Source organism: Juglans regia, chromosome 12, assembly GCF_001411555.2.
Source record: "Juglans regia cultivar Chandler chromosome 12, Walnut 2.0, whole genome shotgun sequence".
Lineage (NCBI taxonomy): Eukaryota > Viridiplantae > Streptophyta > Magnoliopsida > Fagales > Juglandaceae > Juglans > Juglans regia.
The window spans coordinates 6,545,432-6,598,568 of NC_049912.1; the positions used below are offsets into that span (position 1 = coordinate 6,545,432).

At 36.0% G+C, this 53,137-nt stretch overlaps 3 protein-coding genes across 9 annotated transcripts in view; 2 read left to right on the plus strand and 1 right to left on the minus strand.

The window, feature by feature from the left end:
- Positions 1 to 10,204: 10,204 nt before the first annotated feature.
- Positions 10,205 to 38,063, plus strand: LOC108985902. Of its 6 annotated transcripts, XM_035683820.1 has the most exons (10): positions 10,211 to 11,307; positions 12,193 to 12,381; positions 20,094 to 20,186; positions 20,293 to 20,475; positions 20,565 to 20,667; positions 20,773 to 20,958; positions 33,362 to 33,786; positions 33,877 to 35,778; positions 36,483 to 37,069; positions 37,504 to 38,063. In XM_035683820.1, the coding sequence occupies exons 1-10, from the start codon at positions 11,074 to 11,076 to the stop codon at positions 37,511 to 37,513; spliced, it is 3,912 nt and encodes a 1,303-aa protein (XP_035539713.1). In that variant the 5' UTR covers positions 10,211 to 11,073; the 3' UTR covers positions 37,514 to 38,063. The 6 variants fall into 6 exon arrangements, 5 of the variants coding, with proteins under 5 accessions (XP_018813907.2, XP_035539714.1, XP_018813906.2 ...); XM_018958361.2 differs by having other exon boundaries at positions 10,209 to 11,307; positions 33,362 to 35,778; positions 36,486 to 37,069; XR_004797815.1 differs by having other exon boundaries at positions 10,210 to 11,307; positions 33,362 to 35,778; positions 36,483 to 37,221.
- A 3,994-nt stretch (positions 38,064 to 42,057) lies between these two features.
- LOC108985905 lies at positions 42,058 to 51,152 on the plus strand. 2 transcript variants are annotated; one of them, XM_018958373.2, is made up of 10 exons: positions 42,058 to 42,666; positions 43,793 to 43,838; positions 43,922 to 43,990; positions 45,468 to 45,673; positions 45,790 to 45,895; positions 46,215 to 46,397; positions 48,885 to 49,050; positions 49,416 to 49,741; positions 50,273 to 50,362; positions 50,780 to 51,152. In XM_018958373.2, the coding sequence occupies exons 4-10, from the start codon at positions 45,506 to 45,508 to the stop codon at positions 50,845 to 50,847; spliced, it is 1,107 nt and encodes a 368-aa protein (XP_018813918.1). In that variant the 5' UTR covers positions 42,058 to 42,666; positions 43,793 to 43,838; positions 43,922 to 43,990; positions 45,468 to 45,505; the 3' UTR covers positions 50,848 to 51,152. The 2 variants fall into 2 exon arrangements, with proteins under 2 accessions (XP_018813918.1, XP_018813915.1); XM_018958370.2 differs by lacking the exon at positions 43,793 to 43,838 and having other exon boundaries at positions 43,839 to 43,990.
- A 1,427-nt stretch (positions 51,153 to 52,579) lies between these two features.
- The window catches only part of LOC108985901, a 2,157-nt gene continuing 1,599 nt past the window's right edge, over positions 52,580 to 53,137 (minus strand). Inside the window, exon 3 of the mRNA XM_018958359.2 lies at positions 52,580 to 53,128. Within this exon, the coding sequence (XP_018813904.2) occupies positions 52,580 to 53,128 (549 nt within the window). The remainder of the gene's footprint in view (positions 53,129 to 53,137) is intronic.

The following is a 53,137-nucleotide window of genomic DNA, read 5'->3' on the forward strand; positions in this document are numbered from 1 at the left end:
TTTCTTTTTATGGCCAAAATGCCCATTATTAGATATGGAGTTTTCCCAAGAAATGCACCTTGTTTGAGGGGTTGGTTGCTTTGGTTGTAGAATGCTAGATGGTTGTTTGCTGCACTTTGCTTATTCTAACTATAGAATGTTGTTCAGTTAGGTTTCTATTCACAAATACGATTTCTAGCAAGCTTTTTCAAATATGGTTGAGCTTGACAAAAAATTATATTAAATTCTATCCATGTTTGGAATTTCAATCAGCTCCTACAATGCCATGTTGTGGTTGCTCTTTTTTGTTAGGGATCAAATAGTGTCAGAATGTCACAGACGGCAACTTTCACACCATCATCTAAGGCCCATACTGTTATTAGGATGAAAAAGCATGCATAAAGACTTCTAGTAGGGAAGACAGTTAAGGACGCCGATTTTTTATGAGTAGAAATTATAAGGTAAAATAAAAATGTTGCCTAATATGAGTTGTTGTATTTTGCATAGCATGTTAAGATCCTAATAGTTTCTTATGATTTTCAATTTGAGAGATCATGTACATATTTTTGTTGGGTTGACCCAAAGCTTCTTGATTATGGAAAAATGTTGATTAAACATCAACGAGAGAGAAATTAACGTTTGAGTGTCAAAATTTATCAGACCCATTTAATTCTAGAGCTAGAAAAATTTAAAGTCAGAGCTGCAATGGAGACTGAAGCAACAGAGTATTGATTGGAAATTACAAGGCATATAGTAGCACTTTTGATGTCATGGTATTGCTTTGTATTTATTTTTATTTCACATTATGTAGCCAAAGTATGACTGTTTAGTTGATAATGTAACTTAGTTGTGGCTTGGGCAGTGCCCTTTGGGACTTGAGAAATCTAGTAGAGGGTTGTCCCACACACCTAACAATGTATTTTGAGAATTATGCATTTTCAGTACTGATCTATGTCTAAGAAGACTCTTGATCACCTACTCTTGATAGCTTCATACTGTGAATGTGATCCAAATTTTTTATAACTTTTTCAAAACTACAGACAGAATTTGTGTCGTGATGTCTGAAACACCGTAGCAATAGCAATTTGTATTGTCTTATATTGATCTGTTATTATTGCCAAATGAGCTTGACCTTCATTCAATTCAATCAAGATGGAAATAACCATGCAAAAGTGTTTGCATCTTCACTTGATATTAAACCACAACAAAAAATAATTGACCGAACATGATGATTCACCTATACAAAAGGAGCAAATGGCAACTTATACGCATTGATCAAGTACGTTGTGTCAACTATTATTGCATTCCCAAAATATTCATAGATAGCCCTACTTCGGGCACCTGCCCAAAAGATATTATTTAAACAGTCTCACCATTCAAATTCATGATATAATAAAAACAATCATTCTTTTGTTGAATTCGAACAAAATATTTTCGTAGAGTTTTGGCATCACCTTCACCAAGCCGCAACTGTCTCGCCTTATCAAGATAATCTCGACAATCTTTTTCTTCAAATGTTAGGTTCTCATAACCACCAGCTTGAACTATGAAAGACTTAAAAACATTTACACACCTTTATACCAACGCTATCTCTTACATCCAATTGTTTCTTTGCGGCTGGACCCATCTTCCTATTGCATCTAAGAAATCTTGCTTTTCTCTAACTTAATGCATATGTTTGTTCAAGTATAACTATAAAAGTATATACCTTTCATCGAGACAAATCGTTGGATTGATATTTGCCTTACATTTGAATCTCTTGATTGGTCTTGGCCTAAGAACAAAAATTGTTGATTTAGCTGTGCCTTGACGTACATATAGGAGAGTGAAGTACCTCAATTTTCCGTCATCTCCAGGTCTAAAACTTCTTTTGAGCACACCAAACCCCTATTTTTTAGCATATTTTGTGTAATATTCTCTAACCTCGTATTCTAAGGCAAAAGTCATTTCAACCTTTTGTTCTTCAACCACTTCTTGTGTCCCAACATTAACACCACGACTATCATCATCGGTGCAGGGATCATCTACATTAACTAAATATTATAATTACTTGCAACATATTCAAAACCTAATTCCAAGTTAAATACCATATATCTTAGGCAACATAATCAGCAAATATGCATAGATAAAAAATTAGACAGCACATTTCCACCTCTACTACTTGAAGCCTCCATGCTAATAATACACCCAGTTAATGAAGCTGAGTACCCCCACCCAATTCGACAAAGTAAAGGTGATGATTAATCTTTTGCAAAATATAGAAAATTGAATATCGAAAGAAATCTCATTATTATAATATAAGTTTTAGAACACATGACTTATAGTTCCTATAAGAATAGTTAATAACTACATCACACACACTAAAAATATAAAATCATTAAATGTCACATCTAAAACCTCAAGAATAAAAAAATTAAGGTTGTACGTTTTAAACTAAATTTTAAAATAATTGTGGTAATCAATATATATGGAATGACCCAAATTGGTTCTTATCAATTGAAAAAAAAAATAGAACTAAGGCAACAGATTTTCCATCCTACTAACGTTATTTACATCCTAAAAGCATATATATGGGTAGGTAATAAGTGTTATCCCTAAATTATTTGATTACCTAAATACTTAGGGTCGGTCCTTATTTAGAGCAACCTGGCCGACCCTACTACATGAAGGAAGATGAGCTCTTCTAAAAATTGGTAGGTAGATGTGCATATAATAGAAGCAGGACTCCCTCAGCCCAACCAACGCTAGCAACTAGTGGAAAGACTTTCTGCTTGACCAATACTCATAACCAGTGGAAAGATTTTCATAGATCACCAACTATATACCAATTAAAAAAACAGAGCTGGTCATAGTAACTCGAAGGGCCAAAAAAGGGAGAGGGCGGGTGGGTAAGGGAAGGTATACCAAATGGACAACAGAGCAATCTAACCTTGGAGCACTAACCCTTTTGCTTAAAGGCCTTAGCCCCAATGGTTAGCTTACGATTCATAGATCCATGTGGCAAAGAAAAAACCTTTTGAAAAAGTGAGTTAGTCTAGTGCCCTCCAACCTTCCAAATTTATTAAGGAATGAAAGCCCAAATATTGGAGTGGAAAAATGGAAGAAAACATACATTAGTCTAACAGTCACTTTATCTCACCCAATATATCCAACTTCAGTCTTGATTTATAAAGCTAAAAATCACTTTGTTTGCTCTAGATATAATGTCGGGAAGAGAAATAGGTAGACGGTTAGGGTTTGTCCAATTTTCTCTCTTTTCTTTTTTTTTTAAAGAAAATGATGTGACAATGATAGGTGTCACTGCCATGTTAGCACGTAAGGAGGAGCACGTTTTTCACACGTATGGGTAGTAGGACTCTTTGTACAAATGAGAAATGATACTTATCATCCACACACCACACATCAACATATAATTTGTTATTCTTCTCCTTCTATCGAAACACACATATTTACAAATAAATATGTATGTGTTTAAATATAAGGACAAAAGTGACAAATCACATGTTAGTGTGTAGTGTAAGGGATGATATGTAGAAATTTTCTTATACAAATAGCTGGGACCACACAAATGATTTCGAGGCTACAATTTATTCAAGTATTGTAACGACTCGGTCCAATATTATTAGGGTTGAAATATGGATAAATTATTGGGCCTAAAATAGGTTTAATGGACTGTATTGCAATAGCCCACGAACTATTTATTTATTGAGGTTATTGGGTTTTAATGGGCCGATATTTATTGGAAGCCTAAATTAGATTAATTAGATAATTCTAGAAAGACCATGGGGTTATAAATTATTATGGTGGATCATGAGATTTTTAACAAGCTCAATAATTGGACAAAAGCCCATTGGATATTTTAAGGATCAATTGGGCCCTATGTAATTAGTAATGGCCCAAAAAAATGTTACTAGACAAGCTGAGCTTATTTTGAACCCAATACTCAAAGCACATGAGTTAAGCCCAAAATTGCATCGCCTCATACCCTTATAGACTATATAGTTTCCGTTCCATGCACGTTTGTGTCTTCCTTCTCTTTCTTCCTCTCGGGTTTCCAGCTACCTATATATCCCTCTCATGCATGTAGAAATCTCCCTCAACCAGGGTTGCCGCACATCCTAAACTTCTTCAATTTCCTTCTTTCTATCTCTCTCCTTCGTACGTTGAAGACCTAAGCATACCAGCATCCTTCACATTTTGGAAACTACCATTATCAAGTTGCAGTCGTTGTCACACAGTGACCTACACCATCGTGGGATAGCCCCACACGCTGCAGCCCATGTAAACAACACCTCAGACTAGCGTCACAGCCACGACAAAGCACCCATTGCATGCCCATCCACATCTCCTCCCTTTGTCGCAACGCACATCTAAAAACCATCCAAAGATGTTAGGAATCCCACCATAAGCCACCACCATCGTATGACTCCTCATCCTCAAGCCACTACCACTCCGCACCGTGACCCACTCTACCCAACCACTATCACCAAGAAACAACTCCTCCCTCCACTGTAAACAACCAATAAAAGTCCTCAGTTTCAGCCACTGAAAATAGATCAAGTCGTAGTTGTCCAACCACCGTCCTAGCTTCCACCGAGGAGATCACATAAGCGACCACCACACCGAGGCCTAGCCACCACCTCCACACCCTAACCTTCAAACCCACGTCAGAACAAGAGTAAACCAACCAAATAGTAACCTCCAGCAACAACATGCACGTTGCACTATCGTGGAAGCTAGTGGATACACTTGTCGATCACTGCCTGTCACTGGTTTTACACTGCCGAACCCCAAGGTGCCTCTCGGAGTCCTCACTTGTTCCACCTGCAACTCCGACCAACAGAGTCGTAAGCCTCTAATCTCTCCATGCTCTCTCTCTCTCTCTCTCTCTCTCTCTCTATCTGTCTATCTCTTTCTCTAACACAGCATAGACCTTAGGTCATGTATAGGCTAGTATGGTATATTGTATGGGTTCTAAAATTTTAAATGGGCCAGGGCTTGGACTTATGTTGAATGGGTTTAATGGTTGGGCTCATGAATGGTCAGACTATTTTAGGGTTTTGATGATTTTAAGCTTCAAGGAAATATAAATTATTTTTTTGGGTTTTGTAATTAATTAGGAATTCACGGGAATTACTTGCATATTTTATAGGTAATCAGTCGCACTGCGAAAATATTAGATTAACTCTACAAGGTAAGTAGCATGATCATACCCTTACACATATGTACGATAAACGACATGTATTTTATGAAAGTATTATGTATATACACCCTCCATTAAAAGCCCATTCTTATATACTCAAGTCATGATAAATTTATAAATATCATGATTTTTGCACAAGTTTTATATCAGTTGCATAACACATGCATCAAGATATTTTATAAAAAAATCATGATTTCATGTGAAAGTTATGTATCAAAATATTTATGAAAGCTCATGATTTTATGTGAAGAAATATGTAAAATGATAGTTTATGAAAGATTATAATTTCATTTAAAATCTATAATATGATAAGGCACGATTTCACTTGAACTCTATAATAGGATAAAACAAGATATGGCAAGAATATGCATGCATGATTATGATCGATTATGAATGTTAAGATACGTAACGGCCTATATTATTATATGAAGATGGTAATATATATTATGGGCATATTGCATTGCCAAGTTGTACATACTGGTAGTGCACTCAGTATATCTTTTTTATATATTGATTCCAAGACCCGCGGCCATAGGCGGAATCAAAATTTAGTTAGATTCGTTAACCCTAACTCATGGGAGTCAACAGTGGGTGCCGATCTATGACAAGTGAAAAGACAAATTAAAGCATTTCATACACATTTCAAGTTCATGTTCAGGTTATTTACGTATGTAACTATGAGTATGCATGCTTTCAAGAACCCTATGTTTTATTATGAGTTGCATGACATGACTTGACCTAGGGAGATAAGGCTTTATTTATGGCATACTCAATTTATGATTTCCAGTTTAATAAGTTATTCTTGATAAATACATGAGACTTTATTGATTTTAAATAAATATTTCTTCAAACTCTCGTTTGGATTTTAAGTGTTTAATAATAATTGACTTTATTTATTACGAAATCTTTTGGATCTAACATTTCTTTAAGCATAAAATTTCTTAAGTCAAGTTTGGTAGTATACCCCTTCCTTGAAATTTCTAAAAATGATTGTGTTCTTAATCCTAGGGAAACGAGGTGTTACAGCCATTCAAACCATTGGTAGTCGTGGAGATCTTCAAATGATGGAATTTGAAAAAAAAATATATGTAATAGAATATGTAGCTCAGACGACACATGAGCACATGGTGCTCGCGACAATGCGTAGGCATGTGTGCAGTATGGGATGGTGGCCAAAAGAGTGATGAAAGCAAGTCAGGATTTAGGAAATGTGAATGAGTGGGTCATGGCTCCCATTGACAACTAGAAATGGGCATATCTAAAAAGGAAAGTATATGCAAAATAAAAATTCCTTTATCTCTTAGAATTTTTCGCTTATCATTGGAGGAATATAACTCTATAGATAAGAAAATGGTGGGAAGAGTCATTTTCTTTCATTTTGGTCTCCCTTCTCTCTTTTATGAACATCTCATTAGGACCTAAAAAAGGGCTTTCATGTTAGGCAACACATAAGTACCCCACACATCCATAACAGTGCGTGGGCACATTTTCCATACAATATGGTGTATGTTTAAACCCCCAAACTAACCAATAGCTCAATGAATAGGGTTTTATTATGTAATCTCTCAATTATAAAAACAAAAATGAAGAGAACTTTAAAAATTTAATTAAATGTGTAAAATATCTCGAGATCTAACACTACAAGAATTTCAAAATTACAAAGATTCTAACTCAGTCAAAAGAATCAATAGACATCTAAACGATAACAACTATCACCCAATCATCAATACATGGTTAAGAAAAAGTGATGTGATGCCTTAGACATCTAAACGCCAAGTAGATCCATCCAGGCGATTGATAACCTTTACATGCCGTCATAAAAAATGAACAAAATAGTGAAGAGAAGGTTAGTGCTAGGTACTAATCGTTGAATGGTATTGGGTTGATGTTAGTTGTTGATGACCATTAAGTGCTATGTTGGACCAAACGTCAAGGTGTTAAGCAAATGATAGATGTTAATCATCTAAATATTGGTAAATGTTGCTCATACCATCAAAAAACATTTCCCTAATATTGTCTATAAATAGAATCCAACCCCTTAGCCTCTTTGCATAATTCCTTTCTCTTTCTCTGTAAGAGTATCAAAACTCCACCAAGGTGGATTTGATTGTGTTTCAGAATCTTCAATTTCTGGAGCGAGTTTTAACAATTAAAGAAGAGTCTCCAAAAAAGTAGGCTACAAGGGTGAAGTTTTTTATACATATCATCTTGTACATTTACATTCTATGGGACAATTGTGAAGAATCATGGGTTGTCATAAGTCTTAGTGCTTTCCAAAAACCTATGTCATGTCTAGATTGCTCTAAGAGGAGGGGATGAACTTGGTTCCAATTATTTGCCCATAAATAAAGATGACCATTGAGAGTCTTAATACAAACACTTCCATGCAAATTTTATAAGTAGTGCATTCTTCATTTTTTCCAAGTCTCGGATGTCCCAATCTTCTTTCTCTACGAGCTTGCAAACTTGTTTCCAAGCTACTCATTTTTCCTGAGACAACTTAGTCATCAACATTATGGAAAATATTTTGTATGTAGCAAAGCATAAACTAATTGGTCGCAACCTTAGAAAGATAGTAGAGTTATCCTATTTTGGAATCACGATAATCAAGGAAGAGGAATAAAAATGGGGAGGGTGACCTTGTAAAAAAACTTATTTGCTGCTACTAATAAATCCGGTGTTGTAATTCCCAACTTTCTATGAAAAATCTCAAGCCAAGCCATTCGACTTTGGGCCACTATTGTTTGATTTCCTCTAAGGATGCAGCTTGGCATAGCTTCAAATTATCTGCTGCATAAATTATTGGGATAATTATACTACTTTACTTTGGGGCTTCAAGGATCCTCCCATCCTTCAAGACAAGACCATACTCTTTATTCTAACCTTGTTTCTCTTGTATTTTAGGGTAGCATGGAAGAATTTGGAATTAGCATCTCCCTATTTAAGCCATTTGACTTTGGTTTTTTGTTTAAGTATAATTTCTTCTTGTAGTAGACTCTTTTTTTGTTTAAGTCTATATAAGTTCTAGTATTTTTATAATTATATATGATCAAATATGTCAAAACGTATTTATTAAAAAGAATATATATATATATATATCAAAAGTAAGTTTCTATTAATGTTTAAGCTTAAAATTTATATATTATATCAAATGCTACATTAAAAATTATAAAATTAATCTTATGTTGTATCAAATGTTATATTAATTTTATGTTATAAAATTGATAACCATGAATAATAAGATTAAAATTTTATGTTATATTAATTAACATATAATATATATAATATAAAAAATTATATAAAAATATTTTATATATAATATAAAAGTATATATATATATATATATATATTTTCCAGCTCAATTTGGTCCAAATTGATTTTCAAAACATAAAAACTAGGATTGAACCCACCGGTTCGATTGATTCAACTAGTTTTCCATTTTGTTTTCACCCCAACTTGAGTGCAATAAGAAATATGTATTTAATGCAATAGTATTAAGTGATTGCTTAGAAAGTGAGATGATATGAGAATTCTATGAATAATAGTGAAATTATTTGAGTTAATATATTTTATTGAATTTTAGAAAATGAGAGAAAAAATTGAAAAAAAATATTATAAAGTTAAAATATTGTTAAGATATAATTTTTTAATATAATTTTTGTTTTGAAATTTGAAAGTTTTGTATTATTTTTTGAATTTTGTTTGGAAGTTCATCAAAGTTATAGTAATTATGTTATGATTATATAAAAAAAGTTGAATATTTAAAATTAAAAAGTATTTGTATTTTCTTGATATTTGAGAAGGAAATTATGGAAGTTTTGAGATAATATGATATGAGATCATCTTAGTTTCCAAACAAGTACTAAATTAGTGACGCTATATATTCTGTCCAAAGAAGAGAGAAATGATCGGAGATGGAGTTTTTTTTTTTTAATCATCGGTGATGGAGTTTTGAATTTGCATATTTAGGGGTATAACTGGTCCAGTTCGGTCTAATTTTGTCCATCTTTTTAGAACCGAACAGGTTTATACCGATTTTGAAAAGTTGAACCGACACCAGATTGACTCACTGCAGAAATCAAAACTTCCAGGTTATCTAGTTTCATTCTGGTCCAGTCTGGTTTTACCGATTTTACAGATTATCTATGTTAGTAATAATATGAAGTTTACATATATTAAACTATTAGTCTATTTATATTATAGTATAAGTATATTATTTTATAATAATTAACACATACTAGTATAATATTGAATTTAATTATAATCTATATAAGTTCTAGACTTTTTATATAAGTATATATGATCAAATATGTAAAAATGTATTTATAAAAAGAATATATATTATAATTTATTCTGCCAAAAATGTATTTATCAGTGATATATATCGAAAGTAAGTTTATATTAATAACTTAATATTAATGTTTATGTTTAACATTAAAATTTTATGTTATATAATTTTATATTATAAGATTAAAATTTATATATTACATCAAATGTTATATTAATTTTATATTATAAGATTAATATACTTGAATAATAAAATTAGAATTTCATGTTATATTAATTAAAAATTTGTTATAAAATATACATACTATAATATAAAAAGTTATAAATATATGAAAACGGGTACCGCACCAGTTTAGGATTGGTTTCGGTTCTTAAGAATCGATACCGCACATGACCGCTTATAAACCAGACCGGTTCAATCGATTTTTCAATTTTTTTTACACCCCTATTCATATTGCACAATTAAGAAAAAAATAAATAGACAGTAATTCTCTTGAATGTAAAAGAAAAATGATATTTACAATCATGAAATATATAAACACTATATAATTATTTTTTAAAAAATAAATAAATATAAAATTTATATTAAAAAATTAATATTATAATAATAAATTTTATATTTTTTTAAAAAATTTATGCGATAGTTGCGTACTTATGAAATATTACTAATGTAAAAAATATAGACTATTTAGTCATTTATGAAAAAGCATAGCCCATTGGGTAAAACGGCAAAATCATTTTTATCATTTTAGTTTCTGATCATTTTTTTTTTCTCTGTTTCTCGCTCTGTTTCCATCAGATTCCAATCATCATCCTTTCCTTCCCCAAATAGATTTTTCCATTCCGTTTCAAATGCACAAATTCCACAAACTTCAGCAATCTCTCTGTGTCTCTCAATCCCTGTTTTCGTTCCCAAGCACCCTCTTCTCTTTTCTCCTCTCTCTTCTTTCCCACAAAACCTAATTCTTCCATCCACGCCTCTTTTCTTTCCCCCATTCAAACCACGGCCCTCCCTCCTTCTCACATTTGCAATTTGGTCTCTTACTCCCACCATTGATTCGCCAACACTCCGACCTTGTTGCGATTAACCAGCGTTTTGTGTCTCGTTGGGTTTTGATAATCTCTTCCGTATTCAATATCGCCGAATTTTTTTTTTCCCCTTTCCTATAGGGTTTTTCCCCGTTAACCTTGTAGATTTTATTTCAATTTCTCACCAAGATATTCGTATACACTTATATTTGTTATTTTTGCATATACAGTGTTAATATCTGAAATTATTTAGGGTTCTGTGTCTGTGATCTTTTTCTGAAACGCCCATAATTATTGGCGGCATTTACAGCGCACATACCATTTTCTAAAAAGCCTATCTGGGCCCTGCTTGTTGAGCTCTGAAAGTTTCCTTTTTAAGCATAACTGTCAACGATTTGGATAAATTGTCAGATTCTGGGGTTTATTGAACCCCAAAACAACCTCTTTGTATTAACGTCCAAAGTTACGTCTCTTGCTTTTGATATCTGTTTTTTTTCTTCTTTTTTGTTGTTTGTTTTGGGTGGAAGGAGTTATTGTAGTTGTTGAGGGTTTTGGGGGAGAAAGTCTAAGCTTGCATGGGCGAACATGAGGAATGGGCACAGCCACCGAGTGGGCTATTGCCGAACGGCCTGTTGCCCAATGAAGCAGCCTCTGTAATGCGAGTGCTCGACTCGGACCGATGGTTAAAGGCTGAGGAAAGGACTGCAGAGCTTATTGCCTGCATCCAGCCCAACCCTCCATCTGAGGAGCGCCGAAATGCGGTGGCAGATTATGTGCAGCGGCTCATTATGACGTGCTTCCCCTGCCAGGTGGAGCATCGATTCATGCATACATGTCCAAATTCTTGACTGGTTTATGTTTATCTGTGCGTTATTGTTATTTACACTGATTTGATATGGTGGTCATCTAGTTCTATATGGTATAAATGAATTATTATAACACACGCACCAAGATTGACGGGGTAATAGTTCTGTATCCACACCTATCAAAAAAATAAGTGAATTATTATGCCTTAACAGTTGAAGAATTATTTAAAATTGAAATGCTTGTTAAGTTGTTGAGTATAAAAGGTGATTGTTAGCTGTGAATGTGAGAAGTTTTTTTTTTTTTATTGGCACCGGGTGTCTAGGAACAGCTTCCCGACTAATCCCGGGGGCTGCATAGGCCATTGGTAAGGAGTTTTCCGCAAGTACACCTCGGGTACTTCAAGGGAAGCTGTGAATGTGAGAAGTTAATTGAATAGACATAGTTGAGTAAGAATGTTGAGGTGAGTAAGTTGCGTGCAGAAAGAATAAAGTGCTGGTGTAACTTTGGAAAAATATTAAGCATGACGTTTTGGGTGATTGCCTGTAGCCACTAGAGGCATGAGGGGACAATCATTAATCTTTTGATATAAGTTAGGGAGAGCTAAGAAGGGAGTCGTTAGTTAAATTGGGAGATAGATGGATTTAACCTTGGATTGAGTGCAATAGTGAGATTGAATTTGTCTGGAAAATTACAATTAGTAGGTAGTGAACCTGTTTGATTTCAATATTTATTTTTCCATCATGCAAATTTGGACCTACAATCATGTTTGTGGAATATCTCATTGTTTGTTCACATCTGTACATTAGAAGTGCATCATCTTCATGTTTTGTATTGTTATATCACTGGGCCTTGTCTTAAATACCTTAAATTTTAATTTCTCTCCGCAGGTGTGTATCTTTGGGTCCGTTCCGCTCAAGACTTATTTGCCTGATGGTGACATTGATTTAACAACCTTCAGTAAGAATCAAAATATGAAAGAAACATGGGCTCATCAAGTTCGTGATATTCTGGAGAATGAGGAAAAGAACGAGAATGCTGAATTCCATGTAAAAGAGGTTCAGTACATTCAGGCAGAAGTATGTCCCTCTTATGTATTTATAATATACTTGATGTTATTTGATAACTATGAAACACGACTACAATTAAATGAGCAAGGCTCATGTTATTTCATAGCAATTATTTTAAATGTACAGTAATGTATAAATTTGCATCCAAATAAATAATCCTACACACGTTAGCACTAATCATACAAAATGAACTTCAGTATTGTGATTGCTATTTAACAAATCTATGCATTTTCCTAAATGTATATCTCATGGTAGACCAGATTATTAATGCATACAACAAATAATTCTTTTTAACAAAGCTTATTTAATGCGCTTATGTACTAACCTTGCATACTTGAATGTTTTTACATAACCTTGTTATATTTGGAGACTAGGTTTGTACATCATACACAAGACTAAGTTTGTACATCATACACACTTCAAAAATTAGTAACTATATATGCATGCTTATATGTAGATATATTCATGTTGCACTTTTTCTCGTATATAGTCAGCTATTAACAAATCTACATGCGCGCACACACGCGCGTAAGTAGATTTAGCTACTCTATATATACACATAAACATTTATATAAATATTTTGCATGTATATGTGAAGTTGTTTCATGTTTCAGCAACAATCTGCTAGTATGTACATAAATAAATGTAGCAACCATATATGTCTATAGTTTGGAGGGATGACTTCTTTGTTCTTAATGTGGAATATTTGGAAGGAGCGTAACTCATGAAACTTTGAAAACTGTGGGAGAAAACTACTAGAATTAAAACCTTTCATGCTTAAGTCGTTGTATGAATGGACTATGGTTCAGAACCATATCTAATTTGCATCCTTTGTAGATTTTATTAGCCCTTGCTACCCTACGCTTTCCTAAAATAGGCATTCCCTTTGATTGTACTCTAGGAACGCCCCTATTTTTATCGGTAAACAAATTTTTATTGATTAAAAGAGTAGGCAAAAGCCCAAGTATACTGGACATATACAAGAGCAATGCCTAAGTGTGCTAGTTTAGTGATACAAGGAAATCATGGAAGGTCATGCCATGAAATCATGGATATACGTGTGTACATGTATATCCATATCTCTATGTATACATGTAAAGTATTTGCATTAAACATTTGGTATACTTGCATCTATTTTTAGTATCTCTCATTATTATACTGTCATTTGTTATGCATATAGACTTTGTATGTCATGAAGAAAAACGCTCCAAAAAATGCTATATATGTCAATAAATAGAAGAAATTTTATGCCTCAACATATGAGCAAAATTAAACTTTATACATCCATAGAAGAAACATCCCACAATAATTTCATTTCCATGACAAAAAATAGGGGTAAAGAATGTTCTCAACAACATAATCCACCTAACCTAAAATCCATTTTTCTAAGCATACTTCATTGACCACATAGAACAAATAACACATCTCCCAATGATATCATATCTTTGAACCTAATATTTGCCATTAAGTTACTTATAAAAAAAAAAAAAAACTGCCATCAAATTTATTTTTATACTAAAGAAAAATAACACCATTATTTAATTAAAAAAATAGACTAACCAAAATGATACCAAAAAAAGAACAAAAATCATTCAACCATAAAATAGCATCTAGAGGGGCATTAGAGGAGTATCGCTGATGTGGGATAAAAGAGTGGTGGATAATTTGGAAGAGTGTGTAGGGGAATACATGGTGGTGTGCTCCTTCAAGAATGTAGTAGACGGCTTCTTCTGGGCCTATTCAGGGATTTATGGGCCAAACCTTTGATAGCAAAAGAAGGTATATGTGGGACTTGGCTAGCCTTCATGGTTGGCGGAACTACCGTGGTGTGTATGGGGCAATTTCAATGCCATTCTATTTTCGAGTGAAAGATCGGGCAATTCTCACCTTTGTCTGGCTATGGTGGAATCTTTTGGATTCATATTCGGATTTTCCTCTTGTGGTCTTGTGGGAGGCTCCTTCACGCGGTCATAAAATTGAGAGACAATCCTCTTGGTCTCAAATAGATAGATTTCTTGTATCATTCTGGGATGAGCATTACCAGCTTTAAATTAAAAGAGGCTACCTCAACAATGCTTGGACCACTTCCCATTATGATATCAACTTGAGAGGTCAACTTTATTTAAAGCTGTAGCGGATTCCAAGTATGTTTGTGCTTGGGAGAGTGGTGCTCTAATGAGGTAAACAGACTACATGGGGTAGGGTTGGGGAAGAATATTAGTAAAGGATTGGCAGTCTTTATTATACACACTAGACCTAATCTGGGCAATGCCACTTGGACCAGATTTTAGCATGACCTTTGGTGTGGTGAGAGAGCTCACAAGGAAGCTTTTCTAGAAGTATATAGGATTGCGAGAATGCTGGATACTTCGATGGCTGATTTAATGTTACTTTTCAATGGCTCCCCTTAGTGGAATGTCAGCAACTCAAAATTGGGAAGTTGATGCCTTCAACTTTTTCAATCTATTGTACGATATGAAACTAAGCACTAGAGTTTTAGAAAAACTTTTTTTGGAGTCCATCCAAGAAAGTAAAATTTATAATTCACCCATTCTAACAGCCCCTAACTATTTAGGACACGAATTCCTTTCCTTGGAAGAAAACGTGGAAGACTAAGGCATCTTTAAAAGCAACTTTCTTCGTTCAAACAACTTCTTTAAAGAAGATTCGTACCACGGATGACCCAAGGAAACACCAGATTATTGTTATGGATTGGTATTTGGTGCTTAATGTGCAAAAAGGGTGGGGAAAATGTGGACCACCTCCTACTTTGAGATTGTTAACGCTATGTGGTATGATTTCTTTAGCAAAGGTGGTTTAGGTCATGCCTAGAAAGGTAGTAGATCTCTTGGCTAGATGGATATGATTAAGGCCTCGTTTGGGAACCCATCTCATCTCACCTCGCCTCATTTTCTTCCCAAACACCACTCAAACACAAGCACTTTTCAATTAAAAACTTCAACTTTTTCATCTAGTCATTACAACTTTCTCAAACTTCCAAACAAAACATAAAAAACAATTCAACTTTTTCAAATTCTAAAACAAAAATAATATTAAAAAATTCTATTCTAACAATATTTTAACTTTATAATATTTTTATTCAACTTTTTCTCTCATTTCTCAAAATCCAAGAAAACATCTTAACTCAAATTATTTCACTACTATCCACAAACCATTTTACTACTATTCATAGATTTCTCATCTCATCTCATTTCCCAAACGAGGCCTTGAGGCAGTACACAAATTGCAGTTGTATGGAAGATGGCTCCCATTTGCCTAGTTCAGTGCATTTGAAGGGAAAGAGCAATAGATATTTCCAAGATTGTGAATGTAAAAGTTTTTTCCTTTGGTCAATTGCTATAGATTTTAATGCACTGAGCCTCCATGAATTTTTCCTATCAGTTTGTAGTTTCAACTAGGTGTTTCTCTTGTATATGATAGTGTTTGGGCTATGCTTATTGTTATTACTAATAAAATAGATATTTACCTATTAAAAAAATGTTCAACCCACATAGAAAGAAGAAAAACCCTCTCTCACACAAGCATTTGGAAATACTGGCTTGCAAACTTCTGAAAATTGTGTGACCAGGCTTTTTTTTAATAATATTTAAACCAACCTTGAATGTTTAAGGAAACAATGTAGATGGGGTAATTTCTCCTATCAAGCAAATGGGATGCTACCACGTGGCATTATTTTCGTGTGAGTTGGAATTAAATGTGTGCCTCATTCATTGAAAATTTTATTCAATATTGGTTTGAACTACGAATGACAATATCAATTTCAACCGGCTAGATCATACCATATTGTTCAATGGATGTAGTGTGTCAATAATTCCATATAGCCAAAAGGGAAGGCGGGGAAGTTTACTTGGTGCTATATAACCCCTAGTATTATACAAAGTGTCGATAGTCCTTACAAGAATAGTTGTTTTTATTATAAGTAAAAAGTAAATTTTATTAATACGAATGAAATAGGCATAGCCCGTGTATACATGGAGTATATAAAAGAACACCGAAATACATTCTAGGAACAATAGATTAAGGACAAGAAGTCATGAGCATTGTTCCCATTAAGTACAATAGCTGAAAACCAAAGTAAGTGTGTGAGCAAAAAAATTCTGAAGCTCCGCCATTGTGCGCTCCCTATCATCAAACACTGCTAATTCCTTTTTGCCTAAATACACCACATAATGCACAACGGAATCATCTTCCACACTGCCGCCACTTGAGGACAACCTTGAATCTCCTTTCAACAAGTCAGTAAATCAACTAACCTCAATGGCATTACCCAAGCGACGTCAACTCTTCTAAAGATCTCATCCCACAACATCCTTGTCACTGCACAATGCAATAATAAGTGATCCACCGATTCTCCTTACTTTTTACACAAGTAGCACCAATCCATCATAATGAGCCCCCTCTTCGTCAAGTTTTCCGTGGTCAAAATCTTCCCAAGAGCAGCAGTCCATTCGAAAAAAGCTACTTTATAAGGCACAAATATTCTTCCAAGGGAATGGAGCATTACCTTGGTCCTTGTGATGCCAATATTTTGTAATACTCCTTGACTGTGCACTTTTTGCTGCCTTTGGACCTCCACGGCATCCTATCCCCCTATTCCGTATTGTTTCTCGTGGAGTATATCAACCTGAAAAATTTTGAAACAATGTGCAATTCTCAATCATGAATATCTCTATTAAATAGGACATTCCACTGGTGAGAACCATGAGAAAATACCCACAGATCCGCCACAGAAGCATCCCTGTTAGCTGTAATACGATAGAGAGCTGGAAAGGCCCTCTCCAGCCAATCTCCACACTAAACATCATGTCAAAACTTGATTCTGGTGCCCTCTCTAGCCACAAAATGGGATGGTTTTCAAAACTCTGCCATCCCCTCCTAATAAATTTACATAAGCCCACGACATACCCCCCCCCCCTCTCTCACTTCGTCGAAGCACCAGCCCCCCCAAGCACTTCTGTGTCTGGAGTCCATAATTTCCGTCCATAGTGAATCTCCCTCCAAGTGGTACCTCCATAACCATTTCCCCAACAAAGCTTTATTGAAAGTCCTCAAGTTGCAAAACTCCCAAGCCACCATTTGAAATTGGAGAACAAACTTTCTTCCCCTTGACAAGATGGATTTTCGGTTCCTCCATTCCCCCCACAAAAAAGCTCGAAATAATTTCTCAATCCTATTCGCCATCCCTGCAGGCAAAGGAAATAGAGATAAAAAATAGGTGGGGAGGTTAGTTAACGTGCTCTTATTTATTTTTTTATTTTTGATAAGTAAGAAACTTTATTAAAACGAATGAAACTAGGCAATGCCTATATACACAGGAAGTAGCAAAATGAGACACCTAATTACATTCTAGAGAGTTGGAAAGTAGACAATATCTCTTGTACATTCCCACCCTTTAGTTAACGTGCTCTTAATTACAGTGAGTGACCCCATTTCGATAAATATAATCGTTTCCAACCAGCCAGCCTTTTCTCTACTTTCTCCACAACCCCATCCTAAATAGCTCTAGCCTTAAAGGTCACCCCCAATGGGAGGCCCAAATATTTCAAAGGCAAGGATGACACTTTACAATCCAGAAGGCTCGCTAGGCTATTGATATTGGGCACCACGCCCACTGCAACCATCTCGGACTTACCAAGGTTCACTTTAAGCCTCGTCACGACTTCAAAACATAACAAAAGTGCTCATAAAGTTTGAATCTGGCCATGATCCGCTTCACAAAAAAGGAGAGTATCATCTGCAAATAAGAGATGTGAGATTATGATAGAGCCATTAGTACCATTATCCACCGAAAATTCAGATAAAAAGCCACCACCCATAGCAGCCTTCACCATCTGGCCAATTGCCTCCATAATGATAGCAAAAAGTAGAGGAGACAATGGAATAGTTAGTGTTGCATAGTCCTTTTTTTTTTCATCAATAAATAAGAATTTTATTAAAATAGGCAAAGCCAAGAACACGGGACATATACAAGAGCAACACCTATGCATGAGTGTCCAAAGATACAAGGAAATCATATACGTTCATGCCATTAAAGTCTATTACAATTGACTAATGGAGTAGATTATGAAAAGTTGTATAGTCCTTAGTACTATACTTAATGAAACATAATCTTTTGTATATTATATTGCGTTATAGTATTATAGTTTTCCCTTAGTCGATGCTATATAATGGTTTGGTATGTAGTACTTATTATACTTAAGTGCTTTGCATTATGGTATTTTAAACCCCTAGGGGTTGGCTCAAGTGGTAAAGACCTTGGTCTTGGTGGTACGCTCCCTCCAAGGTCCAAGGTTCGAATCCCATTGGGTGTATCGGATTGGGGGATGCTCCTCTTGAATTACCCGAGGTCCACTTGCGAGAAATTCCTTGTCGAAGGCCTGTGTACCCCCGGGATTAGTCAGGATGTTGTTCCCGGACACCTAGTGCTAGTAAAAAAAAATAATTATAGTGTTTTAATTATAATAATTATGCCACATCAATTATATTATTATCTGATGTGATATGAACTTATAGAAAAAAAAATGTATTATTACCGGATATGAGAAACTATATTATTATGATACATATTTTGGACTATATTACATAGGCTATTAATGTTTACGTTAGTATATTGTGATCGTAGTATAATAAAAGTTATCTCAGCCTTTTTATTTTTTAATTGTATATATATTTTTTAATAAGTAAGAAGTAATTTTATTACAAACGAATGTATAGGCGAAGCCCATGTACACAAGAAGTATACAAAGAAAACACCTATATACATTCTATGAAAAAAAAAAGGGACAATAGAAAATCATGAACCTAGGTTCCGTTAATCACTAAAGCAGAAAACCAAAGCAATAAGAGTGCACAAAAAAGTTCTGGATTTGCTCCAAAGTATAGCATTGTCATTAAAACACTGCTCCATTTCTTTCCATCCAAATGCACCACACAAGACACAAAGGAACCATCTTCCAAGCCACATCCACTTGAGCACAACCATGAAGCCCGTTCCAACATGCAAGAAGATCAATCACTGTCAAAGGCACCCAAGCCAAAGCAATTCTACAAAAAATGCCATCCCACAAAGCCCTCCCAAGGTCTATGTTTTAAATCTTGGGTGCAAACAATTTCTAGGAGCCATGTCCCATCAGTTAAAGGACAATGATCTACCGAATCTGTGGGATGTTAATGCGTCCCCGGATTTAATTAGGTGAAAGGCATGCTGCGTGAGCCTTGTCTCTGGGGTTCTTCATTATAAAAATAAAATAAATAAAAATTTGTCTAAGAGCATTCAGCCTAGAACTGCAGGTCAACACTCAACGCTCAAACTCCCACCCCTTTTGTTTGGTTTACTTCCAGGATGCTTGTCATCCTTGCAGTGAATGTCCCTTGCTAATTCAGCTACACACCACGTTTAGGGGTGAGCTTTTTTTTTTTTTTTGTTATTGGGGTATTGGGAAAAGATCATTCATGGCTGATAAGCTATTTTTCATCTCTTTTTTCCCCAGCTTTTAAGCTTGTTTTATTTAGAAGGTGCTATTATCTCCTGATCTTTTTTCTTCTTGTTGTTGTTGTTGTTTTTGTTTTAGTTATAATATTTTAGATGTAGCATTAGTTTATGTTCCCCATAACATAATCTAAAATATCTTAGTATTTTGGCTCTTAAGTTTTTATCTGACAATTGATTGGCAATCTTTCTTATCTTCTTATATTTTCAGGTGAAGATAATCAAATGTCTTGTGGAAAATATTGTGGTGGACATATCATTCGACCAGCTTGGAGGATTGTGCACTCTTTGTTTCCTTGAGGAGGTAAGTGCTTCATTTTGGAAACTCATACTAATTCTCTCTACTTTAAAAAAATACACCATGATGATGTCTAAGTCTCTTTGCTGAATCATAGTTTTTGCTTCTTTAGGTTGATCATTTGATAAATCAGAATCATTTGTTTAAGCGTAGCATTATATTGATAAAGGCCTGGTGCTATTATGAGAGCCGGATCCTGGGTGCTCACCATGGGCTTATCTCAACTTATGCCTTGGAAACCTTGGTTCTTTACATATTTCATGTCTTTAATAATTCCTTCGCGGGACCTCTTGAGGTGACTATGATTAGCTCCCATACTTGTTTTGTATTATTTCTTTGTCCATACGTCTGGAATTTTTTTTTCTAATTTCTTGGCATGTTCAGGTCCTCTATCGTTTTCTGGAGTTCTTTAGTAAATTTGATTGGGACAATTTTTGTGTAAGCCTATGGGGTCCTGTGCCCATTAGTTCACTTCCAGATGTAACAGGTATATATAATTGGCTTCAAGATTCTTGTATTAGTACTTGGTTGAACAAATCCCAGATTTTGCCCAGGTCTTGCAGTGATTTTTTCTTACTTGGAAATTTTCCAGCGGAACCTCCTCGAAATGATGGTGGAGAGTTACTACTCAGCAAGTTGTTTCTAGATGCTTGTAGCTCAGTGTATGCTGTTTTCCCTGGTGGTCAAGAAAATCAGGGGCAACCCTTTCTTTCCAAGCATTTTAATGTAATTGATCCTTTGCGGGTAAACAACAATCTTGGCCGTAGTGTCAGTAAAGGTAGATAAATTCTAACCTAATAGACTTCCTAATTAAATGTTCTTAAGATTTTTCATTGAGCTTCCAGAGTTGTTTCTTTATTCATGGTGACTACATCTGTTCATGCCTCTGATACGTGTATGACTGTGGATTATTAGTTGCTGCTAGATCATTTAATTTATTAATCTTATGTTTTTCTTTGTTCTGCTGATTTTGAATTGTTTTGATACATTCTCTGTTGCAATTATTTCATTTGGATAAAATATATTTTAGTCATGTTATTGGTTAGTAGCAACTAGTCACGAGCTTGTCCTCGTTTGTTGTTGGAAAATTGTGCTTTCGACTAGCCAGCGTTGGCGCTATATGAGGAGCAAAAGGGATTTATATGTTCCAGCTACTGCATGCAGGCCACATTTTGGTGTTTAAGTCTGTATTATGTTTAAGTGAGAACTCATAAACAACTTGGTAAGATGGATGTTGTGTTGTTGATTACATAATCTTTCCCATTTGAAATGCAAATCATACTTCATGTGATATCACTTCACTATTTCCCTTTTGTATAGGCTAATTCTACACTTTGAGGCCATGTTTGGTTAGTAGGATTTTTAAGAGTTCTTGAGAAGTTATGAAAGAAATTTTGAGATGTCCTCTTTTTGGGTTGTCTGAAAGTGGGTGAGAAAAATGAGAAATTGTTTAGAGAAAAATTTGAGATATATTTTGTATCAGAGTTTGTGAAAGATGGTAGGTAGATTTGAAAAATTGTATCGATAAGATTTTGTGGGAGTTGATTTTTGGGCTTTTGTGAAAGTTGTTTTGATTTTTTTGCTCTTTGTTTTCACAAAAATACCGATTAGTTTTCGGGATTTAAAGATTTTTGGATTGGAGTATAAATTTTGAAAGTACAGCCATGCTGGGTTTGCTCTTACATCTATTTTTATTCCAAATCTTGAGATGGGATTAAGGAATGCAGAGTTGTTATTCCATGGAAATAGTCCCTTGGCTTACAACTTTTTAAAAGGTCACTGGTTTTCAAAATTGACTTTTTACTCCGGTCTTGTTTTGTTTTATTTTTTAAGTCCATCCATTGACTCTCTGTCCAAAACCCTCACGGAGAGATTTCCACATTATCATATTGCTAACTCCATGCATGGCATCCAAGAAAATATAAAAAAATAAATGTACTTACAAAAGTACAAAAGCACCGGGCCTAGATGGTTTCACAATGGCATTCTTTCAAGCTTGTTGGGACATTGTCAAGGAGGATCTCATGAAGGTTTTTCTCAAATTTCACTCTTTTATGAAAGTTGAGAAGAGTCTTAACGCCACTTTCATCGCCTTAATCCCTAAAAAGGCAATGTCGGTGGAGGTGCAAGATTTTCGTCCCATAAGCTTGGTATGTGGGGTCTATAAGATGATCTCAAAAGTTCTTGCTAAGTGACTAAGTAAAGTTATTGGGAAGATCATCTCGAAGTCACAAAATGCTTTCGTTAAAGGAAGACAAATTCTCGACCCTGTTCTTGTTGCAAATGAATGCTTGGAGAATAGAGTAAGAGACAGCACCGCAGGTATCATGTGTAAATTGGATGTGGGGAAGACGTTTGATCATGTGAACTGAGATTTCTTTTTGTATATTCTTAGCAGACATGGCTTTGGGGAAAAATGGTGTTAATGGATAAAACATTGTATCACTACTGTTAGATTCTCTATTTTGCTCAACGGCACTCCCGAAGGCTTCTTCAACAGTTCTTGGGGTTTGAGACAAGGGAGGACCCCTTATCCCCCTTGTTATTCATTATTGTGATGGATGTGCTAAGTAGAATGATGGAGGGGATGGTGGACAGGGGCTTCATTTCAGGTTTCTTGGTGGGTGATTCCTCACAATGTAGCATATCAATCACTCATCTCCTTTTCGTCGATGATATGTGACCCATATCCTGATAAGATTTGCTCTCTGAGAGCTCCTCTTCTGTGTTTTGAAGCTGTCTCAGGTCTTAAAGTGAATTTATCTAAGTCTGAAATTGTCCCAGTTGGTTTGGTTAATAATCTAAATGAAGTGGCGGCCATTTTGGGCTGCAAGGTGTCATCCTTGCCTATGAAATACTTGGGACTTCCTTTGGGAGCTCCTCATAAATCCAAGGCAATGTGGGATGTGATTGTTGAGAAAATCAAACGCAAACTGGCAAGTTGGAAGATAATTTACTTGTCTAAAGGCGGTAGAATTACACTTATCAAGAGCACTTTATCCAATCTTCCAACGTACTTTTTATCCTTGTTCCCCCTTCTTGCAGTAGTGGAAAATAGATTGGAGAAGCTTTATCGTGATTTCCTATGGGGAGGGTTAGAAGAAGAGAAAAAATTTCATTTAATCAAATGGGATAAAGTCTGCACTCCTTTGTCTTATAGTGGTTTGGGGGTTAGGAAATTGAGAACCTTTAACAAGGCTCTTTTTGGTAAATGGCTATGGAGGTATCATCAGGAAGGGGATGCTCTTTGGAGAAGTATCATCGATACTAAATACAGGAGCATTTGGTGGGATTGGTGCTCTAATGCAGTAAGAGGGGCCTACGGAGTGGGGGGTTTGGAAATTCATTCGGAATGGATGGGAGGACATACTCCACAAGTCCAGTTTTGAGGTGGGAAGGGGTACACGAATCATATCTTGGCATGATATTTGGTGTGGTGATGCAGCCCTGAAAAACGCTTTCCCCTCTCTTTATAGGATTGCGTCAGACAAAGAAGTTTCTGTGGCTGATAATATGAGCATCACTGCTGATTCTCTGCACTGGTCCGTGAATTTTTCTAGAGTTGAATAGGATTGGGAGGTGAATGACATTGCTAACTTTTACAATGTATTATATATGCTGAAAGTGCAACTAGGAAGAGAGGACAAGCTACTATGGACACACACAGGAAACAAGAAATTCTCAGTCCGCTCTTATTACAAGGTATTGATGGTTAACCCCTCCAATGCCTTCCCTTGGAAGAGCATTTGGAGGAACAATGCTCCCCTCAAAGTAGCTTTCTTTGGCTGGTTGGCTTCCCATGAGAAATTATTGACCATTGAGAAGATGAAAAAGCGCGGCTTCTACTTAACAGATTGGTGCTTCATGTGTAAACACAGCAGCTAATCAGCAGACCACTTGCTTCTCCATTACAAAGTAGTAAAAACTCTATGGGATGACGTCTTCACTAGGCTCGGTATAGCATGGGTTATGCCTAGGAGGGTGTCGGATTTATTGTGGTGTTGGATAGGGATTCTAGGTCCTCGTAATATTGCAACTGTTTGGAAGATTGTGCCCCTATGTTTAATGTGGTGTACATGGATAGAAAGAAATTGTCGATGTTTTGAAAATAGGGAACGTTCCCTGGATGGTTTTAGGACCTTCTTCTATCACACATTGTTGCTTTGGGCTTCATCCATAGTATGGAATGGAGCGAGCTTTAATGACTTTTATGCTACTTTTCGTAGTGGGTAGTTTGTAATTAGGCTTTTTTCTTGTATACTTCCTGTGTACTTGGGATTGCCTATTTACGTGGATCAATAAAACTTCTTACTTATAAAAAAAAAGTAGAAAAAAAAGATAGACATAAAAGTAATAGGTTGCCATAACAACTAAAACGTAAAATTGAAACTTACAAATAATAAATTTAAGAAATAAAATTTAAGTTGGAAGCTTGGTATTTTTATTATGGAATGGTGCTTTATGTGTAAAAGGAATGGGGAATTGGCAGATCATCTTCTTCTCCATTGTGATGTGGTGAAGGCTTTATGGGATGAGATCTTTGTTAGGCTGGATATTGCTTGGGTGATGCCCAATAGGGTGGTGGATCTTTTGGCTTGTTGGAGTGGAATTCAGGGAATCGTCAAGTAGCGGCTGTTTGGAAGATGGTGCCATTATGTCTTATGTGATATGGTGCATATGGAATGAGAGGAATGGACGCTATTTTGAAAATTGAGAACGCTCATTGGGGGGGATTAGAGACTTATTTTTTCATTCTTTGTTACTTTGGGCTAAGGCTCTTGTATTAGAGGGGGTCAACTTGAATGATTTTTATGCTTCTTTTTCTAGTTCATAGGTTGTAATTAGGTACTCCTCTCTTGTATACTACCTGTATACTTGGACTTTGCCTAATTATGAGGATCAATAAATATTCTTATAAAAAAAAGTTTAAGAAATAAAAACTAAAAAACTAGAAAGGAAACAAAACATAAAAGAAAAAAATGATGTAGAAATTTAAAATGAATAGAACTTTATCAACAAAAAGTGCATAAACTGGCAGTTGTTGCCTTTTTGTTAATAATACTTATCTTACTTATAAAAAAAAAAAAAAAAAGTGCATAAAAATAAAGAAAATAAATGCAAAATAAATAAAAAAGAAGAAATTGGGGAACGGAAACTCCCCCCCGCGGGATTGTCCCACTCTACTTGCACTTGGTGGGGAGAGGTCTGGGTAGGGGCGAAGAGGAGGAACACCCCCCCTCCCTCTCAAAGTTAGATTTTTTTGAAATATTTTTTTTTTCCTTTTTTTTTTTTTTCTAAAGAAGATAAGGTAAGAAAAAAACAAGTGATCATTGAACTAGAAAAAATTATTTTAATTGAGATGTCTTGGAGGTAGAAATTGAAAGTTTTATAGTTTTAAGAGAGGGCGATAGATGTTTTCCCTCAAGTGGCTAGCAAGAATAGGAAACAGTACTTTTGAGATGCTTTTGGTGGATGGCTCGAGCCTATGGTCAAATTGAGATAAGGAATCATATTGTGGAGTATTATGAGTATTTGCTTTCTAAGCGGTTTATGTGGAGGCCCAAGCTAGATGGATTAGCACTTGAGTTCATAGAGGAAGAGATGGCCATGTGGTTTGAGAGGCCATTTGAAGAGAGTGAGGTTCTCAAATTGGTAATACATATGATTTTGGACCTGGATGGTTTTACAATGGCTTCATTTCAAGCCTGCTGGGATTGTGATTAAAGATGTTACTAGGTATTCCAGGATTTTCACACCAATAGCAAGTTTGAGAAAATCCTTAATGCTACCTTCATGGTCCCTGTTCCCAAAAAAAGAAAATAAAAAACCAGGGCAATGGATGTTTAATGATTATCGTCCCTTTAGCCTTGTTAATAGGGTCTAAAATATAATTGATAAAGTCTTTGCTAATGTCAGATTTTGGTTGAATCCTCTTTGAGGTGCTTCCTTCTCATTATATAAAAAATAGTTCCAGAAATAATTGCAAAGATAAGATTGAGAATTCAATTTGAATCTCAACAAACTACATCTTTATCTTATCTAAACTAACCTGACTTTATCCTATCTAAATATATACGAGTTTAATTTAAATACAACATAAGATTAGTAAATAAATCCTAATCTATTTGAAATTCAGTTCTGCTGTATCCCAGTAAAATCGGAGATTAGTTGCCATGTAACCCTAGCCTCAACCCAGTAAAAAAGGTGATTAGCTGCCTAGCTGCCATATCTTAAAGAAAACCCTAGTTTTCCTTTGATACCCTCCCTCAAATTGATGCTAGTGAGTCGACTAGCAGCAATTTGCTAACTAGGTATTGATGCCGTTGTCGAGTCAAAGTTTTGGTGAAGATATCAGCTACTTGGTGTTCAGTGGACACATGAGGGAGAATGATAGCTTTAGACTCATAGGCATCTCGGATATAGTGACAATCAACCTCGATGTGCTTCGTACGTTCATGAAAAATTGGGTTGGCTACAATTTGAATGGCACTTGTATTATCACCATGAAGAGGCGTGGGATGTGCTTGTGCAAAGCCAAGTTCTGAAAGAATACCACGCAATCACATAATTTCCAAATATGCAGTAGACACACGATATTCAGCCTCTGTAGATGACTTAGTTACACAATTTTGCTTCGTACACTTCCAAGAGATAAGAGAATCCCCAAGGAAGACACACCATCCAGTAGTAGAATGTCGAGAGTCTGGACATCCAGCCTAATTTGCATCACTGTGGCAACTAATTGAAGAGAAGAACCATTAGGAAAAAGCAGTCCACGATTAGGAGTCCCAAGTAGATAGCGAATAATCCGACGAACAACTACAAAATGAAGATGTTTAGGAGAATCCATGAACTTACTAACAGTGTGGACAACATAGTAAATATCAGGGCGCGAGATGGTAAGATAAATCAAGCTGCCAACCAACTTACGGTATAAGGTAGGATCCAAGAGAAGTTCTCCTTCGTCTTTCCTATACTTAACATTCATCTCCTGAGGAGTATCAACTAGAGTAGTATCTTCCAATCTCCCTAATTGAACTAGGTCTTGAATATACTTGTGTTGATTGAGAAATAAACCATGTGGCTGAGACCTAATTTCCAACCCTAGAAAGTAGGTAAGATCCCTAAGATCCTTCATGTGAAACACATCATGAAGATTTTGCTGAAGGTTTTGAATCAAAAGTCTATCCGAACTAGAGATGATAATATCATCTACATATACCAATAAAAATACTACTCCAGCATTGCCCTTGTGCAAAAATAAGAAAGCATCGTACTTATTTTGCTTAAAAGAAAATCCTAGCAAAGTATCGCGAAATTTCTCAAACCAAGCTCGAGGAGTTTGTTTAAAACCATACAAAAACCTCGTCAATTTATAAACAACCGTAGGGGAGGAAATAGGCATACCAGATGGAAGTTTCATGTAGACATCTTCCTTTAGATCGCCATGCAAGAAAGCATTCTTGACATCCATTTGACGTAATTGCCCAGATTTAGAAGCAGCAAGAGCAAGTAACAAGCGAACATTAGTCATCTTGGCAATTGGAGCAAAAGTCTCATCATAATCTATGTCATACTCTTGGCAATTCCCCAAAGCAACCAATCTAGCTTTATATCGTTCCAGTGAGCCATCGGAACGAAGCTTCACGAAGTATACCCATTTACTACCAATTGGTTTGATAGAAGGAGGACATTGTACCACATCCTAGGTTTGATTAGCCGTAAGTGCATCAAGTTCTGTCTGCATTGCTTGCTGCCAGCTCTCATGCTCCATAGCCTGTTTGTAACAAGAAGGGATAGCAATGGAAGATAATGTAGTAGTCATAGAAGTGGGGGAAGAAAAACCATATCGATCTGGTGGGTGAGAGACACGGGTAGATTTCCGAGGAACAGAAACCACAGGAACTATGGTCGATGTTGGATCAGGTGCCGGAGTAGGAGAATCTTGGGAAGCCATAGGAGACTCGGCTAAAGCGGTGCTATGACGTCGAGTGTAGACAAAACCAGGTTTAAACCGAGCCACTGGAGCAGAATAGGTATCAGGAATGGGCATAGGGAAGGGCTTGGACTCATCATGAAGAATTGAAAACGAGGTGAGATAGGATCGACATGAGAGAGAGAAAAATTGCTGATTTAAAAAAAATAACACATTCCTGGAAATTCGAATTCTTCGTGCATTAGGATCATAACAGAGAAATCCTTTTTGAGTGGAACTATATCCAAGAAAAGCACACTTAACAGATTGAGGAGTCAATTTATGTTTTTCATGTGGTGGAAGATGAACGAAACACACAACCAAAGATATGCAAATCAGAATAATTAGGAGTGTGACCAAACAGTATGGAATAGGGAGAAACATTATGTAAAACTGGTGTGGGCAATCTATTAATTAAATGGACAGCAGTAGCTAATGCTTCACACCAAAAACGAGATGGAACGGTGAGTCAATAAGAAGAGCCCGAACCATATCAAGTAGATGACGATTCTTACGCTCAGGTTGTGGTGTAGATGTGCAAGAATGTTGAGAAAGAATACCTTTTTCTTGAAGAAAATTCTGAAATTCACGAGACATATATTCACCCCCAGAATCAAATCGTAAGACCTTGATTGAGGAAGCAAATTGTGTCTGAATGAGTGCAAGAAAGGCCTTGAAAACAGAAAATACTTCACTTTTAGTATGGAGAAAATAGATCCAAGTGAATCTACTGCAATCGTCAATAAAAGTACCAAAATACTTGTAGTGAGCATGTGATATAACAGGAGATATACCCCAAACATCGCTATGAATTATATCAAACACCTGAGAAGCATGAGAACCAGATTGTGGAAATGGTAGCACTTTGCTTTTGGCAAGTTTGCAAGAGGTACAATCAAAAGAAATTGTTTCCATTGAAACAGAATTTTTATTGTCAATGGCACCAGATTTAAACAAAGGTTGGAGTACATTAGGATTGGGATGTCCTAAACGTCGATTCCAATCCTTAGTACTTATCTTGACAGCATTACAAGAAATAAAGGAACTAGACGCAATAGAAGCTGAACTAGGATTTATTGGAAATAGCCAACCCTCCTTAGGACCCCTTGCGATCATCCTCCCGGACACTCGATCCTGTACAACACAACTAGAAGATGAAAAGGAGATATTACAATTATTTTCAACAAGCTGTCCAACAGAAAGTAAACTTGTGGAGAGAGTAGGAGAAACCAAAACATTTCGAATGACGGGACATATCACCCAGGGCAGAAATTGGTAGTGAACTACCATTTGCCATGTGGATTTTGAGAGGACCATCATAGGACTGAAGATTGTGCAACAATGTGGAATTATTAGTTATATGATTTGAGGCACCAGAATCTATTAGCCAAGAATTAGGGGAGGACTTTGGTTTACCTGAGATGCCTAAAGCAGAAAAGGCAGAAATTATCATTTGTTGTACCATATCGGGAGTAAGAGTAGTAGAACTAGAACCGGCAGGTGCTGAAGCATGAGTAGCAGCAGCAGGAGCTGAAGAAGAGGATGCACCCAAGACTTAACAAAGGTGGAATAGGCACTCTCTTGCTTCTGAGGAGGTTGGATTGGGCAGTCCTTGATAATATGTCTAGATTTTTTGCAATAGTTACAAAATTTCTTTGGACAGTGCGTGGCAATGTGACCAAATCCCTTGCAACTATAGCATTGTGTAGTGCTGTAGTCTCGGCCCTTGGATTTGCCTTGTGCTGTAAATGCCACTTGAGCTGAAGATGCAAGCTGCTGTTTCATTGTACTCCGAGTAAGTAACCTTTGCTCCTCCTGAAGCAAATCTCCCAAACAATCATCAAGAGAAGGAACTGGATCTCTATTCATTAACTGAGAATGAACAGATTCAAAATCTGAACGTAGTTTCATAAGAAATTGATCCCTCCTACTAGTTTCATGCACACTTTGCACGTGAGGGAGACCATCGGCACGGATAGAAGAATACACAATGTCAGTGTATTCAGCCCACAGATTTGAAAAACCAGAATAGAAGTCCTCCACTAATAAGCCACCTTGAGAAAAATTAGCCATCTCAAATTCCAACTGAAATCTTCGAGCGGAATTATTCTGAGTATAGATTCTCTTCAAATACTCCCACATAGCTTTGGAGGTTTTGTAAGGTCGTAGATTGAGGATGATGTGAGGCTCAATAGAACCTAGGATCCAAGATATGATCTTGGCATCCTTACTCTCACATGTAGACAATTCCTTTGCACTATTAGGGGCTGGAATAGTCCCATCAACATGACCCCAGAGTTCTTTACCCTTGACAAGAAGCTGAAAGTGAAATGCCCAAGCAGAATAATTTTTTCCATTGAACTGAATGCACAAGGAATCAGATTTTTCAGATGCCATGAAAACAGACCAAGAGCAAGAAAAGAGAGCTGCTGCTGTGAAATAAAGGACCCTAGGAAAATCAAGAAACTAGAAGCAGCCTCTGGAAAAAACAGAAAACAGAAACCCTAAAGATTTTTGGGTTGGCCGAGGAAGTGCAAAAAAAAAAGGAAATCAGAGTAGCTCTGATACCATGTCAGATTTTGGTCGAATCCTCTTTGAGGTGCTTCCTTCTCATTATATAAAAAATAGTTCCGGAAATAATTACAAAGATAAGATTGAGAATTCAATTTGAATCTCAACAAACTACATCTTTATCTTATCTAAACTAACCTGACTTTATCCTATCTAAATATGTACAAGTTTAATTTAAATACAAGATAAGATTAGTAAATAAATCCTAATCTATTTGAAATTCAGTTCTGCTGTATCCCAGTAAAATAGGAGATTAGTTGCCATGTAACCCTAGCCGCAACCCAGTAAAATAGGAGATTAGCTGCTTAGCTGCCGTATCTTAAAGAAAACCCTAGTTTTCCTTTGATAGCTAATTGGTTGAGTTGGGTTTAATTTCAAAGCCAGCAAATGGGTTTGTCAAAGGTAGATAAATTTTAGTCTCTATGCTTATTGCTTATTAATTTCTTGATAGTAGGCTCAGACCAAGTGAGCTAGGGGTGTTTTGCAAGTTAGATATTGAGAAAGCTTATCACTTGTGTTCATGTTAATTGGAGTTTCTTCGTTATTTACTTGGGAGATGCAGTTTTGGGGAGAAATGACAATCTTGAATAGTATATTGTATTTCTTCTATCTGATTTTCTGTATTGGTGAGTGGCACTTCTTTTGGTTTCTTCGGTAGCTCTCATGGTTTAAGACAAGATTAGTTGTTTCTGCAACTTTTCGTTTTTGTCATGGACGCTGGCTGCGATCTGTTAGCTGCAACTGATATATTGACTCCTGTTGAATTGATTTAGTTTTATTGGCTATTGTGGATGGAGGTTCTCTCTGGATTTTTTGTGGGGGCTATTAATTTTGCTGTGCTTAACATTTCTTGTCTTTCCCTTGGATGGATGTTTGTATGGAGAAATAAGGCTCTGTGTGACTTCTTTCATTTGGACAATGGCATCGGGGAGGATTCTTACTCTAGACAACATGAGGAAGTGGGGCATGATAGTGGTTAATTGTTGTTGCATGTGCAAGAAAAATGGGGAGCTGGTTGGATCATCTTTCTTCTACATTGTGTGGTTGCCAACATCATATGGAAGATCATCTTTGGCTTCTTTGGGATTGTTTGGGTGATGTCCTCATGGGTTGTGGAATTCCTAATATGTTGGAAAGCTCAATTTGGCTACCATCCGTGTGCATCTTTGGGGAAGATGACCCCATCGTGCATACTATGGTGTCTATGGAGAGAAACCAAAGTATGGCTTTGATGACATTGCAAAAAAACAAAATGGTGTTGGAGCTCAAGTCTTTCATTTTAAACACCTTTTTCATTGGATAACAGCCCACGATAGTGTTGCTCTCTCTATTTCTCTTTTCCTAAAGTTTTTACTTTTTCTTTTTGTTTATTAGGTGGATCTTTTGTATACATCCTGTGTATTGGGGTAAATCCCTTTTTCATCATTAATTTATCTTACCCATAAAAAAATCCCATATTTTGTTTGCTAATGATACCTTGGTATTTTGTGGGGGCAAACCCAAAGCACCTCTGCTCTCTAAGGGCTCTTTTTCATCCTTCGAAGCTGTTTTTGGGTTGAAAGTGAATTTAGTTCAGTCAGAGCTGGTTCTTGTGGGTAATGATTTTAATGTTGATATTCTGGCTGCATATTGGGGTGTAAGGTATTTTCTTTGCGTATGAAATATATTGGCCTTTCTTTGAGCTCTTGTAAGGCCAAGTCTATTTGGGATGGTGAGTGAGAAGATACTTGGGCTCTTGCCTACTCTTTTGATCGATAAAATATTGTTTACCGATAAAAACAAAAGTTTTCAACATGAGAGGGAGGTCTTGTGGCAGTCATAGTGGATTTTAAATTTGGTTATGCTTGGGGTGGGTGGTATTCTAATGAGGTACATGGACCTCAAACTATAGTTGAGGGAGGGGGGGGCCGCGGTGATGGCTGTAGGCATCTTGCACGTGCACTAACAGGTTGAAATATGAATATTTTCAATGCTCCTTGTGCTAATAGCCGTTATACTTCTTCTGTGTTGTACTGTAGTGTATTGCACGATTAGCTTGGGGCTGTATTTGCCTATTACTTAGGAGATATTCACCTTGTTGCACACACCATATTTAATGAATGATTGTGGCATTATTCACATTTCACACATTCATGTCACCCGAATTGCATGAGTATGTGGAGTCCATTAAATAAATGGACTGTAGCCCGATACATGGTAAAAGGTATTAAGAGTGATGGTTCAACAATGTATGGCTGGAAGGTGGATATTTTTTTTTTCTTTTTTCATTTATAAAACTAATCTTTTTTTTCTTGATCAATAAAATCTTATTTTACCTATCACAAAAAAAAAAAAAAAAAAACCTAAGCTTTTTTAAATATATGTCAGCTCTGTGCATACTTTATGCACTTACCTGGAAGTTACACTCTAGAGGACTGAGAGTCACGAAGATGTCCATTTGTGGAGTTCAGTCTCTTGTTTTCCTTGTGTTTATTATTGTTGGCATGATTTTACAATCACTGGTTGGCATGATTTTACGCGCACTCGTTGGCATTTATAGTAATAAAGTTTTTCATATTATTCAACAGCAATAACACAAGCACGGGCTTACCCTTTTCTACAGACAATATCATATTGATACATGCATATTTTCTAGGTAACTTTTTTAGGATACGCAGTGCTTTCACATTTGGCGCTAAAAGGCTGGCAAGGTTACTTGATTGCCCAAAAGACGACCTATTGTTTGAAGTAAATCAGTTCTTTTTGAACACTTGGGAGAGACATGGCAGTGGCCATCGTCCTGATGCCCCGAGGAATGACTTGTGGCGCTTGGGATTGTCCAATTCAGACCACTTAAATGAGTCTGAGAGTCTCAGGAGTAATTCAAGTGGCCAAAGAAAGGATTTTTTCTCTGGTCATGAAAATGAAAGTCAAGTTGATGAAACACGAAGTTCGCGTGGTGATTCCTTCCAGCATGGGAATCATTCCCTGGAAAGTGCATCTAGAACCAGTGATGTTTCTACAGTCTCCCATACTAAAAGTGAAAATGGAAACCCAAACAACTTGAGGGTATCCAATCAGGTTAGACTTGAAATTAATTCCAATCAAGGTACACATGTGGATATGGTTCAGAAAAGTTCTAAAGCTGATAAATTGGCAAATGACATCCAGGGGAAGTTTGTCTTTGCAAGGACACGTTCCAGCCCTGAGCTTACTGACACGTATGGTGAAATTTCTTCTCATGCAAGGTGTAGTAGAGCCCCAGAAAGTGGAAAAAGCCAGAACTCTTCTGCTAGGTTGGATAATAGGAGGAGGAAGAACCCAGGATCTGATATTTTGGCAAGCCATAGCACTAAAACTGATCCTTCATCTGTTAGGCACTTCTCATCCCATCAAGGTCTAGATACTGCTGCTGATTCAAACAACGGTTCCAATAGTTACCATGAGGAGTCAGGTTCAGGAGCTATGAGTGAAGACTTTGCTACTGTCCTGGGGACACAGGGAATGCATCAGGACGAGCAAGATATTGTGAACATGTTGGCATCTTCTACAGCACATGGTTTTAATGGACCGGTTCATCTTCCATTGAATATGGCTTCAGGTCACTTACCACTTCCTCTACCATCTCCTATCCCCTCTTCAGTTCTAGCTTCAATGGGATATGCTCCAAGAAATTTGGGTGGAATGGTTCCCACAAATATCCCATTTATTGAGACATCTTGGGGAACAAACATGCAACATCCTCAAGGTTTTCCTTCACCATCAGCTCCAAATTTCCCTGGCATGGGATGGGGCTCAAATCCTGAAGATTTGATTGAACTTGGTAAGGAGAAATTTCAATCAGTTGAAATGAACCACAGGGAATCTGATCATGATAACTGGCATGAGCAGGACAGGGGCTCTGCTGGTGGGTTTGATCTTGATCATGAAAGTTTTGAAATGCTTCAGTCGGATGACAAGCAACAGTCAACTTCAGCTAGTTTTAACATTGTTCCTTCCTCGCGGGTTGGTAGTTCTAAAATCTCTACAAGAGTTCAACAGAAGATTACAAAAGAAAACCGAGGGTCATTAAGGGTAGATCATATAGACAATGTTGATTATCATGATAACAGAGGAAATGATGTTTACTATGATGAGCAAATTGCAAGTCCGAGATCATTGTCCACTGCACCCCCTAGTTCGCTGAGGAGTAGAACTTCTTCAGAGAGTTCTTGGGAAGGATCCTCGGCAAAGGTCTCAAAGTCAGCCAAGGAAAAACATGGTAGGAAAACTGTTACATCTGCTGTGCCATCTCATGTGAAAGGTAAGAGTGTGTCTGATCTATCCTCCACTCAAGCTGACAATGACAGCAGAGACTGGAGTCCACTTCCAACCATGGGCACTGAAATAGTAGAAAGAAGCATTGGACCTGTTGCTTCTCTAAATGTTCCAAGCCATCAAATTCCTCAAATGCTTTTAGGTCATGGTTCACGGCAAAGGGTTCCTGATAATTCTGGAGTTGTTCCCTTGACCTTTTATCCTACAGGGCCACCTGTTCCTTTTGTTACAATGCTTCCAGTGTACAATTTCCCAACAGAGTCAGGAACTTCTGATGGAGTGACGAATCATTTAATTAGGGAAGAGCAGCTGGATAATGGTGATTCTGGTCAGAATTTTGATTCATCCGAGGGTCTTGATCAGCCTGAGGTGTTAAGTAATTTCAATTCTATGAGAAGGGCTGCTGCTGTTGACCCATCACAGCACAAGGCTGACATTCTTAACGGTGACTTTCCTAGGCATTGGCAAAATTTGCAAATTGGGCGGTTTTGTCAAAACTCACGGTATCCTGCTCCTATGATTTATTCTTCACCTGCTGTGATGCCTCCTGTCTTATTACAGGGTCGATTTCCATTGGATGGTACAGGGAGACCTCTGTCAGCAAATATGAATGTCTTCACTCAGTTTATGAGTTATGGGCATCGGGTTGTTCCTGTTGCTCCTCAGTCTGTTTCAAATAGACCTGCTGTTTATCAATGTTACGTGGATGAAATACCAAAGCAGCGTAGTGGGACCGGAACATACCTGCCAAATCCTGTAAGATCAATTGTAACGCCCTTATAAATTGTTAAGCAGTTTCTTTGCTTTTTAATTTTGCAATTAGAGTATGCCAGCGAATTACTTTTACACTAACATTCTTTCATATTGGACCTTTTGGGTGGAACATGAAAAATACAAGACCCAACCTTAATTCTGGTGTTTTTTTCTCCCTTGAAATGCATGTTTCATGTATATTATTTTTTAACAAGGTTGACGGTATGTTACAATGTGGACAATTTTTAATATCCATCAAAGTACTCTTGTAATAAAGTACTTTGGTGGATGGGTTTGAAATTTTGAGTTTTTGAGAATTAGAGTGAAGTCAGTTTTCCGTATTTTATTTTAGTTTTTTTATTTGCTCCTATCAAAAACAATATTTTATTTTTAATTAGTTTCAAGTTTTATCTTTTCTGCTCTGTCAAAGTTCAAAATTAGTGGTGCCATAGGGTTATGGGTAATAAACCTAGGCTTGAAAAACTCATTTTTTCGTTTATCTGCAAGATATTGGATCCTATTAGTAGATATATATATATTAAGGATGAGAAACCCCAGAGAACGTGCAAACACAACATTTTTTTTGCTTGGTTAAACCCCAGACGTATAAAATGCGTCACTGTTAGGCTGAACTTACAAGCGCTGATAAACTATGCTTTAATACTTCTATTATGTGGATGTTTTAATATCTTATGTGCATACTTCAGAAGGTTTCTAATTCGGACAGACATTCTACAAGTTCCAGACGAGGGAATTACAGCTATGATAGAAGTGACCACCATGGTGATAGAGAGAGGAATTGGAACATTGATTCGAGGTCGCGAACTGCTGGGCGCAGCCATGGCCGCAGCCAAGCTGAAAAGCCGAACTCAAGATCAGACCGGTTGGTGGCAAGTGAGAGTCGAACTGACAGGTCTTGGGGACCACATAGACATGACTCATTCCCTTCATACCATTCTCAGAATGGTTCAGTTCGCTCAAACTCTATGCGGACTGGTCCTGCCAATGTGGCATATGGAATGCATCCAATACCATCCATGAATTCCAGTGGGGTTTTGTCAAATGGACCTACTATTCCACCTCTCGTTATGCTGTATCCTTATGATCATAGTACTGGCTATGGATCACATGCTGGACAGCTTGAGTTTGGATCACTTGGACCTGTGGGTTTCTCAGCTGTGAATGAAGTATCACAACTGAATGAGGGAAGCCGTTGTAGTGGGGGATTTGAAATTCATGGTGTCTCTGCTCAACGGTCCTCACCAGATGAGCCTTCTTCACCCCATATCCAGAGGTAGTTGGTGCGCTTTCTCTAAGACCGCTAATCATCTTAAACCAACTAAAATGCATCAAGTCTATAAACACTATATTTTTCCAGTTGTGGAGCTGCCAGCTTCTGGTTGACCCAATAGTATGGGTCCAGCTCTTCACTGCTTCCCCCAAAAGGTAAAAAAAAAATTAACTAGTTTTATGGACTTTGCTGGTCCTTTCCTCTTCCTTCTTAGGACAGCCCTGAAATTTATTTGGGTGGTGGTTTTGTTTATTGTCTTAAACTTGTTATTATGATAAAAATTATATCTGAAATATTTTTGGATAGCGTGACATGTAACACCAGGGGAGAGAAGAGGATGAATGATACTTGTTTCTTCTACGTTTGCTTCAGTTGCTTGGTATTATTTCACTGGAATTGCTTTGTGATGCTGTCATTTTTTTTTTTAATCTTAACAGGGGGATTTGATTATTTAACAGTTCGGTAACTCAGAGGAAATATCAGTTGAAAGCTGAGGATTTTCTGCCTCTTGCATTTCCAACCGAGGAGGGAATGATAATGGGAGAAATTATGATGGGAAACCCTTCCCGTTTTCGAACGAGGGATGCCATGATTGAGGAAGAATTGGCTATCTGATTTGAACATATCTTAATATGTTTCTCATGGAAAGGTCACCCTCAAGTGCTGGCCTTGTGCTTGTTTGTACAATACATAGTTGGATGTGCTCTGTTTTCAAGGATGACAGAGTTTCGGTGGTGCTGGATGCAGGAATTTAGTTAGTTTTTCTTTTTAGGCTCTGATAACTTGTAACCCCACTGAAATAGGAACTCCATGGGCTTCGAATTTAGGATTTTGCTTATAAATTTCTTCTGTCAGGATTTTCTCTTACACAATGTATTAGGGTTTTTTCATTAATATGCTCATCATATCGCGGCTCTTTTATTAATAGCCCAATATGTTACCTGTGTATCAATAACAACGATAATTTTGGATGAAAAATTCTACCTAGCTTTGACTATGGTGTTCGTTTCTTTCTTCTTTATGTGGCAAGGCAAAGGACTTGATGAAGAAGCAGGGTTTAGAAGAGGAAGAATGGCAAACAAATGAAAACCCCCTCTTTATAGAAGGTATAAGAGATATTCTTCGTATAGCAGGTAAGTGCTCATACTTATAAAAAAAAAAAAAAAAAAAAATTGCCCATATTGTCAAAAAACAAAATTGCTCATACTTGTGTCTTATATATATATTTTTTTCTCTGTAGTTATTCTTGGGGTTTTAATGATACTTTCATGTAGAAATAATTAAAGAAAGAGCATCAATTGTCGTTTTAATTTGTTCGAGTTGTTGAGGCTCAAGTCAAGTCTGTTAATAAAGATTTGGTCTTAAGGGCCATCAATAAAACTGGGTACTTTTTCTCAATTCTGATTAGAATTTTGGATGTGTTGGACGCTGACAGATATTAATGTTAATCTTGGTTAGTCAAAGTGATGAAGTAATAATGCATTGAAATCTCAGAGTTTTATGGTATCTAATATTTATGGTGAGAGTTGCTTAGCAGGAAGAGAAACATTAGTGTTAGACAGCTTTGTATACTTCGGTTTTATGGGGAAGACATGGAAATCTTGGGCGAGAGATGGAAATTCAAGGTGAAAGATACTTGCCAGCCAGGGAATTCAGGTTGGGTTTTCCTCACTCTGAAGGTGAAAATCCATATGTTTTGCTTTTCATCAAACAGACTCCCACTAACCAGAGAGACATGATGGCTTCTTTTTAACTTAGAAGGGGATGTCTTGGTATGGTTTCAGGATGTAGGTGGAACTGGAAGTGGTTCACTATATTTTGTTCGCTCAACAGCATATAATGATCTCATGGAAGCTTTGACAAGGTTGAGAATCTTCGACTGTTGCTATTTATGAGTCACAATTCAAGGCTCCTCTCCAATAGAATTGAAGGGTTGGCAGAGAAGCTCAAGCCTGGCCTGCTTTCTAAGTGATTGAACTAGATCTTAGAATTGGGGCTGAATTTTGAAATTTAAGCCCATGGGCTTACAATCTGACCCAAGTTTTTTTGGGTTATTATAATGGGCTAATTTTTATCCCAATCTTGGATATAATAGTAGTATGCAAGCAAATGCAATGGGAATCTTAATCCTACTCACTCAAAATTAAGAAAGCCTGGGGGGCATTAAGCCGTCCAGCCTAGATTGAGTGATACGGTTCAAAACTTCCTAAAACACAGTTTCAGCTGCCACATCCAAATTATTTTAAATTTCAGCACTGTATTTGGGGAATAATTCTTGGTTATTTCTCTAAACATTAATGATTACTTTATTCAAGAAATTAAAAAAAAAAAATAGAATACAACAAATCGCATTAACATAAACTTTTCTTTGTTTGTCCATCTTTCCCAGAAAGTAGTGGTTCTTCACTAAGTTGATGCGAATATCCAACAATACACTTGAATTTTTCCCAGAAAGTAGGGGGAAAATCCAGTAATACCCAAAAAATATTGCATTTAGAAGAACCTTGGGTTCAGATCTTACACGGGACCCATATAAATTAAAATTTGTGGTTGTCAATGGTCTTGTCTATACGAAGAAGAATAATATACAGAAGATCCAATTCACAATCAAGTATCAGCTTGATGGGCTGTGAGATTTTTGAAAAAAGGCATGGACCACACTGATGGCGTAGCCCTTCAAAAGCATACAAAAATAAATACAATAATAACAAATAATGCAGCAGCTAGCAATTTTAGCAAAGCCTGCCTTGGTCAGGTCTCTGAGTTAAAAAACAATCAACAATTTGGACACCGTTTACTGCAGTTTTTGTCATTTTCTCTCTTCCCCTGATAGAGAAATATGTGTACAAACACACCTCACAAATTCTGCTCATATGTCCTTTTAGAGGTTAAGGCCTTGTTTGCTTTTGCAAACCATCTCATACCATCTTATCTTATATCTTCTAATCATTACAATTTTATCAAATTTCTAAGATGCTTTTCATTTTCATTGCCCATTTGAGGTTAAGGCCTTTTTGGACTGAGATTGTGTCATTGTGACCTAATTCTTACGCCACTTCTGTGTTGAAGAGTGGTTGGATTAATTGGCAATCAATGTCTTGACAGATGGATGCAAGTTTTCCATGTAAGCCAATAAAATACATTACTTCAATAATGAAAATTTTAAAACTACAAGCTCGTCATTGATTTAAAGAGTAGTGCTATAATTATAAAAAATAAAAAATATAAAAAAAATTTATAAATTGACATGGTTTCATATGATACGTTAAATCTATTTTATAGGATGTTGTTAGTCAATTCCATCACTTTGCCCCCTTAAAGTTACCACTAGTGCAATTGCACTTTTTTTTTTTTTTTTCTTTCAAATATTTTTTAAACATCGTTAAACATTTAAAAAAAAATACACAAATACACTAATAACTACTTTCTTAACTATTAAGAAATAAAATAAAATAAAATACTAGAGCTATCAAAATGAGGGAGCAAAACTAGGGGCCCACTTATCAGTTTTCCTATTTTATAATAAATTAACTTTACAAATCTAACGTACCACGTTAAATCACGACAGTTTGAGGATTTATTTATCTGATATTTCTTTGTAACTAAAGTATTTCTCTAATTTAAATTGACATATTGCATCCTCTAATCACGATCTTTTCGTCAAATATAACTTTTCTTGTTGAAACATGACTCTTAAGATGACAAAAGAAAACATAATAATACAATTATTACTGTTGAATCTCAATAATGTGTTACTTTATAGCATTCAATAATTGAGAATATTTTTAGTGAGTTGCATTGTTATTGAATTTTATGAAAATAGATAAAATATAATAATAAGTATTTTGAATTGGAATTGTGAAAATATATAGGTATATTTAAATGTTGTTTGGATATAATTCTTAAGGTGGTTTTTATTTTGGTTTTTATACAAGTTGTATTAATTGTTGTACTTTTTATTTTCATTAAAATCTAGAAAAAAGGATTGAATGAAAATTTAAAATAGATTTTTTTTTTTTCAATTTAGAGATGTTTGGATTGAAATTGCGATTTTTTAAAAAAAAAAATTATGAGAAAACATCAACCATTAGCTAGTATTGTTCTTATTGTGTTCTCCCATATGATAGATTTACAACATTTTTCTTGAGTTCTAATCTAAAATAAAATAGAGGAAAATACATAAAATCCTCTCAAACTACTGTCTAATGTGCAATCATGCCCTAAAGAGTAATGCTACATATAGTCATGGAATGCGCAAATATCGTGCAGTCGCTTTGAAAAAAAGTGAGATATACTATTAAAAAATTAATTTCTTTTAATGTGAGTTTCATATTTATTCACTTTTTTCAAAGCGACTATACGACGCTTGCACACTCATAACTGCAAGTATCATTTCTTTGCCCTAAATTATCAACCTTTCCAATTTCCTCCAAACTATAAAAGAATTACAATCTATTCCTTTTCCCCTTAAAAAGGCAAATTTTCTAGTTTTTAAAAAATACTTTCCAGGTTAATATATATATTTTTGAATTTTTTAAAATTATTTCACGTAGTTTAATTTTTGATTTTTTTCATAATTTCTTTTAATTTTTTTTTAATTTTTTAATTTTTTTTTAAGGGATATTGATATCCTTTTTCCATTGAGCAGGAAAATTGTAATTTTTGGTTGTTGGAAGGAGTGATTGAAACAATTATTTTATATAATTATTATAATTATTTTAAATTTTTATATAAAATATAATAAATAATTAAATTTCTTTAAATTTTAAAATAAAAAAATATTATAAAAATATTTTATTTAATTTTTAATAAAATATCTCGTCTCGTCTTTGACTGCTAATCAAACGAAAACTTAAATAGTGTAGTGGGTTAATTTCGAATAGGATGGTAGTTTTTTTTTGTCCGATGGTAGTTGAAAGTAAAAATTAAAACATTTTTAATCCCGCAACTTCTCAAACATTTTAGGAAGATCTCCGTTACGGATTAGTATCAGATTCACATAGACCTCGTGATGACGACGAGAAGTCGCGCCTCAAGCCGATGAAGCGTTGTTGAAATCTCTATATCATTTTCGCTTTTTTCGTAGTTTTAAGTTTTTCCCAGGAAAAAAAAAAAAAAAAACGTATAGAAAGTATAAAACCAAAGTAGGAGTGACGGTCCAGTTTGGTGAGATTTTTTTTTCCTTTTTGTTTTCATTTTCTCATTCCCTCTGTTTCTCCTTCAGATTCAGAGTCTTCTCCACCTCTCTCTCAGGCTTGTCAGGGTAACCCTCGCAACATTTTCAGTTGACCCAAAAGAAATCCACTACTTCTCTCCTTTCTAATCTCTATTATTGTGTAAATATCATTTCATTCCCCAAATATCATTTTAAACCTTCCTGCATTTCAGCTTCCGTGGAGGTTTTTGTTAAACAGACCGTCCTGGAACTCACAGTTCAGGTCTATCCTTTGAGTCTCAATTTGTCCTTTTGTAATTCTTTGACGTTTTGGTTAGTTAGAGCTCCGTTCTAGTCGATATTCTTCGAATATTGGCCTCTGCTAAATTCGCCGAAATAAAGTGTTTTCTTTTGTGTCTTCGGAGATTTAACAAGTGGGTAGAAGGTAATATTTGCCAGATCTTCATGTTTTGTTTCCTTTATGATCCTTCAGCCTTTTATATCTGTTTTATGCAGGGTGGTTTAAAAGTTTGGATAATTGGTGTTTTCATGGTTATGCAAGTGTATGATGTGCTAGTGGCAATAATTTCATGAACCTGTTTGAGATCTGTTTTTTTTTTTTTCAATTTTCTTTTGCTTCTTTGTTCTTTCTCTTGAGATGTACGAAGTTACAGTTTTGTTGCTGCCTTATTTTAACAATGGCCTTATGGCTGAAGTTGGATCCTCAAGCATCGGAGTTGTGGTGAGTTATGGATAACAAGACTGAGAGTAATTCCATCTTTTTTAATAACAAGATATTCTAATATATTTTTTTATTATTAAAAAAGATGGAGTTAGGGCCTGTGCACTCCCGGGATTAGTCGGGACGCTGGTCTGGACTACCGGTGCCCATAAAAAAAAAAAATATATTCTAATATATAAATTTAAAACATTATGTAGGGTCTAATTGGTTCTTACACAACATATAACATGTATCATTGTCCAGAGGCGGGTGTGTTTGTTACAAGAATTAAATAGGAATTGCATTTTTGGAACATCTTCATGGCGCTAGTTCCAAATTTTGTCCAATTGAATAACTAAACTGGAAGTGGTTGATTTTTTGTGGGGGTAACTATTTTAGTTCTTTTAACTGTTTGAGTTTACTTTTGAGATGTGTCCCAGTTTGTGTTTGCATGTTGTTGAGTGGCAGAAAGATGGCTGATCAGATAGTTGATGAAAGACATTTTAATTTTCATGTTTTCCATTCTTAGTAATTTCATTAGATCCGTTGTAAAAAATGAAGGTTCAGCAATGAGAACGGGCATCCTGTTTTGTTTTGGTTTCATCATGGTGGCGTATGTATCCACTTATTTACAACTTTCATGCTTGGAGAACTATACAACTTCAAATGCTCCATGTATATATCCACAGATTACTGATTTTAAAAAAATGTATCCACAGACTTGCAACTTTCATAGTTGGAGACTATTCAACTTTAAATGCACCATATTGGGATCAATACAATTTTTTCATTAGAAGAGAACTTGTTTCTATGCAGGAAAAATCACGATGATTTATGTTTACACTTTCAGGGATTTATAGTGTGCTGATCCAAGTAGTTCTACTTAACATTTCCAGGTGAAAACCGCCTCAATTTAGCTGATATTTAGATATACATGCCAAAATCTCGGCCCCAATGATCTAGATACCCTTGGCTGCAGTCAGGGAGTAAATGAGCTATTTGATGAAATGTGGTTGGCCTGCATTCAGCAGAAATGAAGACTATACAGGTTCTGCTGATCTACCACTTTACAAGTTTACTCTCTGGATTTTTTAGCATGGAAATCTCTTTATTTTTGCTTTTAATTCTTTTATGAATATCGAGTTGTCGATTTTCTACCCCAGATCTCATACAGCCTTCCCAAATCATGATATTCACAAACCATTACTTGTAGCGCATTCCCAAATCTCATTTTCATTGCCCGTTCTACCACTTCATAGTTCAGGTTATGTTGTGAAGTAACATTTTTTTTGTAAGTGATTATGTTGTCAAATAACACCACTACCATTTAGCTTTTAACAAGTAATATGCAATTCTGAATCTACAGTCAAGCATTTGTGATACTGTATTATGATCAACTATAATGGTTGATTTGATGTCACCCCTACTTCCAAATTATTGTCCCCTACAGTCACCAACAGTGTTGGTAAAAGTGCGCTTAAGTTCAAAGACCGAAGAGCTTTGCTTACCAAAAGCGAAGCACATTTACAAAAGCATGCATTAACCATGCTTATTCGCTCTTTATTTTATAATGAGGTTAAAGCACAAATAACACACTTTTGCTGTAATTACAGTTTTAACTATTGTTGTTTGTCTAGACCATTAATTTAGATGAAGTAGATGAGAAAGAAGATGAGGTTACAAATCTTTTGATGATAATGATGATGGTCCTATGCTTGATGATGAGAATGATTATATACTTTAGAATTTCACAGTATTGCTTATTTTAGCATAGAAGTCTTGCAATTCTTGTGTTTTTTGGTCATTGCCTTTTGGCTATACTTTGATTCTACCATGTACATTATTTTGATTATGGCTATTGAATATCGTGGTTGTGTATATTTGTAAAACACAAGAAAATTATGTAAAATGTTATGTTGAAATTTATGTAATTAGTTAGGCGCTTGATTGACATGTTGCATAATATACTGATAAAATATCATTTTGCATGATACTCTAGGAAATTGAGTTAATAGGGTAAATGTATTACTGTCTTGCTCTTAAACCTTTTTTTATTGTATTTATTAATATTTTGTTATTATACACTATTTTTTTAAAATCTAACTCTACTTTAATCAGGTGTGGGCATGCACTTCATGCTCTGAGTCTGTGCTTGGGTTCTGGGCGGCATTTACACTTAAAGTGTGCTTGGCACTTTCACCAATACTGGCCACCAACAAAACACTAAACACCAATGTGGCTTTTATATACACATATGATAAATGGATTAGATAATAACTTAGATAAGTTGGGTATTAATAGCAAGTAATATATCTATGGATTTCAATTAAGCATTATGGTCTTATAGTCTTATATATATAACCATGTACTTTTTGCACACATAATTATGGTAGAGAAGAAATTATGGTGAGTATTTTTACTTATTTTAAGAAGCCAAAATAATTAACTTATGTTCTCCAAAACCAAAGTAGATATACTGTCCTTTCTTTTCAATACTAATAGTGGTGCATTTCTGCTAGCTGCAGCATTTGTGATATCTCGTCACTAAATGAAGTGAACTTCTATGGAGTCACAGAGCACACAAGAAATACACTCCTCAACCCAAGTTTCACATGAGTCCCAAGGTGAACAAGCAAACAACCACAAAACTGAGGCTCCTGTCACAGACTCAGGTTCAGTATCTGCTTCGAGCAATGATAGCAAAAAGGTTTCACGCCAAGATATTGAACTTGTAAGAAAACCCTTTCCCTTTTTTTCATTCTAATTATCTTACCAAGGAAAAAAAGGGATTTCATCTAATGTTTTTCTTATATTTATGTGGATAATTATACAAAATGGCTGCTGTAGGTCCAGAATCTAATAGAGCGATGTCTACAATTATATATGAATAGAGATGAGGTGGTTAAGACCCTCTTGACTCGTGCAAGGATTGATCCTGGATTTACAACTCTTGGTAGGTAGCCCATTTGTTAGTCTTTGACCTGCTGTTTGTATGTTGTATTAAAAATTTGTTAATTCTGGTTGGTTGGTGGTGATAATACTCTAATGGTTGATGATGCTCAGAAAAAAAATAATTGAATGCTTGATGAAGTGGAAAACTGAATAGAGAAGTTTTTAGTTTTATTTTTTAAATTCTTTATCACATATCATTATCTGTATTTGTGAATCTATTTCGTTAATACGAGATTGACCTTCAAAGTAATCAAAATACGTTTTTGAAGCTCCTTAATCTATAGCATTGCTCTTTATTTATATATTTGTTTTTTATTCAGTATGGCAGAAGTTGGAAGAAGAAAATGCTGATTTTTTCAGGGCCTATTATATACGGCTAAAATTGAAAAAACAAATCCTCCTCTTCAATCATCTGCTTGAGCATCAGTATCATCTGATGAAGTATCCCGTACCTCCAAAGGTTCCTTTGGCCCCAATACAAAATGGAATTCATCCCATGCCTGGTAAGTCTTCGCCCTACACTGTTATGGTTGTTAAACGGAAATAATTACTTGTTATGTACATGAGTCATAGGTAGTTTATTTGATAATCTGTTGTTAGTTATTAATTAGGAATAAGAGGTTGGATTCATAATTATCATTTTAGATTGAGGTTATCCTTTGACTTTCATCAATCTAGAACTCTTTTAGGATATAGGTATGGCAGTTGATTTCTTCTAAATCTTCTTTGTTAGCCTTTATAACAAAGATAAATGAGTAGTGAAGAAATGAGTAGCGAAGAAACTCATTATCAAACTGTCTCTCTCTGTTTGGGAGGTCAGTTTTCCGTGAATTAAACTAATTTAGAAGGTATTTGGTTCCTTGGCAGAACCGTAAGTTCCTTGTTACGTTTGCACGGAACAATTGGTATCATAGCAAACGTAATGGACCACCAGCATGGTTCTTGTTGTGAAGCCAAGCATCAAATGTTGGACAAAAATACAAGAAATATACTTGAGTATTATGCTAGAGGTAGATTTAATTAGGGATCAAAGACAGGAACAAATACAACATTTTCATTTCCAATCGACTGGGCCATACAGCTTCTTTCCCTACTATGGAAATTCTAGTTCTAATGAGACAAATATTGAGATGTGCATGTCTCCTAGATTCACAGATAAATTGAAATTATCTGATGATGAATGGCTGGCTGTATCAGAAACTTTTATTTACGCAGAACCTACAAGTGCCCCCACCACTTTCGAGATCCATCCTCCTATACTGGTGTAGGTTTCAATTTCAAAAGGAAAATTAGGTTCACCTGCTTACATGATTAATAAAGAAGCAATGTGCCATCCTAATTTCCCTTGTGGAGCATGACTTAATGGCTTATGCCCAAATTGTTCTGCCATGGCAACTACTGTGACGGCAAAGGCCACTCCTGCTAAGGAAAAGATTGTCCCCAAAGCCAAAGATCGAGATGGCCAAGATAGAGAGGACATCGGAGGTGCCTCCAGGGAAGGAAGCCTCGGCTTCCAAGGCAGTCAAGAAAGATACGAAGCTCTAGAGCATGAAGTCGCTGGTGAAGAAGGCTATATAGCCAAGAAGCAGAATTAAGGAGCTGGACATGCAGTGGGAGTGTTTGATCCGTTTGTAGAAATGGATCCATACTTAATCGAACAAGAATTATGGAACTGGAAAAGCAGTTGGAGTGTTTGATCCAATTAATGGGAGGAGATAGTGCCTGCCTGTAGTGATGGAGCCATACATACCAGTGTGCTTGATAACAGCGCTTCTGGATGAAGTCGCTGTTGAAGAAGGCTATAGCTAAGAAGCAGAATTAAGGAGCTGGACAAGCAGTGGGGGTGTTTGATCTCTTAGTAGTAATGCATCCATACTTAACGAACAAGAAATATGGAACTGGACAAGCAGTCGGAGTGTTTGATCCAAATAATGGGAGGAGATTGGTGCCTGCCTGTAGCGATGGAGCCATACATATCAGAGTGCTTGACAACAGGGCTTCTGGATGTAGAGATTTCTCCAACTCATCTTCTAGAACTTTTTGATATTTCATCTTTTTCATAGTGGGAAAATCACTACAAGTTTGAGGAAGAACTGACAAAAAGGAAAAAGAAGATGAAGCCATGATTCTACCTTTGAGTACTAGGGTGTTATTAAAGGGTAGGAATGTTATGTGCATGAATAATAGGTAACTTGTTTGATAAGTTAATAAGTTGTTTTTAGTTAGGAATGAAGGTCTAGATTAGTAACTATTATTTTATATTGAGGTTATCATTTGACCTTCATTAATTTTAGGACTCTTTAAGACAATAGGTGTAGCAGTTGATTTCATCTAGATCTGTAAGCCTTTATAAGGTATTGAATGAGAATAATAAAAGGGTAGTGAATAAACTTGTTATCAAACAGTCTTCATATGTTTGAAATGGCAGTTTTCCTCGAATTAAACCAATTTAGGAGGTATTTTTTTCCCTCAAATAAACTATACTTTCTTTGTTAGTCTGCACGTAACATTAGCCTTCCTATAAGTTGAGCGTAAATGCATAGAGTGAGTTTTTGGACCATTTCTGTGTGTCCACTTAACAAAATTTTTGAAATCTTGGTTGATGAATATCCAACTCCATTTTCTTACAAGTTCCTATTAAGGTGGATGTTGCATTACAGCTATCCTCTACCAATAATAGTTCATGAAAGCTTCTTTCCTTTACAGGAAACTTTGTAGGGTTAGCGTCTCTTTTCGTTTGTATATTTCCTGGATCTTTGGTGGATAAGAGGGGGATTGCATGGGGTTTTCTTTTTCTTCTTATGGAATTGTGCTCACTTAAGAGTCTTGGGTGAAAAACTTCCATTGGCTTTGGAAGGGTATTTCTCATGATTTCGTAAGGAGTGCTCTCATTAATGGAAACTCAGTGGTGGCTAATGGTTATAAGCAAGACTCATGTGATATGACATTTTTATTTGTCATTGTTATAACGCCACTTGTGTGCAGTGCAGTTAACAACTTACCGATGGGATACCCTGTCCTACAGCAACCTTCCATTCCAGCTGCAGGTCAACCTCATCTCAACCCGATGGGCTGTGGAATGTCAAGCTGTCACGTGGTTAATGGAGTCCCTGCTCCAAGCAATTTTCATCCCATTCGGATGAATTCTGGGAATGAGTGAGCACTTTTCTCTATTCATAGTGTCTAGCAGTGATTTTCTATTCAAGTAATGGCACTGACTGTAGTTGGTCTATGTATTTTAGTTTGTTTGTTCTTTGTCTTTGATTATTATTGCATTACTTATTTGAATTTCTAATGGTTTGATCATAAACTATGAGTTTGCATGTGTATGTTCTCATGGTAAATGGTCTTGTTTACATGTGCCTCCATATTAGCACTCAGTATGCTTTGATGACTATCTCGTCTATGTTAAAACCTAATTTGATCAATGAAAATTGAATCCCAGTTTTCCTTCTTTCTAGCTAAGTATTTTACTGTTATGGAGATTATATTAATGGCAATTGCTTTTGTTCTTGTTGAAGTATGGTGATGGAGAACAGTACTGCTGATGTGACTCCCATTGTTCCCCCAAATGGCACCATGTCATCCATGTCAGAGATGGCTGTGAGTCCTACATCAGTGGCATCAAGTGGCCATTTCCCCTTTACCACATCAGAAATATCAGGAATTGGGGTAGACGCATCAGCGCTTGATACTGCATTTACATCAGATGTGGCAAGTTCAGTAGGATTGCAACTTGCGCCAGATGGTGGAGCTGGAAATTCCAGGGATTCTCTGAGATCGCTGGATCAGATACCGTGGAGTTTCAGTTTATCAGATCTAACAGCTGATTTATCAAACTTGGGAGGTAATTCATAGCTCGACTTTATTAGTCAAGGGATATGCACCATCTTTTGAGAAAATTCAAAAGTTGAGTATATGACTGCTACAGCAGTCATGTCTGGGGTTGCACATACAAATTAAAAAAATTTATAAGTTGATCGATAAAATGAAATAAAATAAGAGGAATGCAATGAAGTTTTTCCTAAAAGAAAACAGGGAGTGTACGTATTAATATAGAGATTCCTGATATAATATGGCATCTGCACTATTCTTCTCGTGAGGAGCAGTGGTCTGATTCGTACAAGTTTTCAAATTGCTTCTTGCTACCAGCTCATAAACAATATAATATCTTTTGTATACAATATTAGTTCTGTTATTATGGCAAAAAAATTCAGAAACTAAAAGCTGTCCCAAAGGATTCTGGCACCACAGAATGCTACATGCATGAATGGATATGCTATCATTTAGGTCTAAACACTACGTACAGATTAAATCATAATGTCTTTTGGATATCTTCAGGCTTTTGCTAATGCATTGCCTTCAAAATCCTTTGCAGACTTAGGAGCCTTGGGAAATTATCCTGGTTCCCCCTTTTTGCCATCTGATTCAGAGCTTTTGCTTGATTCTCCTGAGCAAGAGGATATAGGTAATGGAAATTGCTTATCTTGGTTTTGATGTCAATTCGTAATGGTGTTGGTTATTAGTAATTGGCAAATGTGATGCAAATTATCCATTTCAAAATACATAGATATCTATAGGACAATCAGATAGAACTCAAGCACTAAGGTGAAAAATGGTGTATTGATCCTCTGAAATATCCAGTATCCATGCAAGAAAAGGAAAAATATCATTGTAGCAGCATCAACATGTTTGACCATTGGCATGGTATCGTAATATATTCTACATCTGGAGTACGATTTATGGGCATTAACACAGTCAATTGTCTGATGTAGGTGTCCAAGTGTACCTAAAGATTTTTTTTTTTTACAATTTCCATGATTAAAATTTGAAGTGTTTCATCTGTGCTGGCTCATCATATGCTAATTGCTTGACCTCATTTCAGTGGAGGAGTTCTTTGTTGATTCTGTACCTGGACCATCATGCTCTCCATCAGATGAGGAGAAACCTTAGAGAAAGGCGAGTCACATCTGGTTTTGCTTTATATTGGTGATGATAGGATAACATTAAATCAATAAATAAGAATTCTTCTTCAGGTTTCTCAGCATGTTGGGATCTTGTTGTTAACGCATTTGAACATCGTACTTGTATTCTGCATTAATTTGCAGAAAACATTATGATCTAGGAAGTGGACTGTGTTGTCTGTAATTTCTTGTGTTGGCTACATTGATGTGAACTATTTAAGCGATAGCGTAGCATGGCTGATGTATCCGTTTTTTTGAGTATAAGAATTCAATCCATTGCCTGGTTAGTCCTTCGCCATTTGCCTTCTGATTTGCTTTTGTTTCGCCTTCCTTTCGGTTGTAGTTCCTCTTTTTTTTTTTGATAAAAGAATTGATCTCATTAATCATAATTGTCACTTACATAGACTCAAGATGAAACGAGTGATAAGGTTACAGCATTTCTTTGGAGACTATAGATAAAATACATGATGGACAAGTTTCAAGGTCATAGGTACCTCTGTGCATTCTAGAGCATTTTTTGCTAGGTGATGTGCTGCCATGTTAGCTTCTCGGTATGCATGTGCCATTGACCAAAAAGCATAAGAATTAAGTATCTCCTGTGCATCTTCTACAAGGCAGCCACCCAAACTCTAGTTCTTGGTATAATGTTTCAGTGAAGCCACCACTTGCTTTGAGTCCCCCTCCAGACAGAACTGTGTTAGGCCCACCTCTTTGCAGAAAACTGCTGCTAAAAGCAGACCATAGGCTTCGGCATCAAAGGGGATTCCTTTGAGGGTTTTGTTTGCACGCAAACTTCCAATAACCAGTCCATGATGATCTCTGATGAGCACTCCAAGTCCAATTCTCCCTTCCTTTAAATTTACAGTCGCATCCCAGTTAACCTTAAATGATCCCACATCAGGTTTTGACCACCTTGGAACCCCTACAAGTGCTGTGGGCTTAACTCCAAGATCCTCTATGAGAGCTTCCGTGTAGGATACTAATTCTGCCTTGGCCTGTTGGTAGAGAGCAGTTGGGTGTTTGAACTCTTTTCTATGGATAGTATTATTCCTTCTAAACCACAAGCCCCTCATAGTGACTGCTAGGGGTGTAACCGGTCCGGTCCGGTTTTGAACAAAATCTAAGACCGAACCGTTATGTACCGGTTCTGTATTTTTCAAAATCGATTACGCACCGGTTACCCTCCTAAACCGGTACTTCCGGTCCGGTCCGGTCCGATTTTCTTGTTTTTTTAAAATGTAAATTTCACAATTTGTCATTAAAAATTTGTTTATAAAAAAAAAAAATTTAGTATTAATTATAAGTATTAGTATTAGTTATAATCTTTTAGTAAAAACTTTTAGTATTAATTATAAGTATAACTATAATCTATAGTCTATATTAGACTATTAGTATTATTTATAAACTTATATATTAGTATTAACATTTAATGTAATAATTTATAAATTATAATATGAAATTATTTCATATATATGTATATATATATGAAATTATAAAGTAACATTTAATGTATAAATTTATAATTATACATTATATATAAAACTTATTTATATTAATATTTAATATATATTTAAAATATTTTGTATAAAACTTTATATAAAAATATTATTTTTTATTTTTTTTAATCAACCGGTCCGGTCCGGTTCAAAAAATCCCAAAACCGGAACAGGACCGAAATCGGCCGGTTTTTACATTTTAAAAACCAGTTCCGGACCGGTTTTTCAGTTTGAGTTTACACCCCTAGTGACTGCCACCTCATCAAGTTCCTCTAGACTGAGGATCTCTACGAGTCTTGACCAGACTTCAAAGATCAGGTCACTTTGAAAAGATAGCTTTTGCACTTTCCTCACTGCCTGACCCCACACATCCTTAGCACCAATACATCCCCATAAAACATGTCCAGATGTTTCTGGCTCCTGCCCACAAACCAGACATGAGCTATGTTCTACCACTTTTCTTCTCCTCAAATTTGCTAATGTTGAGAGAGCCTCGTTGCATGCTCTCCATAAAAACATCTTGGTAGCAGGAGATACTCTTAGCTTCCAAATGGTCTTCCAAACTTGTTTTTCCTTAGCTTTGCCTGCGGTCTCCCATTCTAGATCACATTCCAACTCTTTACTGAGATTGTATCCACTTTTGACAGTGTATATCCCATTTGCTGTAAATTGCCAGGCTAGCTTATCTTCTCTACCTCCTAGGCTAATTGGTATTGCTGTAATGTCATCTATTTCCTGCTGGGAGAAAAGCTCTTGGAGGATAGGTTTCTTCCACTGTTGCAG

What these genes read in the sequence shown, in the direction of transcription:
- LOC108985902 (XM_018958360.2), top strand. Translation starts at nt 11,074, where the DNA reads ATGGGCGAACATGAGGAATGGGCACAGCCACCGAGTGGGCTATTGCCG. An exon ending in TTCAGTACATTCAGGCAGAA is followed by an intron (nt 12,382 to 20,093) that starts GTATGTCCCTCT and finishes TTATATTTTCAG; the next exon opens with GTGAAGATAATCAAATGTCT. An exon ending in TGGCCGTAGTGTCAGTAAAG is followed by an intron (nt 20,959 to 33,361) that starts GTAGATAAATTC and finishes CATATTTTCTAG; the next exon opens with GTAACTTTTTTAGGATACGC.
- LOC108985905 (XM_018958373.2), top strand. Translation starts at nt 45,506, where the DNA reads ATGGAGTCACAGAGCACACAAGAAATACACTCCTCAACCCAAGTTTCA. An exon ending in CACGCCAAGATATTGAACTT is followed by an intron (nt 45,674 to 45,789) that starts GTAAGAAAACCC and finishes TGGCTGCTGTAG; the next exon opens with GTCCAGAATCTAATAGAGCG. An exon ending in TCCTGGATTTACAACTCTTG is followed by an intron (nt 45,896 to 46,214) that starts GTAGGTAGCCCA and finishes TTTTTTATTCAG; the next exon opens with TATGGCAGAAGTTGGAAGAA.